Below are 72,089 nucleotides of genomic sequence, written 5' to 3' on the forward strand. Positions count from 1 at the left end.
AGGGGCTTAACAACTGCAGTTTTCAGGGATTTCTTTTTTTCTTTTTCTTTTTTTCATGATTCTTTGAATAGACAGTTTCAAATAGAAATCATCTATAACAAAATAAAAGACCACACTATCACATTTGATCAATTTAACACATCCTTGCTGAAGAAAAGTATTTTCTTTTTTTTTCAAATTTTAAACATTTGAATGTTAGTGTAAATAGAGTATTTACATGGTACCTGAATGTACTTTTGAGAATACTGTTTTTATATGGTTTTCTACTGTTTTTATTTTTATATATTTCCAATATGATTCTACCATATGGTATTTTAAATAATTTACAGAGTTTATGAAGGTGTTGTGTTTTTAAACTACTGTAATATGTAGCAGAGATATATGAGAATATTATATTAAAACTTGAGATGCATAGCTACTGCAAAAACAACAACAATGAAAATGACTTACAGACGTTGAAACAAAATGTTACAACACTCCCCAGTCTCACCTACATAATAGATGTGCTGAAAAAAAATAATTATTTTGTATTTATTTATTTATTTTTTTACGCTGGGCTCTACAATGAAATGAATACATTTCTACTTTGCCGTTTCACCCAAGCTAGACTAAATCTCAGCCCTGACAGTGGTTTCTGCCATTTAAACAAAATGCATATAAAGGCTGAAAATAAGCCATCACCCCCTGCGCCTCAAATACAATTATTTATATGATTGTGCAGTGTGTATTGATTTAAAGGAATCAATAGCAAGCACAAGTCTGGCATAGAGAAAAGCAGCTGATCTCGTAGTGGACTAAAATAACTGCTGCGTAGAGTGTGATGCCTTAAATTTCAATATGTTCTATTTCAGAGCAGAAGAAACCACATTCTGACAGATTAGATAACAAATTACAATCACATTCTGACAGATAAGAATTTAAAATGAACATTCTTTTTGCTTGTTGCACATTCAGCAGTCATGGACTATCAGATTAATGTCTAGATTATTAATTTTACCACTAATGAAAAGCCATTTTCCAAAATTCACTTTTAGTACAATGATATCTGTCCAAAGAGCACAGTGTGAACCTTTACCAATTTAGATTTTTTTGTAGGTATAGCAGTTGCTCTTTTTAATTTTTTTTTTTTTTTTTTTTTTTTGGTACATTGCATTTAAAGTATTTTTAGAGTTCAGAGTGCTAATTGCTGCCGGCGGTTCTGCTCTCGTAGCAACCCTGAAAATCAATATCAGTCACGAGATATCGAGGCTGAGAAAAGCACAGTGTGTGAGAGATATAGAGAGATAAAGGAGTTTAGCAAGAAAATGAGATCTAAAAAAAGCCTGAAAATGAATTACCTGTTGGATTTTTTCACATTTAGCTCAATTACACAATGTCACCTTCATCTAATAAACTAAACAAGCTAGGAAAATTACCATCCTGCACTGAAATAGGTTAGAGACCACAGCACTGAAATTTTTTTTAATATGTCTTGCTTTCCAGTAGAATGCATAAATAAGATCAATTTACTTTGAAACAAGTAGGTTAAAGTACAAAACAGGATTTCAGAGAACAATTTCACATTTCTTGAATTTTTTTTTTTTAACTCCCTTGGCATTTTAGTTTTTTCCTTGTTTTAATCCTAAACTCATTCAATTTGATTCGATGCATGCTTAAAGACACAATCTGCAAGATTTTTGTAATAAAATATCCTAAAACCAATTGCACAGTGTGATATATTTCATGCAGCTGTGATAATTTACATTATCCCAAAAGTTCCCAAGGATTTGTAAATCCAGAGAAATTCCAATTTTAAATAATGGCTCATCCCTTGTCATTGTCGCCTATCAATGATGTAATATCCGCGCTATCCCCGGTTTCCGCTTGTGGAAGCTATGGCAACTCACGTGGACAAAATGTGAAAGTGTTGGTTATTAAGAATCTAGCATGCTGCTTTTGTGTCGTTTAGTCATCATGGATTGCGATTATTCATTGACAAGTACAGAATCCATTGACAAGCGACACGCCTCGCGAGCAGCAGAACTTGTATTATGCTGCAGTCGCCCCTTTTGCTTCTTCCGGTCAAGCGTATGAAGTAACACAGTGCTGTTTTATCATATTAGATACATTTGACTGTGTTGAAAATGATTGTATAACCTTACTCTGTGCGTTCGCTCGGCGGCTGCTGTGAGACACTGTTGCACACTGCAGTAAGCTATATCGATTTTAGAATATCATTAATAAATGCTGGGTGGCAATTGTGTTGATAAATGGCATGCAATTAATTTTAAAACATATTATATGATGGAGAAAATGCTGTATTATTTAGCTATTTGACTAAATAGTGTTATTCTCTGAGGCATGGTAAAAAAGCATGGTAGCCTATCAAGAAAACTAGATTTAAACAATAAGACTAAACGTGTTGAGCTATGTAACAATTATTTGTTTTCTGTCTATAAATGTAACCAAACAGTTGTTCCCTTGTCTAATAATACATGTAATATATTAAAGCGTCTTTGGTGTTTCCATGGTTTCTACAAAATAAAACCGGAAACTGAGGATAATGCAGATATAAAAATTATCAACATACAGAGGACTGAATTCAAAATCAAATTGAAGAAATGATGCAGCAAGCTAGTCCATTTTGCTGAAATTTCACTGCAGCAACTCAAAATGGTACTCAGTAGTTTGTATAGCATGTGTGCATGCCTGACAACGTCGGGGCATGCTCCTAATAAGACGACGGATGGTGTCCTGGGGTATTTCCTCCCAGATCTGGAGCAGGGCATCACTGAGCTCCTGGACAGTCTGAGGTGCAACCTGGCAGCGCCGGATGGACTGAAACATAATGTCCTAGAGGTGCTCTATATTGGATTTAGGTCAGGTGAGCGTGGGGGCCATTCAACGGTATCAATTCCCTCATCCTCCAGGAACTGCCTGCATACTCTCGCTAAATAATAAACATGAGGCTTGGCATTGTCGAACCCAGGACCCACTGCACCAGTGTAAGGTCTGACAATGGGTCCAAGGATTTCATCCCGATACCTAATCGCAGTCAGGGTGCCATTGTCTAGCCTCTAGAGGTCTGTGTGTCCCTCCATGGATATGCCTCCCCAGACCATCACTGACCCACCACCAAACCAGTCATTCTGAATGATGTTACAGGCAGCATAACATGCTTCTCCAGTCCCTTTCACATCTGTCACATATGCTCAGGGTGAACCTGCTCTCATCTGTGAAAAGCACAGGGTGCCAGTGGCGGACCTGCCAATTCTAGTGTTCAATGGCAAATGCCAATCGAGCTCCACGGTGCCGGGCAGTGAGCACAGGGCCCACTAGAGGACGTCAGGCCCTCAGGCCACCCTCATGAAGTCTGTTTCTGATTGTTTGGTCAGAGACTTTCACACCAGTGGCCTGCTGGAGGTCATTTTGTAGGGCTCTGGCATTGCTTATCCTGTTCCTCCTTGCACAAAGGAGCAGAGACCGGTACTGCTGATGGGTTAAGGACCTTCTACAGCCCTGTCCAGCACTCCTAGAGTGTGCAACATCTGTAGGGTCCAGGTATCCCCTCATGCTACCAGTAATGACACTGACCCTAGCCAAATGCAAAACTAGTGGAAAAAACTGTCAGAAAAGATGAGTAGGGAAAAAATGTCAGTGGCCTCCATCTGTAAAACCATTTTTGTTTTGGGGGTCGTCTCATTGTTACCTGTTGTTAATTTTATTAACACCAAAGCAGCTTAAACTGATTAACAACCCCCTCTGCTACTTAACTGACCAGATCAATATTGCAGGAGTTTAACTGACTAGATGCCATTCTCTGATTAAAAGTGTTCCTTTAATTTTTTTGAGCAGTGCATAACACTTGCCTAGTGGTTTTTGAATATTTTACTGCAAAAATCTTAAATATTGTGCCTTTAACCTACCAAATAATTTGACAAATAGTCAGGTATCAGTAATATAGCATTAAATTTCACGTTCCTTGCAGCAAAACCATTATGATGATCAAACGTACAGATGATACAAAAACTATTTCATTACCTCATCCATGAACATGATTTGTGAATTCCATACTCCTTCATAGCGTCATCAAGCTTCGTCTTTGTTATTGTTTTGAAAATGCGACCTCTAGCGGCAAAAACTTACATAGTGTGCCTTCAATGAAACAATAAATTTCCTTGAGAAAGTTGAGAAATGTAAAGCACGACATGATACTTGTTTTCAGAGAACATACCAATGGCAAATTGTTTTTTATGCGTAAACCTTATTCATTTTATTAGGTTTATGGTTATGAAACAAGAAAACAAAATTTGCCAATGGGGTAAAAAAAAAAGAACAAGATATATTCTCTAAAAATCAATTTTATTCACTAAGATATTTTTGCATTATTGATATTATTAGTACAATTATGTTGTTTTAAGCTTGTTCAGATATTTCTTTGATGTAAACAAGATGAAATGATGCTAAAGGATTTTTTTTTTTTTTTTTTTTTTGCAGTGCAGGGCCTTTAGAAATTCTGAGCAGTTCAAAAGCTCAATGAGCAAGACTGAGAGCTCACTGCCCGTGACTTCAAACACTGCTGCTGTAATCCTCATTTAGGAAATGACCCTGAAAGACTACAAGAGAAAAGAGAAAATCAATATCTTTGAGTACTGTGTCAGACAGTCTTTGCACTGCAAAAAAAAATGAGGATGATAGCATTGGAATCACAAAGGCATCTGAAGAGGAGAGTTTGATCACTTCCAGAGAGCAGCGATTGAACTGAAATCTGATGGGTTTTGGCTTCTTTCTGTCTTGTGAGCTTGTTCCTGATAATGCACTTGGCTGCAAGACTGGAGTCAAATAATGCAATCACCATGTGAGCTGTCCTAAAGGATAAACACAGATGTCCGATCATTACTGTATCCAACCAAACCACTGTGACAATAGTGACATCCGAATTACATTTCAAAACTGAATCTCAAGGCAAACATATAGCGACTCACATCATTAACAGATCCTAGATCAGTGAAGGTGACAGTTACGGCCTCTGTTGTCCCATTAGCTGCTTCTAAATCCTGTCAATCCTGAGTTCATCCCAAACATCAGATGGTTTATGATTTCTGTGCCACCCAAATGAAACTATAAATCTGAAGCAATGAAAGCTTTATTGGCCGACTGCAGCACCGCACCAACAATATATTGGTTTATTTTTCTCTCTGTGATATACTTTCATGGGACTGGGCTAACAGGGCTGACAGCTTGCAGTGAAATGTTATTCTGTGATTCAAATGTGAAGTAGTACAGCAGAATCAATGCATATCATCAGGCCATGGTGCTACAGACATCTCAGCTGTGCTCTCTGAGATGTTTTTCTTTCAAACACTATTCATTATGCATGCTCAGTCAACAGCCATGGCCGTAGAGCATTTTCAAATGCTAATTGTTGCAGTTGGCTCCAGCGAGTCTGTTCAGTGTGAAAGGAAGAGAGAGCTCGAACAAATAATTACCAATAACGATCCTTATTTCTGAATATGCATTTTTCTTGGCTACAATTTCATGCTTAAGGGCAGCTTGAAGGGGATGATTTCTGACGCAAACTAAATCTTCTGTTCATAAACTAGACCAAAAATAGCATATATTTTTCTAAGAAACGCTGGGCTGGAGTATCTGATAATGAAGGATGCTTTCAAATATTTTCTATTTCTTTAGTCCTCTCTTTAAAAATTTTAACAAATCATTCATGCGATGCCTATGGTGAATTGCCAAACAGCATAAATAGTTGTTCACACACAATGTTGATTAGATCTCACTTTGGCTCAGAGAAAAGAGAGCAACGCTCAAGAGGATGCAGAAAGATCACTTGGATCATGTTGCTATGACGACGGGGGGAGTGTCAGGTGTGAGAGTGATTAAGGAGATGTGCAGGGCCACATTTAGAGATTCTCAATATAAACAGGGAGACATGGGCAAATGCAAACACAAATGTGACATATTTACTATTAATTTCTGCTCTTTTCCCCATGCATCATGCTGTAAATTAACCATTGGTGAATTGATGTACTAGGTTTAGAGAGCAGATTTATGTTTTATATATGTTTTTTGAGGGGAGGGGGCATTTTACCATTTTTATAAGCAAAGCAGTTGTGAGGTGACAGGTGCTATTAATAAGTGCTATGTAATGTTAGGACAATATATTCGGACCATATGAGCTATTGGCCGATTGAGATATTTAAAGGATAATTTCACTTTAAAGTGAAAAGTGCACAAAAAAGTGTATGCATCCATCATAACCATCCAAACGTACTCCACAGAGCTCTGGGGGTGGGAGTGTGTGTGTGGGGGGGTTAATAAATGCCTTCTGAAGCAAAGCGATGCGTTTTTCTAAGAAAAATATCCATATTTAGCACGTTAAAGTAAAGTAAAATAACTAGCCTCCACTAGACCTTCATGAGGATGCTAGTTATTTTACTTTATAATGTGTTAAATATAGATATTTTTCTTACACAAATGCATTGCTTCACTTCAGAAGGCCTTTTTTAAAGGATTAGTTCACTTTGAAATAAAAATTAGCCCAATCTTTACTCACCCTCAAGCCATCCTAGGTGTAAATGACTTTCTTGTTTCTGACGAAGACAATCAGAGAAATATTAATAAATATCCTGACGCATCCAAGCTTTATAATTCAATAAAAGCTGCAAGCAGCTATGAAAGGGCCCTCGCACCCGGGCTCACCGCCACCCATCGGCCTTAGGAAAACAGTGGGCAACATGCATGTAAGCGAGCAAATACAGGAGAATTATGGCAAAGTCATTTCAAAGTGCCACACTTCCTGCTGCCAACAGGTGGCGCTTTGACTGTAACTGAATATTGCCATGTAGATGTCTTCAGGCCAGGACTTTTATCAAACATGTGAAGTTTGGAGCACTTTCTGTTTCATGGCGTTATTCACATACATTAGCACTTAGCCAAGTGTTGCATGATTTAACGTGTTTCTAGTATGTTTGGTACTTTGTGGCGTATGTGTTTCTGGGAGTGAATTACAGTGTAAAGCATGCCATTTTCTGTTGCCAGAAGTTGGTGCTTTGACGCTATCGAGCCATTTTGGCACAACTAATTCTGAAACCCATATTTTCACCACTTCTGACATGAGTGCAAAGTTTCATGAGTTTTTGAGTATGTTTAGGCCCTAAAAAATGCGATTAATTTGGGGAGAAGAAGAATTGACAGAGCAATTACAAAAGGGTCCTCGCACCATCAGTGCTCGGGCCCTAATGAGTATGAGCTGAACAAAGTGCTTCCATCCACATCTATCCATCATTAACGTGTACTCCACACGGCTCCAGAGTGTTAATAAAGGCCTTCTGAAGCGATGCGTTTGTGTTAAAAAATATCCATATTTAAACAAGTTATGAAGTCGAATATCGAGCTTCCGCCGAGCCGCCTTCTGTATTCAACGTATGCAGAAAGTGTAAACTTCTTGCAGTTCATAAAGTTTACGCTGCTATGTCATGCGCCTTCCCTATTAAACTTACGGAAAAAGTGTAATTGATGCGACACCAGTTTACACTTTCTTTGTAACTTGTATACAGAAGGCGGTTTGTTTACACAAACGCATTGCTTCAGTAATACCTTTTTAAGTACCTTTTTTTTTTTTTTTTTTTTTACATTTAGCAGTTACATTTGCTATTATCTAACACTTGTCTAAAGTTAATACATTTAAAATTAATAAGATATATCAGTAATAATGTGTATAATAATCATATGTAATTCCAACACTAAACCTAACCCGGTAACACTTTATTTTACAGTGTCCTTGTTACACATGTTACTGTGGTAATAAATATAAATTATGCATAATTACATGCAACTAACCTTAAACCAAACACTTATCCTAACACTAACTTTAAAGTAAGTACATGAAGTTAATTATTATTACATAATACTTAAATGCATAATTACACTGTAACACGGACACCTTAAAATAAAGTGTAACCCCTAACCCTAGCCTATAGTAAGTTATTAATTAATATTACTCAGTACTTATTTATGTAATAAATTACACTGTAACTACTAGACACTTTAAAATAAAGTGTGACCAACAATAATTGTGAAATGTAATCTTTATCAAATCTCAAAATCAATTTCCGTTTTTAATACTCTAAATTATAATTGTGATCCCTATATTCCCTTGTAACATTTAAAATTAAAGGCTATTTTAATTTTGAAAATTATTATTTTTTAATTTTTTGGTTTATTTTCAATTTATTTAGAGGCAAAAGGTAGCCAAATTTATTTAAAGAAAATAGTATAGCATTTTAATATCTGCATCATCCATTTATCATTAACGGACATAACATGAAGATAGTATATAATGCATATAAAAATCTCTGCATAATGTGCAGTACCTGCCAAGTTACGTCTATGGTATATTTATACGTCTTGTATAAATATCCAACTAGTGCTTCAAACAAAGAGTTGAACAGGCATTTGAGTACATATATGAGGAAATAGAATAGAAAAAACCAAACCATGGCTTTAGAAGTCAATTGCTGTCCCTGAAGTGACAAAGAAGTTTTAATATGTATATATATCTCTCTAGACACAAGCCAAACAATTCGGCATGCTCATCATAGGAGTACAGGAAAGTACACCCACTCTACTACCACCCATAGAGGAACCATCTGTTAGCATGGAGAAGGATTGGACTAAATGTTATACGCACAGCCCAGGTAACAGTGCTTTTCTTGCACAGATATGGAAACATCATGGCCATGCCAAATCCTATTCTTACCTGTGAATGAATATGCCTCAAAGCAGGTTTCAGAGAGAAGAAAAATCACAACTTCAATAGATTTTCTTCAGACATGTCTATCAGTTCTGCTCGTCTGTAAAAGCTTCCCTGAAGCCATACTATTAGACCTTTGATAGAGTGGTTAGACAATTCACCCTGAATTTGTGATTTACTCAGTTTGGCGCAAGGACTTTGACATAACAGGCAACTACAAGATAATGGAAATTGTGCTGATGGGAAATATGTTAAGATAATTAAATGCAGAAAATCAGAGGATAGAAAAAAAAAAAAAACACTAACCCGAAATTCAAGTTGTTGCATTATCTCATCAGTCCCTATTGTGACCATAAAAGTCAGTGCGTTATGAAGTCATGATTATGGAGGCCTGGCGGACCCTTGCGAGTGATGCATTTAGCCCTGGCCGTGCAGGTGACATGCATTTTATTCATGGAGGTGCAGTCTCTCTCCACTTCAATCTGCTTTTGATGTAATGCAGCTGGCAGCTGGTTCTGGCTCAAGACTCAGCTATATTCCATTATACATGAGCGGAACGCATTAACACTAGGAACAATGACAGCTCAATCCATAATAGAGTGTGTTGAACTAGAAATGTACATTAATGATCATGCTTTAACTCAGAGCTTACCAGGCTTCAGAGAGCAAAACAGAGTGCAGCAGAAATTCATAGCTATTACTTGGTTGAAAATGAATGAATGCAATACAGACAAAAATAAAAATGAGAGATGCTTTGAAGATGCTTAACATACATTGTCATTCTGAAATGCTTTGGTTTTGACTGAAGGGAATGGCTAAAAAAATTAAAAAAGTATTGTCATCATTTACTCACACTTATGTCGTTCCAAATTTTTTCCATGGAAGACAAAAGGAAAAGTGTAGTACACGTACAGATTTTTTTTTTTTTTTTTTAACAACATACCGTGAGAGTGAATGGTGACCAGGAGCTGTCAAACTCCAAAAATGACAAAAATCAAAAATTCTCTAATCTGATTCAAACTTCATTGGTTGTTGTGTGTCTCATAACCAATATTTACACATCAAACATGCATTTGCGATCTCATAATGTGTCATGGGTAGCTGTGTAGTAATAATCCAAAAGATGATGTGTGACGTAGAGTGAACAATAAAGAGATTTTATCAACACCAGAATCACAAAACCCACTAAACATACAGTGGGTACGGAAAGTATTCAGACCCCCTTAAATTTTTCACTCTTTGTTATATTGCAGCCATTTGCTAAAATCATTTAAGTTCTTTTTTTTCCTCATTAATGTACACACAGCACCTCATACTGACAGAAAAACACAGAATTGTTGACATTTTTGCAAATTTATTAAAAAAGAAAAACTGAAATATTACATGGTCCTAAGTATTCAGACCATTTGCTCAGTATTTAGTAGAAGCACCCTTTTGATCTAATACAGCCATGAGTCTTTTTGGGAAAGATGCAACAAGTTTTTCACACCTGGATTTGGGGATCCTCTGCCATTCCTCCTTGCAGATCCTCTCCAGTTCTGTCAGGTTGGATGGTAAACGTTGGTGGACAGCCATTTTTAGGTCTCTCCAGAGATGCTCAATTGGGTTTAAGTCAGGACTCTGGCTGGGCCATTCAAGAACAGTCACGGAGTTGTTGTGAAGCCACTCCTTCATTATTTTAGCTGTGTGCTTGGGGTCATTGTCTTGTTGGAAGGTAAACCTTCGGCCCAGTCTGGGGTCCTGAGCACTCTGGAGAAGGTTTTCATCCAGGATATCCCTGTACTTGGCCGCATTCATCTTTCCCTCGATTGCAACCAGTCGTCCTGTCCCTGCAGCTAAAAAACACCACCACAGCATGATGCTGCCACCACCATGCTTCACTGTTGGGACTGTATTGGACAGGTGATGAGCAGTACCTGGTTTTCTCCACACATACCGCTTAGAATTAAGGCCAAAAAGTTATATCTTGGTCTCATCAGACCAGAGAATCTTATTACTCACCATCTTGGAGTCCTTCAGGTGTTTTTTAGCAAACTCCATGCGGGCTTTCATGTGTCTTGCACTGAGGAGAGGCTTCCGTCGGGCCACTCTGCCATAAAGCCCCGTCTGGTGGAGGGCTGCAGTGATGGTTGACTTTCTACAACTTTCTCCCATCTCCCGACTGCATCTCTGGAGCTCAGCCACAGTGATCTTTGGGTTGTTCTTTACCTCTCTCACCAAGGCTCTTCTCCCCTGATAGCTCAGTTTGGCCGGACGGCCAGCCCTAGGAAGGACTCTGGTCGTCCCGAATGTCTTCCATTTAAGGATTATGGAGGCCACTGTGCTCTTAGGAACCTTAAGTGCAGCAGAATTTTTTTTGTAACCATGGCCAGATCTGTACCTTGCCACAATTTTGTCTCTGAGCTCTTCAGGCAGTTCCTTTGACCTCATGATTCTCATTTGCTCTGACATGCACTGTGAGCTGTAAGGTTTTTATATAGACAGGTGTGTGGCTTTCCTAATCAAGTTCAATCAGTATAATCAAACACAGCTGGACTCAAATGAAGGTGTAGAACCATCTCAAGGATGATCAGAAGAAATGGACAGCACCTGAGTTAAATATATGAGTGTCACAGCAAAGGGTCTGAATACTTAGGACCATGTGATATTTCAGTTTTTCTTTTTTAATAAATCTGCAAAAATGTCAACAATTCTGTGTTTTTCTGTCAATATGGGGTGCTGTGTGTACATTAATGAGGAAAAAAAAAATTAACTTAAATGATTTTAGCAAATGGCTGCAATATAACAAAGAGTGAAAAATTTAATGGGGTCTGAATACTTTCCGTACCCACTGTAAACCATTAACGACGCAAAACAAATGAACTGAGGAAACAGGGCTTAAAAACACAGGGAATGATCATTAACGAAACAGGGGAAAAGTGTGGACTAATAAGAACCATATGACTATGACACAGAAACTAAACAAAACATGACAATGAAACTAAACAAGACATGATCATGACAAGTCGAGGGGGAAGATTTTCAGTGAACAATGACTGAAATATCATTTTACTTTTTTTTTGTAATTTCTGGAGCTTGGCTGCAGCTGGTCACCATTCCCTTTCAATATATGAAAAATATTTCATATATTGAAATATTGTTTGTTTTGTGGTCCATAATAAAGAAAGTCACTAAGGTATCTGTAATGACATGATGGGGAGTTCTTTTACCTTTATCCAACAATGTTTTCTCTTTTGTATAAAAAATGTTAGCATACTCTTAAAAAGAGTACTTATTACACACATAAGCAATTGCATGTTAATTGCATTTAAATGAAAATGTATTACAATTTAAATTATATGTAATTAAATGTAATTATGTACACATATTATATTCAGAATTCCGTCATCTTTGAAATAGGTTTTAAGTGTACTTCCAAGTGTACTGACAAGCATTTATGGTAAAAAGTGTATTTAAGTGCATTAGAAACATGAAATTCTAAGTACACTTAAGTAGCCTTTTATTTCATTGATAATGTGTTCTGCAAGTACAGTTTTTAAATACACTGTACTTTTAGGATTTGAAGTACACTACAAGTATGCATTCAATACAGTTAAGCACACTTCTTTTTCACAATTGTTATGTGACTATAAATATTTGCATTACATCTATTATTTGTTGAATCAATAGCTTTTCTGTCATTATATTGTAATATCCTGCATAGTTAACTATACACAGATGAGCCAAAATATTATGCTGCCAAAACAGCGTTGACCCGCCAAGGCATGGCTCTACAAGACCCCTGAAGCTGTCCTGTAGTATTTGGCACCAATACATTAGCAGCAAATCCTTCAAGTCCTGCAGGTTGTGAGGTGGAGCCCCCGTGGATTGAACTTGAATGATGCTCAATTGAATTGAGATCTAAAGAATTTGGAGGCCAGGGCAACACCTTGAACCTTTCAGCATGTTCCTCAAACCATTTCTGAACAATGTGTGCAGTGTGCTTTTGTCACGATCACCTGTGAGAGTGCCCTTTAGCCATTAGAGGGCACTCCGTCCCGGACTGTCATTTCCACCTGTCTCATGGACTACATTCCCCATACACACTTCCCAGACTAATCACCACTCATCATTGCACCCAGCTGTTGTGTATTTGGTCATTAGTGTCTGTCTATTTATACCTGCTTTGTCTCTGCCTTTGTTATGGTGTCTTCACGAATGTTCCTGGTTTCTCTGTTTTGGTTTTCTTTGTGTTTTTCTTGTTTTGTGTTCGGACTGTTACTGTGGATTTTGACCCTTGCCTGTTTCTGGATTTATGCTTTGGATTACCCCATTAAATTACTGCAAATGGATCTTGCCTGTTCGTTTCTGTGATATAACGTGACAGAAGACACCATCACGTAAAGGATCCAGCAGGATGGGAATCCAGATCACTCCCCCGGCTACTATAAAGGAGCGAATGGATCGCCTAGAAAATTTGATCACCCTTAAACAACGGGGGAATCAGGTGGGTGGATTGGCACAATTATTTTGGACCCTGGCGGTAGGGCTGGGTTACAATGATGCGGCTTTAATCAACCTTTTCAATGATTGTCTGGACAACTCATTACCTCTGTGGGAGATGGAGAGACTGGGAGACCTGGACTTTTGGGGGTTCATCCACTATCTCGAACGTCGGAGTGGGGGGCCCGCACCGAGTCAACTAGAGCATGCTCCAGCCAGTGAATCCCTCCCTGAAGTCACAGAGGAGGTGGGCACTGAGCCTCTGCTTCACCCCGGTAAAGGGAGGAGGAGGAGGAGAAAGGCTTCAGTCAGTTCTCAAGGCCTGGAGGTCTTCCCGGAGCCCGCTCCAGTCAGTGAGTCCACTCCAGAGCCTGCTCCAGTCAGTGAGTCCACTCCAGTCAGCGAGTCCGCTCCAGTCAGCGAGTCCGCTCCAGAGCCCGCGAGTCCGCTCCAGAGCCCGCGAGTCCGCTCCAGAGCCCGCGAGTCCGCTCCAGAGCCCGCGAGTCCGCTCCAGAGCCCGCGAGTCCGCTCCAGAGCCCGCTCCAGCCAGTGAGTCCACGCCAGAGCCCGCTCCAGCCAGTGGGTCCACGCCAGAGCCCGCTCCAGCCAGTGGGTCCACTCCAGAGCCCGCTCCAGCCAGTGGGTCCACTCCAGAGCCCGCTCCAGCCAGTGGGTCCACTCCAGCCAGTGAGTCCGTTCCAGCCAGTGAGTCCGCTCCAGAGCCCGCTCCAGCCAGTGAGTCCGCTCCAGAGCCCGCTCCAGCCAGTGAGTCCGCTCCAGAGCCCGCTCCAGCCAGTGAGTCCGCTCCAGAGCCCGCTCCAGCCAGTGAGTCCGCTCCAGAGCCCGCTCCAGCCAGTGAGTCCGCTCCAGAGCCCGCTCCAGCCAGTGAGTCCGCTCCAGAGCCCGCTCCAGCCAGTGAGTCCGCTCCAGAGCCCGCTCCAGCCAGTGAGTCCATTTTGGGTGAGCCACCGCCTCACCCTCATAAGTGGAGGAGAAGGAGGAAAAGGGCTTCCTGCATTCTACAAGGCCTGGAGACCACTCTAGAGGGTGTTCGTGGGTTCTTCAATCGCCTTGCCCTGCCGGCGCCAACGAAGCGTCTTGCCCTGCCGGCCCTGCCGCCACCACCACCCAGATCTTCTATCCTGCCACCGTCATCCAAGCCTTTTGCCCTGCCGGCGCCAACGAAGCGCCTTGCCCTGCCGGCGCCAACAAAGCACCTTGCCCTGCCCAGGTTTTCTGCCCTGCCGCCACTGCCCACGCCGTCTGAACCGCTGGAATCTGCCTGGTCAGTTCCTCCGGCACCACCCTAGCAATCAGCCAGGACTCCAGACCCGCTGGAACCAGCCTGGTCGGTTCCTTCAGCGCCACCCTGGTACTCAGCCAGGATTCCAGACCCGCTGGAACCAGCCTGGTCAGTTCCTCCAGCACCACCCTGGCTTTCAGCCAGGACTCCAGAACCGCTGGAACCAGCCTGGTCAGTTCCTCCAGCACCGCCCTGGCTATCTGTTGGGCACCCATCCCTCCCCCTGATCCTCCTCCTGTCCACCTCCCTCCTGAGTTTTTGTGTTTTTGTTTTGTTTGTCTGGTGGAGCATCTGGTAGCCGCTCCTTTGAGGGGGGGGTAATGTCACGATCACCTGTGAGAGTGCCCTTTAGCCATTAGAGGGCACTCCGTCCCGGACTGTCATTTCCACCTGTCTCATGGACTACATTCCCCATACACACTTCCCGGACCAATCACCACTCATCATTGCACCCAGCTGTTGTGTATTTGGTCATTAGTGTCTGTCTATTTATACCTGCTTTGTCTCTGCCTTTGTTATGGTGTCTTCACGAATGTTCCTGGTTTCTCTGTTTTGGTTTTCTTTGTGTTTTTCTTGTTTTGTGTTCGGACTGTTCGCACTGTGGATTTTGACCCTTGCCTGTTTCTGGATTTATGCTTTGGATTACCCCATTAAATTACTGCAAATGGATCTTGCCTGTTCGTTTCTGTGATATAACGTGACAGCTTTATCCTACCGAAAGAGGCCATTTCCACCAGGGAACACCACTGTCATTAAGAAGTGTAGCTGGTATGCATGATGTAAAAGAAAACATGAATCATCAGACCATGAGACCTTCTTCCGCTGCTCCAAGATCCAGTTCCCACACTCACATGCCTATTATAGGCACTTTTGACGAAGGACAGGGGTCATCATAGGCAGTCTGACTGGTCTGCAGCTATGCAGCCACACACGCATCAGAGTGTGATGCACTTTGTGTTGTGACACATTACTCCCAAAAAAATCATTACATTTTTTGTGAATTATGCCACAGTAAACCTTCAGTTGGCTCGGACCAGAAAGGATAGCCTTCATTGCCCCCAAGCATCAATGAGCCTTGGGAACCCATCACCCTGTTCCCAATTTGTGGTTTGTCCCTCCTCGAGCCACTGTTGGTAAGTTCTCACCATTGCTGGCCGGGAGCAACCCACAAGCCTTGCCATTTCAGAGATACACTGACCAAGTCACCTTGCCATAACAATCTGGCCCTTGTCACTCAGGTATTTAGTCCTGCCCATTTCCTCATCCAACATGTTGATTACAAGAACTGCAGTTGTGGCCTAATGGTTAGAGAGGCTGTTTCTCAATTCCAAGAACGCAGAGAACGGACTTGCATTCTCGTGGAGTCCAGTCTTGCTAGGCGACCTTGAAAGAACAAACTCGGAAGGACGCGAGGACACAGAACGCATCATTTGAGAATTGAGATGTGCTGCGATCTCGTTGCTCAACTGACCATCCCAGCATCTTATAAGTGGCTAATGCACAATAAATACAACATAACATCACAAACAAATGTCATAACCTATTAAAAGATTTCTTTCATGTTATTTTATATCTTTTTATTTCACCGCGTGTATTTATGAAAATGAGTAGCCTTTGTGTTATATGCTTTGTGAATGTTAAGATAATTTTTTATATTCCAATAAAAATACTGCAGGCTTTCTTCAGGTTATCACTTTATTAAAATTAAGTCTGCATTCGATGCATCCTCGATATCAAGAACACATCCAGATACTTTTATGCATCCTCTGTTCTTGCATTCTTGAGTATTGGAACTGAATGATGACGTAGAGCAAGAACACATATTGAGAAACAGCCAGAGTCAGACTTGTAGCCTAAAGGTTGTGGGTTTGAGTCTCAAAAAAAAAAAAAAAATGGCTGCCCACTACTCACTGCTGTGTGTGTGCACTTGGATGGGTGAAATTCAGAGCACAAATTCCAAGGATGGGACACCATACTTGGCTACACATCATTTTATTTTATTTTATTTTATTTTTTTATTTTTTGCTTACCATCTAGACCTTAATTTTATGGCCTTGTTAGGAGATGATCAGTTATATTCATTTCACCTGTGACTGGTCTTAATGTTTGGGCTCATCAGTGTATAGCCTGTACCGAAAAACAGAAAAAGACCAAGTAAGGCACTCTAAAAAGAAAGGTTTCTTTCTCTTTTTTGAGGATCTAGCTTGGCATGAAAGCTTTGCCAATTATATCCAAAGCTATGGCTGTTTGACCCACACCACTCTGACAGCCACCCAGATCCAAACAACCTGTCTAGGGCTATTCTTACTTCTTTTAATGTTTTACCGAGCAGCAAGAGAATTGAAGTATTCAGGAGAAATGGGAGTATTGAACTAGACTTGTTGTTTACACTTGACTTGTGAAAGGACTGTATGTGAAAACTTCTCATCCTTCATCCCTCCCAATCTATTCACACAACACAATTCTGCCAGTGACTTTTCTGCTCAGAACTCAAAAACAAAAGATAATTGGCTGCGTCACAAGGCAGCTCAGACTATGCACAATATAAAAATGATATACTGTTCAAAACGATGCAATTTTCTGGTTAGGTTGTTGCTGATGTTTAATTTTATACAGTTTGTGTTCAAGGTGCACTAGAATTCTTTTTCACAAGATGTAATTTAAGTCTAAGGTGTCCACTGAATGTGTCTCTGAAGTTTCAGCTTAGATAGATTTATTTTTTTTATTAATTTTTGCAATTGCCTATTTTGGGGCATAATTAAATATGTGCCGATTCAGGCTGCGGCCCCTTTAAATCCTCACGCTCCCCACCCCCGAGCTTGCGACTCTAATACATTGCATAAACAAAGTTCACACAGCTAATATAACCCTCAAAATGGATCATGTAAGTACAGTATTTATTCAGATAAATCAGATCATGTAGGTACAGTATTTATTTGGATGTTTACATTTGATTCTGAATGAGTTTGAGGCTATGCTTCGTGGCTAAAGGGTTAAAGCTAACATTACACTGTTGGAGAGATTTATAAAGAATGAAGTTGTGTTTATGAATTATACAGACTACAAGTGTTTAAAAATGAAAATAATGACGGCTCTTGTCTCCGTGAATACAGTAAGAAATGATGGTAACTTTAACCACATGCTAACGAAACAAGACAATTTACAAATATCACTAAAAATATCATAATATCATGGATCATGTCAGTCATTATTGCTCCATCTGCCATTTTTCGCTATTGTGCTTGCTTGCTTACCTAGTCTGATGATTCAGCTGTGCACAGATCCAGACAATACTGGCTGCCCTTGTCTAATGCCTTGAACATGAGCTGGCATATGCAAATATTGGGGGCGTACATATTAATGATCCCCACTGTTACGTAACAGTCAGTGTTATCTTGAGATTCACCTGTTCTTTTAAACAAATGAGATTTACATAAGAAGGAGGAAACAATGGTGTTTGAGACTCACTGTATGTCATTTCCATGTACTGAACACTTGTTATTCAACTATGCCAAGGTAAATTAAATTTTCAATTCTATGGCACCTTTAAGACAAAAAGAAAACACTGGTTGTTCCTCTTGAAACTCTTATTTCCCTCTTTTAAAGTATTGATAGCTTCCAGGCCTTTAATAACAGGACTACTGGGGCATGTCATACTCACTTACGGAGTGTTTTATTATCAGTTGTAACTACAACGCAAAGTCTCTGCTGTCAAATCAAAGCTAAATGTAATTTTGTGAATGTGCTTTGTTTATGCCTTAACCCCTCTTCAGTCCATGTTTGAGTCCATAAAGGCTGACACATTATTGCTGTTTTCCTGTCTCCTTTTTATTTCTCTCAGCGTTTCTCCTTTAAACTCATGTGAAATGATGGGAGGTCTGTACTTGTGCTGGCTGACTGCTGTGGTTAGCTTGTTTAACAGCTTCAAGGCATACTGCGCTCCAGTGAGCTATTTCTTAGATGAACAACTGACGGGCTTGTTCACAACCTACAGTACAGTCAGTACAGGGTCATTACCTGAGATTAAACACAATCTATCAACCGCATGTGGAAAACGATAAAGTCTGAAGCAGACTCTAACAGATGGGTTAATAGTCAGACAAGATAGCTTTTTTCAATGCAACTTCCAAAAAAAAAAAATAATGTATTGTAGGTAAAAATGTTTGTCTAAAATGCTGTAGTAGAAATTTAAGTTGCAATTTTATTTGTATAGCGCTTTTTACAATGTTTCACAGCAGCTTTACAGAAAATCATGATGATAATGATCATAATATTTTAATGCCTTAAAGGGTTAGTTCACCCAAAAATGAAAATTCTGTCATTAATTACTCCTCTAATGTCATTCCACACCCGTAATTCATCTTCAGAACGCTAATTAAGATATTTTTGATGAAATCTGAGAGCTCTCTGACTCCTCCATAGACAGCAATTTAACCACCACTTTCAAGTTCCAGAAAGGTGCTAAAGACATCGTTAAAATAGTCCATGTGACTACAGTGATTAAACCTTAATTTTATGAAGTGATGAGAATACTTTTTGTGTGCAAAAACAAAATAAAAATAACGACTTTATTCAACTATATTTTCTCTTCTGTGTCATTTTCCTCCGCTGTTTATGTTCAGCGCTTCCATGTTCTACATCTGAAGTTAAACAACGAGAATGACAGGAGAGAGAAGAAATTGTTGAATAAAGTTTTGTTTTTGTGCACAAAATGTATTCTCGTCTCTTCATAACATTTAGGTCAAACCACTGTAGTCACATGGACTATTTTAATTATATCTTTAATACTTTTCTGGACCTTGAAAGTGATGGTTAAATTGGTGTCTGTGGAGAAGTCAGATACCTCTTGGATAGTATGCAATCTACTATGCCTTCTGTCATTTAATTTATAGTTTAGACTTTTTTAGCAAGTAAAGAGCCTTTTAGTATAATTACAAAAATCAGGTTGTTGTTACATGTGCACTCTGTTTTGGACTTGGTTTGGACTTGTTGTTCTATTTCCCGCCACCAGTTTGTCACCATAGCAACTAATCATCACACCCAGCTGTTCCTTATCACCCTGCTTGTTATCCCTTGTATATAAGCCCTGTGTTTCCAGTCATGTATTGTCCGGTATCGTTCCTGTATTGTTTGGTGTATGTTCCTGTATTCTCCTGTGGATATTCTAGTAAAGACTTGTTTATATGTATATTACTCCTCGTAGTGTGCTTCTTACACCAGCAACCGTAACAGAATACCGGACCGAAACAGGCAAACAGATTGCGGCGTGTTAAGTGTTTTGTTGTTTTCCGTCATAGTGCTTTTTTTCGTGTTTCTTTTACATCCCCGTCATCATGTACACACCCGCATTTGTTAATCTGCCTTGAGCAGAAGGACCGCTCCCTCGAGGGAGTCTGAATGACTTTCTGTTCCTAGCACCATCGACACAATTCCTGGACCGCAGCCTTTGCAACTTTCTGTTTGCCGGCCTGAACACCGCCACCAAAGCGCTGCTGTCTGGGGAAGGACCTCGAGGGAGCTTCCCTGAATACGTGGAGTGGGTACTGGCGTCCTTTGGATCGTCAATGACTGTGGGCTTCTACGACAACGACGCCAGTCCCACTCCCACTCCAGCGCCCAGCCAGGAACCATCAGACGGCGTGGAAGGACAGCACGACCCCACCAAAGACAGAGAGCCAGCCTCCACCGCGATGCAGGAGCCAGCGACCAGCGGAACGACTGAGCGTAACATCGCCGCGGAGACGGAGCCCAGCGTGTCTGACCAGGTGTGTGAGTTTGCTGTCACCATCGCCGAGGGAGACAGTGTGGAAGACGAGGGGTTGGATGGGAGCCCCGCCCACACTCCCGCCACTGAGAGTGAGTTCCAGGCAAGCGCTATAGAGTATGACTTTGAAGAAGATTCCTTACCTGAGTTAGTACCTCCTGAGACTGTCATTTTCATTTTGGATGATATGGTCCCGCCCAGCCTCCCTCTCCCACCTCCTCTCCAAAACCCTGTTAATGACTTTGTTTGTCCCAGTCCCTCTGCTTTTCTGCCTGTTCTCCAGCCCACAACCTTGCCTGCTACCCAGCCTTCACTGTCTCACATCACGCCCTCAGCTCTACTCCAGCCTCCTCTCAGTGGCGTGGCTACAACTGGGGCCTGCTGTGAGCCAGCCTCAGGCGATGAGGATCCTGTGGCTCCGCCTCCAGCCTCAGATCACGTCATTCCACCTCGACTCATCGTCCTGACTCCTCCGCCTCTGCTCCTGTCACCCTCGTCTACAGCAGTGACCATCGAGCGTTCGGCTCCACTGGACTCCCTCGGTCCTGCGACTCCGCCTGGGTCAGTCATCGCCTTCACTTCACCATGGACTTACGGGTCGTTCGAGTTTCTCCGACCCTCCACCCCTACGGCTCCGTTGGGCTCCGCCTTCCCTCAGACTCCGCCTCGGCCCTCAGTCGTTTCAGCTCCACCTCAGCCCTCCGGTACACTGCTGCTGCCTCAGGGGGCCGTCACGAGGATGTCGTCGCGGACTCAGAGGTCATCAGCATCACTCCGCTCCTTCAGCTCTCTGTCTTCGCTTAAGGGTCCCTCTTCTTCGGCGACGCTGCTTCCACGCCTCCCCAAGGTGGTTTGGAACACTTCACCACCTCGGCTCCTCCCTCCAGCAACGCCGCCTTGGGTCGCCGTCCTGGCTGTGGCCTGGAGCAACATCTGGTCTCCTCTGCTCAAGGCCATTCACTGGACTTCACCACCATCTGCACCTCCCTGGATTTCTTCATCTCCTGCACCTTCCTGGATCCCTGCACTTCACCCCCTCCTAGCCATCCGCCTCCCAAACCGCCTCCTACATCTTTGTCATCTCTTCTTTCATCTTCCCCTCTCCACGGCGCGAGGACGCGCCTTTCCGGGAGGGGGCGATATGTTACATGTGCACTCTGTTTTGTTTGTCACCATAGCAACTAATCATCACACCCAGCTGTTCCTTATCACCCTGCTTGTTATCCCTTGTATATAAGCCCTGTGTTTCCAGTCCTGTGTTGTCCAGTATCGTTCCTGTATTGTTTGGTGTATGTTCCTGTATTCTCCTGTGGATATTCTAGTAAAGACTTGTTTATATGTATATTACTCCTCGTCGTGTGCTTCTTACACCAGCAACCTTGTTTTTTTTTTGTTTTTGTTTTTTTTTATGTAAACATAAGAATACATTTCAGTAATATTTCAATATGAACACTTACTGGACTGAAGCAATTTAGGATTACTTGATCATTCAAACATCATTATTAGAATAATCGTTAACACTTTACAATAAGGTTCATTAGTTAACATTAACTACATTGGTTACCATGAACTAATAATGAACAGCACTTCTACAGCATTTATTAATCTTTGTTAATGTTAATTTCAACACTAACTAATACATTATTAAAATCTTGTTAACATTAGTTAATGCACTGTGAACTAACATGAACATACAATGAACAACTGTATTTCCATAAACTAACATTAATGAAGATTAGTAAATACAGTATTGCTCATGGTTAGTTCATGTTAGTTAATACATTAACTAATGTTTAACTAATGAACCTTATTGTAAAGTTTTACCAAATAATCATGTTAAAATGTGAGTATGGAACATGATACAGGCTTTTGTGGAACGTTTATTTGTACATCTCTCAATCATCATTGTAATGCATTGCATTATTTTGTTTTTCCCCTCACATTGAAAACTACAGAGCTTTGATAATAAAATGCATAAAAAGCATTTAAATATCATCAAAATATTGGGAGCTGTAGAGTGACAAATAATGTTATAAAAAATGTATGCATATATATATATATATATATTTTTTTTTTTTTCATTATTTCTTATGTCAGGCTTAACAGTGTTAAACTGAAATGCTGTCATCATCTACCCCACTCTCATGTTTTTCTTGTGGAAATAAAATGTCAAAGCTGTAGTTATTGTTGGTTTACTAATTATATGAACATTGGTCCCATGGCTTCGATATAAAAACACTAAACTCTCACATATTTATGGAAACCCTTTTCAGGCCCAAAAATGTAAAGTCATACTTCACATTATGACTTTATATTTCACATTTGTGACTTTATAGCTTACAATAACCTTGTTTGTTTTACTCTGAGGCAAAAATAAGATTCCATACATCTTATACTTTGGTCATCTTTTAGCTAACTGGCACTATTGTCCCCTCAAAATAAATGTAATGATAGTGTATATTGCTGCTGCGTGCAAAATCACATACTATAAAGTAGGTAAGACATTTGGTTTGAAATTTACTTCACAACTGTTAAAAATGTATGTTCTAAATAGTATGAATGTCTATACTATGAATGGTAAATTCGGGCATACTACATCCAGCATATTGTCTTCATCATGTGACCTACAGCATCAGCTGCGTCCCTTGAGTGTCATGATTGTCTGGAGCTGCTCTGCTTTTTTCGACTAACAACAAACACTTGTTTGTATTTACTCTTGTGTACTGTACGTTCATTTTTTGTGCTTCCTTGTCGTTTGTTCATCAACTGCACTTTATTTTTCATTAAGCATTTTGTTGCGCATTTGTAAAGTAGTGAGAGTTGTGCAGGTAAAGCACTGCACACTGACGACCGCTAGAGAATGCGATGTTTAGCGTCATTTTGCACTCGCCTGCCAGTGCCAGCAGCGATCGGGCCGGGGTTTGAGACCGAATCGGAGCAGGGTGGTTAGGATTGGAGGGTGAGTTTTGGAGGTGGAGCAATGAAGAGAGGGGTGGGTCTGTTTGGGTTGATTTCAAATATCGAAAATGCCCAACAGTGTTGTTGAAAAAATACATACCCTACCTTTAAAACTTATAAAGGTTTATAAGCCAACTAATGTTATAAGGCTGATTCAAAAAGTCAAGCTCTCAACCTAACCAACATCTTATCCACCGGGACAAGTTGCATTAATCTGCTCTTTAGTAAGTTGCCAGTGCCTTCATGTCCTCAGCAGCAGTGCACTGTGGGTAAGGAAAGGAACCAGAGTGAGGTTCTTGTTTGGTTACTGGATTAGAGAGTGGCAGATGGTCCCCACAGTCAGATCTGGAATGCCATCCTTCTCTTCTTGGCAGCAAACATGACAGCCTATGACTCAAGTCACAGAGCTTTTGGAACCGCGTGTACGTGTTGAGTTAACGGAATGATTTCGATGACTAATTTTGATTTGCAATTAAAATTGGAGATACTGTGAATGAGCAGTCAGTGTGGAAGGACCTTATAAATATTTCAGAAGCTAGTCATTCTTAAATATAACCATATCACTTCTTCTGAAGTGTGAACTCCTCGTCTGAACAAAGGTGCTATCTGTTCCCTTGAATGCTATGAGCCTTTTTACTACTAAGAACAGGAAATGTAAACTCAAAAGTGATCAAAAGTAGCAATCTCCAATCTTGAAAGATACAGTTCCTTCACAATGAACTTTGGTCCACCGAAAAAAAGGAATGAGACGAGGAACAACATGAGGGTGTCAACAACATTGAGTACAACTGACTTTTAATATTATGGACAAAAAAACAACACTTTTTTTCTTTTTTTGGAATAGAATTGTAGAATTGTGCTCCACCAAAGAAAAAAAAAATCTTAAAATGACATGAGGGTGAAATAATGACAGAATTTTCATTTTGTGGAAACTTATCTTTTTAAGAAGATCAAATTATGTCAAAATGAGGTTAAAATATGAATAAAACAGTGAAGTTTTTTAGAAATCAGCACATCATACTTGGATGTTTGTATAATATAATGACACAAACATTGGTCATCTCGCAGAAGCGAGAATTGTGAGATAAAAAGTCGCAATGACCTTTTTTATTTCATGGCAGAAACAAGCTTCCAAACAATTCAGATTCTTCAACTCCTTCAGAAAAAAAACTTTAGATGGAAGCATGAGAGAATGATACAAGCTCTCTGTCACAACACTACAAGCAGAATAGCTAGTCACTGTGTTCTGTTATTGATACTGGGATTTTTAGAGCATACAGATACAGAAAGATATCTCTGGAACCAAAGAACTTATTGGCAAGTCTGCTTTATACCAAAGACATCACGTTGTCTTGCTTGTCAAACTATCTGTTCCATAACACAGATTATAAACACTGTGTTTTAACCCTCTGAATGTTTATTTGGAAACATAAATCCAGATGCATCACTAAGCTATCACAGCCACTTCTGGCCTTACAATCAAATATAATAATGAAAAATGTGCAGATTTGCATCAAAAGATTACCACCACAAAAATGAGACATTTTTCTACTGCCCTTTGTTTCAGTTTCTACATCAAAGGTTAGTCCTTAGCATCCCACTGAAATTGTTTCAGAGAGGGTTTGTCCTCTAATGAGAGTCAAAAAAGTGTTTTAATCTTTCTCTATGGTGCCACTGAACACTGCAGCTGAAGACTGAATGCTGTTGATTAGCATAAGCGAGTTAATAAGATCTCTTTTTGATGCATGTCACAGCATGATTTTAATTCACACTTCTATTTTTGAATGATCTCGTTCGGTCATTGTTCTGGCAGACAAACTGCTCTATTTGATCCATCCCATTATTTGAAGACTTACTAAAATCCTCCACCCATACTGTATCATCAGCAAGACACTTGACCACAAGTTGTTTAGTCGGGCTGTCTCTGACATGTAAATAAAGAATCTGCAAAATGACAAGTAACCAGGCAACTAGGGAAAAACTTAAATTATGGAATACTGCACTTGTGCAAACCAAGATATCTTCACTGAAATGTTAAATGAAGAGGATGGCAGGGTGAAACGATATAGAAAATTGATGTGTGCGAAAGCAGCATGACCTGAATTTCTGTAAATGAAAGTGGCTGATGTTGAATTTCACTCCTCAAGAGACATCAATCAATGTCCAATCTGAAAAATAATGAGTGTTCCTCTGTGTTACACTGAGCTATGATTCATTTACAAGTCCAACATTATGTAACTCAAAGCATTCATTTGCCCCATAATTCTACTTTCCCTTTCACACAAACATGCTTGAAGACTTGAAGCTTTTTTTTGTTAACATATGGTTTTGTTTTGATAAAAAAAAAAAAAAAAAATCTTTGTAAAGAACAGAACGATTGTGCCAGCAGGTATTGAAAAGAAACAAAAACACATTGTGTATTTTCACTGATCTCAAAATCAAAAGGAGAAAGAAACTGAAAAGTGGGACATCTCCCCAAGCTTGTCTCAAAACCTCTCAAGAGCTTCATTTTGCCTAAGCAGGGAGTCTATTTATGCATTCAAGCCTGGTTCAAATATTTGCAGCAGAAAACAAACTATTTGCTGTATAGACACTGATATAAGTCTCTTAGGATAAATTTGGTATCTATTATTAGAATGATATTACATGAAAAGTATATATATCTATCCACAAATAGTATTGTATTCTTCCAATTCTCCAGTGCTTTTAGCCCGATGCTAACAAGCACAATTCGATGCAGGTGGGCTCCCCTAGAGTCTTCTGCGTCATGGACTGTCTTATACTGACAGGCAACAGTTTGTGAAGCTGTGTGTGTCAGAGATGGTAGTGAGCAGCTCAGGGTGCTGTTCTCTATTCAACTTCACCTTCACACATGTCCTATATATATCACTAGTTTACACTGCAGAAGTTTCTCAACAATCCATCGACTGCTGCCTGCATAACAAATGGAGACCATTTGGGTCCAACGGACTCATGGACCTGAGAGTCCACCTACACAGAACAGACAACACAGCTACATGTTCAAGACAAGCTAAACAGTACTTTCTGAAGTAGTTTAGTTCTGAAGTGTTTATTTCAGTGTTGTGATAATCTAGAAGGTTAACATCGATACCATATTGTCTACTTTCATTAATGTTAATAGCATGTTATTTAAAGGTTAGTATGATGTACCTGAAGCATTCTTTCAATCATTCAAACACTGTAAACAAGCTGTAAACAAGCACAAAAATAAGAACACAAACTACAACTTTCTTCAGCCACAGCCTTAGATGAAATCAACTGAAGATAAAAGACATTAAATGCAATCATTTGACCATTACAGCAGCCATGTTGGTCTGCTTTATCAATGGAGAAATGTTTTTTAAAACACCTGCAATTGCTGAAAAAGTCAAGGGTCAAGAGGCCAACTAAAGTGAACACCGATCACCATGATGGTGACTTCAAACAAAACATTTTCAAACAAACCTCTGGTAATTCTCCATAGAAACTGCTATAGACATCTGACAGCAATAAAGTCAATCTGGTTAGTAATAAGTGAAGCTGGCAATGCTATTTTTGGATTTGTTTAAGGCTGCAGTATGTAGATTATGCCGCAGTTGTCACTTCCGCTTCTTCCGGTCAAGTGTATGAGGTAGCAATGCTGTTTATCGTATTAGATACAGTTTACTGTGTTGAAAGTCATGTTATAACGTTACTCTGTGCGTTCGCTCAGTGGTTTGACATTTGTTGCGTGCTGCAGTAAGCTAGATTGATTTTACAACATCATATTAATAAATGCTGGGTGGCTTGTGTTAATAAATGGCATGCAATTAATTTTAAAACGTATTGTATGATGGAGAAAATGTTGTATTACTTAGCTACTTGACAAAATAGTGTTTTTCTCTGAAGCATGGTAAAGTATGGTACTCTCAGAAAATCAAGAGAACTACATTTAAACAATAAGACTAAACTTGTTGAGCTATATAACCATGTTTTCTGTCTAAATGTAACCAAACAGTTGTTCCCTTGTCTAATAAAACACGTAATATATTAAAGCGTCTTTGGTTTTCCCATGGTTTCTACAAAATAAAACCAGAAACCGAGGGTAACGCGAATATTACGTCATTGACAGGTGACTCCCGGACACGTCCCGTATTCTTGGTTAAAAATTGCGATTTTCTCACAAATTATAGCAACATTTGGGATATTATAAGTGCTCAACTGAATAAAATATATAACACTGGCCTAGTGGTTTTTGGATATTTAACTGCAAAAATCTTACATATTGTGCCTTTAATCCTCCTCTGCTGAGATCTTGAGAGATTTAATGTCTTTTATCGTCAGCTGATTTCATCTAAGGCTGTGGTTGAAGAAAGGTGTAGTTTGTGTTCTTATTTCTCTCACTTTCAGTGCTTATTCACAGCAGGTGTTTGAATGACTGAACGAATGTTTCAGAAATAACCTTTGCATTACATTTTTATGTTCTTGGAATGTTCCAACTCATGGAATGGTGAATTTTTAATCGAAATTATGTTGAAAGAACATTTAAGGAACATACCTTTTAAAACACGTTCCTCTAACGACATTTTTTACATTTCCAGAACCAACACTGAATATTTGGAGAACGTTCTTATAAAAAAAATCTATTAAATCTGGGATGGCGTGAAAAAGACCCCTGAATATGTAAATGTAAAAAGTAGTCTTCAAACAAAGACTGTTTGCACATTCTGTGTGTTGTAGCACTGCAACAGCAGGTGTTAATTCGACCTTTAATTCAAGGAGTTTACTCTAGACTGTTGTGCTTCTTAAGGCCACCGTGGTGATGACATTTAGCCTATCGCTCTTTTGGGTGAGTCAATTACTGTCAGTAAATGGAGAAACCTTAACGATGGCATTTAAGGACGTTTCTATTGATTAAATGAGAATGTTGAAACTTTAATGTCCTGAATTTGCTTTTATAGGTTGGTTTGGTAGGCTATAAAACGACATTTATGTATTATAGTGCTTATATCTACATGAAAGCAATACAATTTTGTATGTTTTTCATCATTATTATTTGAGATACCCAAGGAGGACGCAGTATCCATGGCAACCTCGCCACTCTTTTTATTATCCTTTAGTTAAGCCCTGACAGTTCTGCTGTGACCTGCGCTGTTTCACACGCGCACTGAGAGCTCATGTCCAACAGTGAGAGGATATTAAGAGCGCGCTCTCCACTACTCCAGCAGCTCTTCTCACGCTGCTCGCGTCCTTCTCACTGCTCACGTTTTTTGAATTTCCCACTCCAGTCCGTGTCACATCCGGTTCAGCACCACTGCTTGGCCCCGCTTCTCAAATTTCCTGCCCACACCTACCCTCTCGTATTAACCAAGCCAAGTTTGTCTAGTGATGAAGTAATATTTTCGCCGCTTTCGTGCTCATCCCTACATTCGCGATCGGAGCGGTGGTCCAGGAAGAAAGAGGACGAGGAGGCGTCGAGAAGCTGAGATGAGATAAATATGCAAAGAGACGGCTGTGCAAACCATTTCAATCTTATTTTCCCATTATTTTGGCGCTGAATTAAAACAGCCTATACGCAATTTCAAGAGGAGCATCTAATAGAGAGCCGGACAGCTGCACAGAAAACAGCTCTGCATGTGATATCTTCGGATCAGGTGGCATCGGCAGCTGAAGATGCAGCCTGCAAGCAAGCTCCTGAGTCTCACCCTCCTTGTACTGATGGGCACTGAACTCACCCAAGTAGGTTTATAAACGCCATTTTCAGCGCACATCTCGGGCTAATTAGGCAGATATGCTCAAAATAAGCCGGTTACATGTATTATCATAAATGCAAATTAATCTATTGGGCAGCAGAGATCGGGATGGACTGATATGATTAAACCTCATTTAGAAGAAAATCACAGCAGGGTTTCTCCTATCTGAGCTTTTATGACACATGACTAGAGGGGTTATTTTATAGTAACTTTTATGTAGGTTATTGTGCATGATAATGAATGTTTTTTCATAGTAATAGTTGACAGTTTAGTATTTAAAGATAAATGCATCTTAGAAGCAGTGAAGTCTCTGTGTGAGAGAGTGATCATCAGTATCATTTTATCATTTGTATGATTATTCCTATTCAAGATAAAACACTCCAGGGCTTGTGCAGTGTATTCTCATTATCGACACGCTGTGATTGTCTCTGACACTCTACAATCTCACTTTGAAGACAAAAATAGCAAGTAAATTGCTTTCTCCACACTCCACATTGATGCTTCCTCTTCAGTTTTACGCCTTTGACATTGTGGGAAATCACTGTTGGTGAGTTAATCAACTGGAAACAGCTATACTGAAGAGGCAAGGTCATTAGCTTTTATGAAAATTAATTTTACAAATTTAATGCAAGTTTTTCTTATCTTCATTCTTTTTTTCTTTTCTTTTTTTCTTTCATGGGCTCATTTTTTATTTCACCTTAATACTACAAGTAGCTATTAATAAAATGTTCAAATGGAGCTAGTTTTTGAACTGCCATTTATTATATGGTTCATTAACTGCATCAGTCGTCTGAAACTAAGTGCCCTGTGCCATGATTTGTAATCTGTCCCAAATTATGAATCACTGAAGAAGAAAAGAAAAAAAGCTCCTGTTTCATGTGATAAAAAAAATTACATTGTTTCCAATTATATCAACAATGGAATTAGAGGCACATATAATAATTTCAGATGTGAAACATTATTTTAGGCAATACCTTTAATTATTTTTCAATCAAAATAAGTCGTTTCGCATGTTGTTTTTTGGTCCTACTTTATGTAAGTACTATGTACTTATATCAAAAAATGAGTACAATGTACTTCAATTGTGTTAATATTGTATTGCAAAACACTTTTGCTGCTATTGAGGTGGGACACGGGCAAAGTTAGTAACAGGTTCAGTATGGGTAGGTTTAAGGGTGGGTTAAGGTGTAAGGGATGGGTCAACAGTGTAATTATTTAATTACATACATGCAGGTATTTTTTAAAATATAAGTACAATGTAAAATCATGTATGTACACAATATAGGTACATTGTATCAAATGATCAATTTAAATGTAAGTACCTAATATAAAGTGGGACCTATATATATATATATGGTAAAACTTAACGATATGGTTAATTAGTTAACCTTGGTTATATATATATATATATATATATATATATATATATATATATATATATATATATATATATATATATATATATATATATATATGGTAAAACTTAACGAGATGGTTAATTAGTTAACCTTGGTTTTATATATATATATATATATATATATATATATATATATATATATATATATATATATATATATATATATATGGTAAAACTTAACGATATGGTTAATTAGTTAACCTTGGTTTTATATATATATATATATATATATATATATATATATATATATATATATATATATATATATGATTGCTCAAAACGTTCATAAATATAGGCCTATAATTGCCCAAAAAGGTTCATAAATATGGTTGACCTGCACAGGAAAGAAATGTCTCATGTGTAAATTAGTGACCTATCAGGTATTCCCCCTTGCATACGGTGAAATCAAGTGTTGCTAACCAAAATTAAAAAGAAAAAGAACAAGGATGCTCTTATGTTAAATATGTTTAAAAGTTCTGGCTGGTAGTGCTATTTGTCACCAGTTCATTTAGGAACATGTCTATGGTGTAGTATAAACCAAATATGTTTGATTAAAAAAAAAAAAAAAAAAACTAGTGTATGCTGGGCAAGGGGGTGATGGGTGGCAGGGGGTCTGATTGGAACTTGTTCAAGATTTAAAAAAAAAAAAAAAAAAAAAAATGTTAAAATGAGAAGGAAACCTGTACTGCCCTCTTTTGGTCAAATAATATCATGACATGTTGAGACAATTGGTCAAGCTATCCTATTAAAATTCCCCTGTTCAGAAGTGACTCATAAATAACACTCATAAAGCACTGTTTCAAAGTGTGCAGAACTGAGTTATCTAACATCTGCTGATATTTAGAATTTAATGAAATGCTCAGAGAGCATTAACAATCATAGTTACTTTATTCTAGAAGATAAATAATGTGTGTAGGCATGTGTGTACTGCATACCGTAGAGAGAGAGTCGTTGTACCAGTAATCGCTACACTACACCGATGAGCTGCAATATTACGCAGCGCGCAAATTATTCAACGGAGTCGACTTTTTAGAGTAACTTAAACCAGTGGGTAATGTCGTCTCGCGCAAACCAATTTTTTTATCGTCTCCAGCACCTCTGACACCACCCTGTGTGCATATGTAAATTTATAACAAAGCGATAAATATTCACAGTAGGTCTACTAATGTTTTCAATTCTGAACCTATAAGAATGCGCTCCGGGAGCGAGCCGTTGCCACAGGCGAACGCGATTTCTATTCCCCAGCGTCTATTTAGCACATATTCTGGAAAAACTTGTAATCTGTTACCCACCTTTGGTGCACAGGCTACTAAAACGTTGTTTGAAAACACTTTTTAAATATTAAGTTGACTTATTAAGACATCGCTCTCAAAATCAAAGGCACGCGCCTATTTTACGTACATTTAGCGTACACTTATAGGCAATCTGAGAGCAGAGTGCGCTATTTTATCTATTAACCGTTTTAACTATTGCTGTCAGTATATGGGTATTGTGATACTAAGGCAAACTTTGTACGTGATTTAGTTCGTGCGTCAGGAGGAGGTTTGTGATATTTATGAATATTTCACTAGTATACCGTGTGGGCGGGGGCACGGAACCAATGAGATGAGATGGTCTGCTGAACTGCCGTCATTATTCGCGTGGAGAGAGAAGACAGAACAGCAGTCTTCTCAAACCGAGAGAGCTTGCGTAATTATAAAGTTCAGTATAGGATAGGTGCGAGTAGAAATGTCCGAGATGAATTCATTTAAACTGGGTGCTTTACAGAAGCACATCTCCTCTGTCAAAAGCGCTGGTTACCAGTACAGTTCTCTACTGGAATGTGTATAATGAAGGTTAGGGAAAGAGACGAGCAGAGATGTCGGTGCCTTTGCTGAAAATTGGAGTAGTGCTCAGCACGATGGCGATGATCACCAACTGGATGTCGCAAACGCTGCCCACTCTAGTTGGTCTGAATAGCACCAAATTAAGCGTGGCACCTCCGGGTGTGCCGGACCGGAGCACTGGCGTGAGTTTACTTATTTCCTCTTTCTTCATGTTCTGTTTAGACAATATGAGCTGCAAAACATTTATATTATTTATATGTTAGAAACTGGGCCTATACTATTTAAATAATGCATGCTGTAAAATGGAAAAATTATGTTATTCCTACAGCACCCTAAAAAATCCATTCCGTCTCAAAAAAAAAAAAAAAAAAAAAAAAAGAACAAAACTCAGTGGTTTTTACTTTTTTTTTTTTTTTTTTTACATTGTAGGCTACCATGCCAGCGTATACCTATTGCATTGCATTGGAGTACCATGTAAATACCATAATATATGAATACGGTAATTATTTAGTACTAAAGATTTAAGTACTATGGTATTACCCTGCATTACCTGTAGTCTACTACTGCCATATATTTTTTATAAGGAGAGTATAAGTATGCAGTGCAAGTATTTAAGTGTTTGCCCGTCTTTAATGTTGATTTGGATTTTGTGCATTGGTGGAATCGTTGCTAAAGTGTGTGTGTGTGTGTGTGTGTGTGTGTGTGTGTGTGTGTGTGTGTGTGTGTGTGTGTGTGTGTGTGTATATATATATATATATATATATATATATATATATATATATATATATAAAATCAGTCACAGACCTCAATTATTCTATGGGATTGCATGACTTTTACTGGGCATAATCCTCTTTTATGTCACTGCATAAATCATGTAGTGTAGCAACACAAAAGGTGGCAAACAATGACAATAAAAATATTTTTATTTGTATTTTTTGACATTTTTTTTATTTTTAACTTTTGCACAGGAATTAAAAAAAAAAAATACTTCATTAGTTCAGTTTTAGACATTAGACATATTTATTAGAAGGGGTTAATTTATGGGATGACATTAAGGAGGTGGTAGGAACCTGACAGTGACAGTGTGTGATTAATTTTAATTGATATCCAGTGTTATTCATCTCTTTCAATGGACAAAAACCTTTGTCTCCTCAGGTTTAAATGCTGCAGTCGGGTAAAATGTGTCTCAGCGGGGGATTATTGACTTTGAGTGTGTTTGTAGCCTTGGGTAATTTCTATGAGTCACCTATAGAAATCCTATGTTGAAATCTATACTATTTAAATCAGTTGTTTGTGAGCAAGACAAAAATACTATAATTTCTATATTTTTATTTATTTATTTTTTTTTTTTTTTATGTATGCCTTCACTATTTTGATATTTTGGTAAGCTCTGTCCTCATACAATAACAAAAACATTAGATTGTATTTTAATCGGAATTCAGCATTACAGCAGCAGCAGATTTACAAAGATGTTCCTTAGATTTAATAAAAAATGCTTTCTGTCCACACTGGTTTTGAATATGGATTATTCATTAGATTACTCAGGATTAGGGCAAGACATACGGAAACGCTCACTCTTCCAGATGGCTCTTTTATGTAAAACCACTGGGTCATAAAATCCTCTTCGAGAATCCATTTTACATCAAAGCACCAAATATGAAAATCCTTAGAAAACTGCATTTTGTCAGTATATATTGACCACTAATACACTGCTCTGCTCTTGATGGACAAGGAGAAACAAAATGAGAGTGAGAGAGAGAGAGAGACAGACAGACAGATAGAAAGTAAAACAGAGAATAAATACTGTAGCTGAGCTCAATAAGTTTTCTGAACAAGTTGGAACTTAGTCATCATCATATATATTATTTTGTTAAACTATATGTTTTATAAACACTTTTGCTGGAAAACGATTGCAGAGCCTGACACATTACTGATTTGTTAATCATTTTCATCTTAATTTGAATAAAACTCATGTTTCCAAGATTATCGCAAGTCATACAATTACAAAACCTTCATCTATATCATCCAGCTAAATAACCTTACCTTGGTGACATATTTACTTCAGCAGAATTCACAAAAACAACATTCCATAAACCACAGACAACCAAGTGTTTAAGTTTTTGTTGCATAAAAAATGATCAATTAAAGGATTAGTTCACTTCAGAATTAAAATTTATTGATAATTTGTTCACCCCCATGTCATGCAAGATGTTCATGTCCTTCTTTCTTCAGTCAAAAAGAAAATTAAGGTTTTTGAGGAAAGCATTCCAGGATTTTTCTCCATATAGTGGACTTCAGTGGCAACCAACGGGTTGAAGGTCAAAATTGCAGTTTCACTGCAGCTTCAAAGGGCTCTACATGATCCCAGACAAGGAATAAGGGTCTTATCTATAGCAAAACGATAGGTAATTTTGTAAAAAAAAAAAAAAAAAAATTAATAAAAATATATATACTTTTTAACTAAAGATGCTTGTCTTGCACTTACTCTGCAATGCGCCACGCATGACATAACCACGCGTGACGTAGGTGGAAGTAGCAAATGTCCGAAGCGAATGTGGAAAGACTAAGTCAAACAACCTTTAGAAAAAAAAAAAGGTAAAAAAAAGTATGTTGGACGATTTTGAAGTTGGAGGAGAGTTGCCCTACCGTGGTACTTCCACCCGTCACCTGTGACCTTTCCAACATGATAAAGTAATGCGTGGCACATCGCGGAGCTAGTGCAAGACAAGCATTTGTGGTTAAAAAGTATATATATATATATATATATATATATATATATATATATATATATATATATATATATATATAAAATAACCGTTCGTTTCGCTAGAGAAGACCCTTATTCCTTGGCTGCACTGAAACTGCAATTTGGACCTTCAAACCATTGGCAACTGTTGAAGTCCACTATATGGAGAAAAATGCTGGAATGTTTTCCTCAAAAACCTTGATTTCTTTTCAACTGAAGAAAGAAAGACATAAACATCTTGGATGACATGGGGGTGAGTAAATTATCAGGAAATTTTAATTCTGAAGTGAACTAATCCTTTAAATGTAAGATTATTGCAACGCACTGTAAACATTTAAGAACTGGCATGACCGTTTCCATCAACTGGCCAAAAACTATTTTATTCTGACCCTTGTGTAAGTGTTCAGGCAATTAACCTTCCCAAAGACTGCAGTGAGAGAAAGGATAAAATTGTTACAAAGCTGCTACGGCATATCCCGATCATTCACTGACCTTGTTTCCTCTTTGTTTTGCCCCTTGCCCAGGTGCTGCCTGCTAACCCTGAAGAGTCTTGGCAGGTGTACAGCTCAGCACAAGACAGTGAGGGCAGGTGTGTGTGCACTGTTGTGGCTCCTCAGCAGACCATGTGTTCACGGGATGCCAGGACCAAACAACTGAGACAGCTCCTGGAAAAAGTAACCTTTGAAAATATTCCGCACACATATCCACACAAAGCCATACTGACAGAATAAATAGCTCACTGAATGCCTTTCATAGATCTTTTTAGCAGGGTTGTCACGCAGCATATGGCTTATTAATTGTCTCTTATGTTCCCTTTCTCTCTTTCAGGTCCAGAATATGACTCAGTCCATCCAGAATCTTGACCAGAGGACCCAGAAAGACCTGCAGTATGTGCAAAGAATGGAGGTGCAGTTGAAAGGCCTGGAATCTAAGTTCAAACAGGTGGAGGAAAGCCACAAGCAGAATATCGCAAAGCAATACAAGGTGCGTACAAATATATGAGCTCATCCAAATATTCTTCACTGTGGTTATTCCATTTGTAAATGTCAGATTTCATTCGTGACCACATATAATATTTCCCATTAACAAAAGGTTAACTCACTTATTTCATTCAGCTCCCAACACTGGCCTTTAACATTACATTAACTAATCGATCTTTGAGAAAATGACTGAGCATATTCATTTTCTGTATATCTGCAAGCCAAGTGAGCTCAGAATATTTGTTACGAATGATTTTCTCCTCCAGAGTGGACGACACAGGCATTTTCCCACGAGAAGTGAATTATAAAATATGATTCATTTTCCATCTTAGGTATTGTTAGCTGCCTGACATCAATTGCATCTGCATGCTAATGAGGCCGTTGCTATTTTTCGAAATGGAGGCGCAGTGATTTTGTTGCGCATTGCAATTTGTTGTGTGTGTATCGAGCTCCCGAAGTGGCATAGATTTTATAGATCTGTCCAGCACGATCTTTTAGCTCCTTCTGCATCATCTGGCCCTTCAGAATCTTTTAAACAAAAATAGGGCATTGAACATTTTGCTCGTCAAACTGAATATTACGGTCAGGAATGTCCACGCAAATCAGGCAGGTCAGCAGGCCAGTGTTGGCGGCACCTCAAATCTACTCAAAACATTTTATGGCTTGACCTTTAAACATTTATTACATGAAAACATCAAATATTTGGATGCAATCACTGGAAAAGGTCATCTTATACACCATCATTATAGCAGAGTCTACATGGTGCTGTTCATTCTCAGAAGTTCAGGTCTACACAGAGCATATACAAGCATGGTATTTCAGCCGAAGTAGGAAAACATAAAGAATGAATTTGATAAATGCAATTAAGGGACATGGGAAATGCATTTTTCTTTGTTTGGACGAGGATGATTTTGCACTTTATGATCCAAGTACAATATAATATAATATAAACATCCTTTCAAAAGTTTGGGGTCAGTATTTTTTTTTTAAATAAATGAATTGTTTTATTCAGCAAGAATGTGATTTACAGTAAAGACATTTCTAATATTACAAAATATTTTCTATTTCAAATAAATGCTGTTTTTTTTAACTTTCTATTCTTCAAAGAATCGTGAAAAAACAAAATTGACCAGTTTTCAACACTGATAATAATAAGAAATGTTTCTTGAGCACCAAATCAACATATTAGAATGATTTCTGAAGGATCATGTGACACTGAAGATTATAATAAATTATAATATTTCACAATATAACTGATTTACTGTGTTTTTTGTCAAATAAATGCAGCCTTGGAGAGTATTAGAGACTTATTTCAAAAACATTAAAAAAAATCATACTGACTCCAAACCTTTTGAATGGTAGTGTGTGCATATAATACTTGCTATTAAAGGGTTAGTTCACCCAAAAATGAAAATTATGTCATTAATTACCCACCCTCATGTCGTTCCACACCCGTAAGTCCTTCATTCATCTTTGGAACACAAATTAAGATATTTTTGATGAAATCCGATGGCTCAGTGAGGTCTTCATAGCCAGCAAGATAATTAACACTTTCAGATGCCCAGAAAGACATATTTAAAACATTTTATGTGACTACAGTGGTTCAACCTTAATGTTATGAAGTGACGAGAATACTTTTTGTGCGACAAAAAAACAAAATAACGACTTTTCAACAATATCTAGTGATGGCCGATTTCAAAACACTGCTTCGAAGCTTTACGAATCTTTTGTTTCGAATCAGTGCTTTGGAGCACCAAAGTCACGTGATTTCAGTAAACGAGGCTTCGTTACGTCATAAGTGTTTCGAAATTTGAACAGTTCACGTGACTTTGGCAGTTTGATACCCGATCCGAACCACGGATCGAAACAAAAGATTCATAAAGCTTCAAAGCAGTGTTTTGAAAACACCCATCACTAGATATTGTTGCAAAAACATTATTTTGTTTTGTTTTTTGGCGCACATAAGGTTACACACTGTAGTCACATGAACTGTTTTAAATACGTCTTTAGTACCTTTCTGGGCATCTGAAAGTGTTAATTATCTTGCTGGCAATGGAGGCCTCACATTTTATCAAAAATATCTTAAGATGAACGAAGGTCTTAAGGGTGTGGAACGACATGAGGGTGATTAATTAATGACATCATTTTCATTTTTGGGTGAACTAACCCTTTAATATTATGTTCTTTCTTAATCTATGTCCTCATTTATGTGTATAAACTTGGGCATAAACCATCATGATTATTTCCATATGTGCAGATATTTTCAAGCATGCGTTTGTGTGTTAGTTCATCCCATCGAATAATTTTTCAAATAAAACGTGTTGCATCATTTCTGTGCATACAGCTGTGTCTGTGAAAATGTGTGTATTAGAAAGGCTAGCGAGTTAGCTATTCAACCAAATTTCATTTTCTTGCTTGCAGGGCTAACTTTATGAATTAAAACAAAGCTGCAGAGACTGAAGAACAAGTTCAATCCCATTGTAATCCTCAGCTGGTCAACTGATCGCATCATTCAGTTTATTTTAAATACAAAGCACCTTTGAATTCTGTTTGCGCTCTTTTTCTGCATGCCACTATTGCAGCCTTCCTTGAGTAGATTTTCTTATGTTATGACATCTCTATGTCTTTCCTAATTCAGATTTGTTTATGCACATTTGGATATTTTGCAACAAGAAAAACTATTGTTGTATATGTGAAGCATGTAACCTTCGACACCTTGCATTTTAAACACTGGAAAAAATAAAGAGAGATTTTTCAAATTTTTGCTGGTGTACTGAGAACTTGTTTTATACCATGTTGAACTCTACATCTGTTTGCTAGGCACACTCAGAAATCGTTATAGAGTAGGCAGAGAGGGCAAGTGTAGGGCAAGACAGGTGTTTGGACGCAATCGTTGCACACATGCCTACTGAACCAAGCCTATTTTAACCTTTCAGGCCATAAAAGCGAAAATGGAGGAACTTAGGCCAATGATACCAGTGTTGGAGGAATACAAGGCCGATGCAAAATTGGTAATGCAGTTTAAAGAGGAGGTCAAGAATCTGACATCAGTGCTAAGTGAACTGCAGGAGGAGATCGGGGCCTTTGACTACGAGGAGCTTCACAACAGGGTGTCTAATCTTGAGGAGAGGCTTCGTGCATGCATGCAAAAATTAGGTAGGATGAGTTTGAGCACAATCACAAACAACCTTGATATTTAATTTCAAAATATTATATATGACAGTGCACAAGAAGTGCATTTGTTGCTATAACACACACACTTTAGCATGCAAGAAAATATGAGATTTTTCTCTATTCCACTTCTCTTTTTCTTTCTGAATTATGATTTGAACAGCCCAGAAAAAGCCGCTAGAAAAAAAATTGGTGTTGCTTTTATACAGTTATAAAATAAAGCATAAATAAAGGCACACGTCTTCTCTAATTAAAAAATGTGCTTTTTACAGCACATTTGAAATTGCTGTGTAGCCTCAATATTCAAATTCAAGATACTTCTCATCAGATACATTGGTCCTGACTCGTTGAAGGATGATTGAGCAAAACACTGTTATTTATTGTGCTGCTTGGAGGCATTAGCATGCTGAATTTAAACAACACAACATATGCGCCAGTCTTCCTTTATCCCTGTCATTTTCCCTGTTTGAAATGCTGTGTCTCAGCATAGCTAATCTGATACAGATAGTAGCAAGCAGATTCAGATGTTGCCTTATTCTTAAGTGAGGAATGGATCTCATATGGATGTTAGACATAGACGTGACTAATGAGAAGCTGCTGTGCTGTTCTCTCGTATAACAAATGCCTTTGGGTCCACCTGAGCCATGGCATGAATTCATAGTGACTTTACAGGTAAATTTAATAACATTATCAAATTCAGCATGACAGGAAACAGTCTTTGACACATTTATAGACAAATCCTAGGTTGAATGAACATCCAAATGATTTTATCCAAAAGCAAAATGTACATTTTCAAAGAAATCTTATAACTATTCATACATTGGAATATAGGTCAGAAGCTCTGAGTAACAATAGAGAATTTCTCTTCTTTTTGGAGCATTTATTTTAGATTCAGACGAATAACAGATTTAGTACTCATGCATAATGCAAATGCAGCCTTACTTTGATTGATTAAAGGAGGACAGCATGCTGGGTTTTGGTGCTTAACAATAAATACCAAAAAAGAGCTGCACTCTTAAGTTTTCCACTGTGCTAAAGCTACATGCAGTGATAAAGAGAGTCATCTAAATATGATCACGGGATTCTATTGAAAGATTACTGTTCCCAGTACAGTAATCTCCTGGCTGCCTGAATTTCTAATACTTCATTACGCAAGGGAGTTCACTGGATGAGAAAAAATCACTGGATGAGAAAAAAAAACACTGATTATTTGTTCACCAGTACAGTATAAATGAGGTGGACTTCATTGTAGATAATAGTGTTTTGAGAGAAGCAAGTATGAACCAGCTATTTTGTGATTGTTGACCATAAACAGTGTCCTGCAATGTGATGCTATAATCATCTAATAATTTAATAATAATTTAAACCATTTTTTCCCAAGTATTCTATAATTATAATGTAATTAGTATGAGGTCATATTATATTATATTATATTATATTATATTATATTATATTATATTATATTATATTATATTATATTATATTATATTATATTATATTATATTATATTATATTATATTATATTATATTATATTATTGTTACACGGTTAGTAGTTGTGCGAAGAAGGAGGCGGGAACCGGCGAACGTTCAACAAAACTTTAATTCAAAATAAACAAAGAACAAAACGAAAGTAATGCCGGCAGATCCTCGTGGACGTCTGCTGGCCACACAAACATAATAAACCATAAAATAAATGAGTCCCTCAAGCACCCTCAAGGCCGGAGCGCCTCCCAGGTGAAGCTCATTAACACTCGCGCCACCGGCCTCGTGCGGTTCCCTCACGGCTCTCGCCCACCTTTGATAAATATGATCAAAGATGACTGTGTAACGTAGGAAGTCCACTGGAGGCGAGCATAGTTAAGAACCCAAGTGCAGTTTATTGACAAAAATCCAAAATACAAACGTGAACCGGAACATGAAAACAGACTTGACTTTGACCTGACTTGATCTGACTTGACCTGACTTGACCTGACCTGACCTGACCTGACTTGACTTGACTTGACTTGACTTGACTTTCACCAACAGCAGGTTACACTAACACTCACCAAACAGCAGGTTACATAAAACAAAGCTAGACAAAATAACAATGGAACATGAGAGCTATAAATACAAGAACTGATGGAACACATGACTAGGACAACCAATGGGGAAGTGACACAAGGAACAAGAGAACCAATGACAGAATAACCTCAGAAAACACATGACCATGAACAAACAATCAGAACATGACACATGGCCTGCGTCTCAATGTGCGGATAGGGTGGATAGTATGCACATTGGGATGCAGGGATGGGAGAACAAGAGGAGCAGGGGAAGCATGACAAAAACAAGCAACATGAAACAAACTACAAAATAAAAGACATGGAAACCAAAACACCCGCGACAGACTGTAAAAATAAATCTGTATTGTTTATCCTTTTGATCATTAATTCATAAAATTAGCAAAAATCTAACCTTTCATTGAAGGAAAAGAATTGAAAGTGGGGGGGAAATCACATTATGAAATAAATGTTTTTCTCCAAAACACACTGGCCACAATTATTGGCACCCTTTTATTCAATACTTTTTGCAACCTCCTTTTGCCAAGATAACAGCTCTTCACCTATAATGCCTGATGAGTTTGGAGAACACCTGACAAGAGATCAGAGACCATTCCTTCATGCAGAATCTCTCCAGATCCTTCAGATTCCCAGCTCCATGTTGGTGCTTCTTGTCTTCAGTTCACTCCACTCATTTTTTTTTAGGGTTCAGGTCAGGGGACTGGGATGGCCATGGCAGAAGCTTCATTTTGTGCTCAGTGACCCATTTTTGTGTTGGTTTTAATGTAGTTTTGGATCATTGTCCTGATGGAAGATCCAACCATGGCTCATTATTGGATTTCTAGCAGAAGCAGTCAGGTTTTGATTTTTTATCTGTTGGTATTTGATAGAATCCATGATGCCATATATCTGAAAAAGATGTCCAGGACCTCCAGCAGAAAAATAGGCTCACAGCATTAAAAATCCAGCAGTATATTTAACAGTGGACATGACGTACCATCTGGTGGGTTTGCTGCCAAAAAGCTATTTTTTTAGTTTCATCTGATCATAGAAGCCGGTCCCATTTGAATCTCCAGTCGTGTCTGACAACTGAATATGCTGGAGATTTTTTCTGGATGAGAGCAGAGGATTTTTCTTGAAACCCTCCCGAACAACTTGTAGATGCTGTTTGATCTTTTTTTTTTTTAGGCTTTCTGAGACTCAAGACTCAACTAATCTCTGCAATTTTCCAGCTGTGATCCTTGGAGAGTCTTTGGCCACAAGCATTAGGATGATTTAGACACACGTCCTCTTCCAGGCAGATTTGTAACATCTTTAGTTGATTGGAATTTCTTAATTATTGCCCTGATAGTGGAAATGGGGATTTTCAATGCTTTAGCTATTTTCTTACAGCCACTTTCTATATTGTGAAGCTCAACAATCTTTTGCTGCACATCAGAACGATATTCTTTGGTTTTACTCATTGTGATGAATGATTAAGGGAATTTGTGTTTCCTCATGTTTATATTCCTGTGGAACAGGAAGTCATGGCTGGACAATTTCATGTTCATGATCAACCTGGTGTGCTAAAAATGTAAATATGACTGGGAATATACTTCAGAGATATTTTACTCATAAAAACATTTTTAAGGGGTGCCAATAATTGTGGCCAACATGTTTTGGAGAAAAACATTTATTTCATAATGTGATTTTAACCCCACTTTCAATTCTTTTCCTTCAATGAAAGGTTAGATTTTTGCTAATTTTATTAATTAAAGATCAAAAGGATAAACAATGCAGATTTATTTTTACAGTCATCTTTGATCATATTTATCAAGGGTAACCAAACATTTTGTCTATGTATATTATATTATATTATATTATATTATATTATATTATATTATATTATATTATATTATATTATATTATATTATATTATATTATATTATATTATATTATATTATATTATATTATATTATTAAGTATAAGTATCTTATGCTCACCAAGGATGTTTTTATTTAATCAAAAGTACAGCATGGTAAAAAAATTTATTACAATTTAAAATAACTGTTTTATATTTTAATATATTTTCAAATATAATTTATTCATTTGATGGTAAAGCTGAATTTGCAATGTCACATGATCCCTTGGAATATGATTTAGATATGCTGATTTGATGCTCAAGAAACATTTCTTATTATTATCAATGTTGAAAACAGTTTCGCTGCTTAATATTTTTGTGGATGGAAACTGCGATCTGTGATACATTATTTTCAGGATTCTTTGATGAATAGAAAGTTAAAAAGAACAGTATTAATAATGTAAAAGACTTTAATGTAACTTTTGATTAATCAATGCATCCTTGCTAAATAAATGTATGAATTTCTTTCAGAAAATATTACTTGGTATAGTATAATGGTATAGTGGATATTATGCTTTATTTACACACACATATGTAAAATTTAATCTAAAATCTTAAAAAAGTCAACCAGTTCCTTGATTTCCAGTTCCATTTATTAAGGTGCATATGTTGTGCATTCATTTGGTAGCATGGATAAAAATGACCAAGTCAAAGCAAAGAGATACATTAAGAGTAGTAATGGGTTTCTGCTAAGCTTCTGTAACCTTTAAAAAAATGGAATGGGTTGGCAACAGTTAATACCATGACATTATGTAAATATCTGGGAAAATTACATAAACATGTTATCTATGCAGAGCAGCAGTCACAAATTAGGGATGTAGGGCTGTGAACTTGTGTTGCTTGCTGTATATTTCAACATAATTGCATCAACAGTCAGCATCATCAGCACTACAGGTTCTAGCCTTCATTTCATGTATATTCAGTTGTACCATACTTTACAATCCAACAAGAGGTACTTTGCAATGTATCTCCTAAATACACTAATATAAATTCAACATTTGGCCACTGGGTCTGGTGTAAAGACTGACCACCTGTGCTGAGAAAGTTAGTCAGGCTGGTACTTACTGAATCTTGTGTGTCATCGAATATCTTTGAATGCAGATTCTGTTTGCAGCAGTACATCTGAAACAGAGAATTGGGTGAATAAATCACATCTCATTCAATCCCAAACGGATTATGGAATTGCACAGGTCAATATTAGCAGATTATGAGTAATCGTATAGAGGTCAGTCTGTTCAAGGGCTTTTCAGTGAAATTAATGTTCAGTTAATGTAGGGTAAATCAGTATTATTTGATTGCAGTAATTTTATGCCAATGCTTGTATTATAAAATACATATACTATAGACCACTGATTTGTAATTTGAAAGGAGAGCACAATATAAAATAAATAAGAGATAATGGACAGTCAGCTGGTCATGATCGCAAAATAATCCCAGACGTAAAGCAGAAGGGTTGTATATCATATTGGAAGGGTTTATTTTGCGGCGACGACTAGCTGACTCACCAAATAAATAAATACATGAACATGAAATATTGATTTGAGTTTTTTTTTTATCCTGTGAGATGAAAGAGAGCACAGAGGGAAACGAGAGACTTGAAACTAGCGTGGAGATTGGTTGTCAGGGACAATTGTCAGATATACAGTTTAGTGTCATTATATTTCAGTGATTGACCTATCAGAACCAAGTATTCCGAAGAGCCATGTAATGACACCAGAAAGCCAGGTCAGTGAAATATAAAACACCAGAACTGGCTCCAGTGAGGCTTTATATAAACCATCATAATGATCGCATTTCAGTGGCAAGAACAGAATATTGGAAAAATATCATGGGAAACAGAGGAGTATCTATAAATGTACATTTCGTTTAAAAGCAGTTGCTATTCCCCAGTGAACTGCCAGAACAGCACAGCCATAGAAAGAAAGAGAAAGTGAGAAAAAGGGATACAGCATCATAAAGTGACAGAAAAAGAGTGAAAAAGAGGTCCAGAAAGAAGTGTAAATGAGAGAAGAACACGTTTCCTTGTGTATACGAGGACTCTTACAACACTGCAGACGTCTACACAAGTTATGCTCCAGTGCGTCTGTCTGACACTGTGTCAAAACAGTGAGTATGAGAGCTTCACTGATGCCTGCAAACTTCTGCCTGAGTGCCTATAACACACACCAGAATATGACAGGAACTCCAATGCCTCCCCCATCCGCCACAAGCCCATTTATCAGTGCGGAACACTGAAGTTTAACAGCATTTCGCTCTCTCATGAGAAAGCAAAGCAGCAACATGTTAAAGGAAAAAGAAGAATGAAAATTCTGTCATCATTTACTCACCCTCATGTCATTACGAACCCATATTCCTTTATTCTAAGAGGTGTTAGAATGGATTGCTCTTTTCTACACAATGAAAGCAAATGGTGACCAAAGCTCTCATGCTCCAAAAATGACAACAAATCACCATAAAAGTAGCATAACTCATGCACTATATTCCAAGTTATTCATGCAATTTGAATATGCACAATGCATCACATTATGAGAGATATGAGAACAAATGACATTTGGTGTCACTGACGTCAAACCTGGTGTGATACAGCTTGACGCACAACAGAATATTATCAGTGAATAACTTAAAGGAACACTCCACTTTTTTTGAAAATAGGCTAATAGAGTTAAACAGTTGAGTTTTACCGTTTTCGAATCCATTCAGCCGATCTCCGGTTCTGGCGGTACCACTTTTAGCATAGCTTAGCATAGTTCATTGAATCTGATTAGACCGTTAGCATCACGCTTAAAAATGACCAAAGAGTTTTGATATTTTTCCTATTTAAAACTTGATTCTTCTGTAGTTAAATTGTGTACTAAGACCGACGGAAAATAAAAAGTTGTGATTTTCTAGGCTGATATGGCTAGGAACTATACTCTCATTCAGGCGTAATAATCAAGGAACTTTGCTGCCGTTCCATGGCTGCAGCAGTGCAATGATATTACGCAGCGCCCGTAAGCCTCTGCTTGCACAGGGAGCGTGCCTTGCAACCATGGAGACGTTTGTGAGAGACGCTGCGTAATATCCTTGCGCCTGCTGCAGCCATGGAACGGCAGCAAAGTTCCTTGATTATTACGCCTGAGTGAGAGTATAGTTCCTAGCCATATCAGCCTAGAAAATCGCAACTTTTCATTTACCGTTGGTCTTAGTACACGATTTAACTACAGAAGAGTCAAGTTTTAAATAGGAAAAATATCAAAACTCTTTGGTCATTTTTAAGCGCGATGCTAACGGTCTAATCAGATTCAATGAACTATGCTAAGCTATGCTAAAAGTGGTACCGCCAGAACCGGAGATCGGCTGAATGGATTCGAAAATGGTAAAACTCAACTGTTTAACTCTAGGGGAGTTGGAAAATTAGCCTATTTTCAAAAAAAAGTGGAGTGTTCATTTAAATTTCCCCCTGATGGTGATATGAGGGCAAGTTCTTCAAATATTTACTGTCTTAACTGAATTCCTTCAAAAGACTTATATAACACACTTGTTTTTGGTTCTTTTTAATATTGTTGGAGCTTGACAGTCTCTGGTCACCATCCACTTTCACAGCATGGAAAAGAGCAGCATAAATACTCTCCTTTTGTGTGTTCTATGGAAGAAGAAAAAAGTCAGTAAAGTGAGTAAATGATGAAAAATGGTGAAAATAAAATTGCATTTTTTACTGTTATTACCAGCTTGTGGGAAGCTGACAGGAATAAGTGATGCTATAACCATAAAGACATCTGGATCAAGATATGGATCCTGGATGACAGATCCGCTTGCTCCTGATGGTGATACGAGGGTGAGTTCATCAATTCTTTACTGTTTTAACTGAATTCCTCTGGAATTTTTTTCTGTAAAACAAAAATAGCTTTAATCTCTTCACATCCCTCATTTTAATCACAACTGGTTTTGTTTTGTTTTTTGTTTTGTTTTTTGGCTAAAATGTATTTGACTTCATCTTATCAGCACTCTTTTTATCCCTGCAGTGAATTTTCTTGCAAACATGCCAAGAGTGTGGCTTATTAAATTACCAGCACACATTAAGATGCAAATGATGGGTGTAAATCTTGCAGGATTTCATTAGTTTGGCAGCAAAGTCATTCCCAGTAAGAGCTGAATGATGTCTGTTAATTCCTGTGTCAGTATTTCCCACACACAAACATTGTTACATTGCTGTTGTTTTCATATCTTTGTTTTCACACATAATTTAGTATTTTGTGCTAAAAACAAAAATCTTGTAAGACTATTTTAGTTCCCTGCCTTTGTACAAGCGTTCTGTCTTTCTCCAATTTCTTGAACAAATCTAACACATCCATCTTGGTTAGATGTCAGTAGCAAGTAAGTTGCTTGACAACTAATCCATGATCCCATCATATATTAATGCAACAACTTCAAAGAGGATTGCTGAAGGTGAAGCGGTGGAGTTTTTAGCCCCTTTGAGATGGATCGATCCAGTAGAAAAGCCCAGAAACAGGAAGGCATCTGGCCTGCATATCTGTCTGAGCCTTAAATGATTGATGAAGGGTCAGAGAGTTGCCCTTGCGTGAAGTCTCTGATAACCTTAGTGTGCAGCTTCCATATATTTCAGGGTCAGACCATTTTAAAATGTGCTTGTTTTAAGGATTGGCTTTTAGGAAATAGACTTGCAACAGGGATATGCTAATATAGGAAAAACATCTGTCCCAAGGACTCAGGTTACATGCTAACCTTGACTGTGAAGGGATTAATGACATAAGAGTGTCCATGATAAAGAAAAGGGGAAAAAAATCACACGTGCCAAGTGAATGTCATGTGATGTAAACATCAATTAAAAAAGTAATAAGTAATTCCTTACTCCTTGAATACATGTGAATGTACACGTTTAATTATTATTTTAAAATAAATATAATATACTTTAAGGAAAAGCTTTTTTAAACAAATATACTGATTTTTTCAGTCATTAATAATTCATAAATGATCAACCATTCATATTTATTAATTCATACATACCATTATTTTTTAGGGAGTCGCACCACATGACATTTTACAACCTGAACTCACTTTGCCTTTTCAAGAAAAAGGTCAAACTATTTGATAATTGAAGAGGCTGATTGTTCTTGACAGTCACGTGGGTCTGCAAGCATCCTCTTTATGATATAATTTCCTGTTTTGTTTTGTTTTGTTTTGTTTTGTTTTATGTTATGTTATGTTATGTTATGTTATGTTATGTTATGTTATGTTATGTTATGTTATGTTATGTTATGTTTGTTTTGTTTTGTTTTGTTTTGTTTTGTTTCGCATGTTGATGCATATATACTCCATAACACTAGGGCTGGGCGATATATAGCATGTGATTGTCACGCGCATTTCGTCAGTAAAGCCGGTTCCCTGATTACCGCTAAATCGCCATCACCTGCTTTCAAATGGAACGGCATTTAATAGACAGAGCCGTAGTTCACTGACAAGCAGATGAATCGCCTTTGATAATGAACGCGATATTGCGTGGTTGTTAGTGAACTACGGTTCTGTCTATTAAATGCCGCTGCATTTGAAAGCAGGTGATGGCGATTTAGCGGTAATCAGGGAACCGGCTTTACTGACGAAATGCGCGTGACAATCGCATGCGATATATCGCCCAACCCTACATAAGACTTGGTTATTTGGTTGACAGAAGTTTTCAAATATTAAAAACTGTGAAGCCATATCATTGTGAATTATATCAACTGTGAAGTTCATATCATGACAGCTGTATCACCCTGACATTTTTACCCAAATAATATCAAAATTAATTTGAGTTTTAAGAAATGAAAAACATGCTCAACAGCATGAGTCACTATATGCATTTGTAATGCATTCTTTGAATAAATTAATAGGTAGGACACTGATGCTCATTCATTGTTCCACTACCAGGTGTGGTACATGGACGGTTACCACAACAACCGCTTTGTCCGGGAATACAAGTCCATGGTCGACTTCATGTATTCGGACAACTTCACCTCACATCGACTTCCTCACCCCTGGTCGGGCACAGGACAGGTGGTCTACAACGGCTCCATCTACTTCAATAAGTTCCAAAGCAACACCATCATCAAATTCGACTTTAAGACAGCCACCATCAGCAAGTCCGGTCAGCTGGATTACGCCGGCTACAACAACCGTTACCATTATTCCTGGGGTGGTCACTCCGACATTGACCTTATGGTAGACGAAAGTGGGCTTTGGGCTGTGTATGCCACCAATCAAAATGCAGGAAATATTATAATCAGCAAGCTCAACCCAGCGACCCTGCAGGTCATCAAAAGCTACACCACCAACCACCCAAAGAGGAGCGCGGGCGAGGCCTTCATGATCTGCGGGACGCTTTATGTCACCAATGGATACTCGGGAGGGACAAAGGTCTACTATGCTTTCCATACCAACTCCTCTACTTATGAGTATATCGACATCCCCTTACAGAACAAGTATTCCCATATCTCCATGCTGGATTATAACCCTAGGGACAGAGCTCTTTATGCATGGAACAATGGACACCAGGTGCTGTATAACGTCACCTTGTTCCACGTCATTCGCTCTGAGGAACTCTAAAGTGACATTCACCATTCGATATACAGTAGCACTGAGGAAATTTATTACTGAAAATTAGAGTAATGCCTGATGATTGTTCAATAAAAGAAGGCGTATCAAAAGTAATAGTTAATGGCAACATAATGATCATCTGCCTTTTTTTAAGCTCTCCTTAGATGATTGTGTTTGAATTTTCACTGCTAAAAAAAAAGATTTTATTAATTAGTATTTTTATCTTATTGTCCGTTAAAAATATTAAAACATGATTAAGCTAAATTACATATGATAAGCTTTTTTCTTGTTTTAAGCATAAATTGAACAAAGTTTGGTTAGATTTATCCTTAAAACAAAAATTATATATATATATATATATATATATATATATATATATATATAATATATACACATATATATACATATATTTACATATATACATATATACTTGTACAGCTTTACAAACATGATTCAATTTACATATAGAGGGCAAGGAAGCGTGATGCAAGAAAGATGTCATTAAGTTACCCAGTTATGTCCTTTGTATTGAGAGCAATCAAAACTATTTAACATCAACTAAAGAACCGAAGGCACTGACTGTTGGAGGCAATCTGTTAAAGAACTGCAGTGTGTTGTTGTGACTGTATGTAGTTTCTAATCTTCGCAAAGATTTGCATGAGATTTTTTAGCACTACAATTCACATGATTGTATGTTTTTTGTTTTTTTGTTGTTTTTTTCCCCCGCAGTAATATGAACCTTGTATGTGAAAAAGAGATTAGATTAGTGATGGGTTTGCTATTCTTCCTGCCATGTTTCATTTTTGCTATATCTTTTGTGTTGTGCTATCTTTTTTTAAATTTGTGTTCATAAAGTGACTTAAATAGTAGGATGGATTGTAAGAAAACGAAGCCAATAGAAAATATATATATATATATAAAAGTTGTCTGCAAAAAAGGTATCAAAAGACAATGTTAAAAAAAAATGTATTTACAAGGTATTACTCTTTGATTGTATTTCAAGACAGATTCATGTGTTAGCTATCTTAGTTAGAAGAAATAGATGGTGTCATCTTAAACTGTTATGCTTGCATCTGTGTTGTACTTGCAATGTGATTCATATCAATAAAGCCAGTCTTTATTTTACACTTCTTACCTGAAGGAAATGAAATCATGAGCCAAATATGTGTAGATCAAATTACAGTCTCCAAAATAAAGATCTATAAATAAAGAAAACAATATTCTCTTTTGTCTGCTGAGAAAAAGATTTCTGCGGATAATGACCCGACTCCAGCTTCTGGAGCCAAGGGAAATGTCAAATGGGACTGAATAGTCTAAAGAAAAAATAAAGGTGGATATCATTACCAACTTATATTCTTTCTCCATGGCAACGGGGGGAGAAAGTGATGACCTCATCTGTTTGTCTGCAGTGAAAGAGCTGATCCGGAAGCAGTGGGACACGCACTAAAGACAGAGCAACTCATTAGCCCTCAGCTCTTCTCTAAAGGCAGTGTCAAATTGAATTGTCTGGTCTGTCTGCGCTCAGCAAATGCACATTTAATTCAAGCCACTGTGACACTGGCAAACCGCTATTCAGGGAAGACATCAAGCACTAAAGGTGCTTAGATTTAATGCAATTCTTTCTTCTTTCATCTCAAGGTAGCCATCAGATCTAATCAGCTAATCTAATTCCCCTCAACACGTCAGTGCCATGGAGCCACCACAGTCATAAATGAGCCTCTGTGTTACGTTCTCATTGTGATGAAAGAGTCACCTTCATTCTATATAATCAACTAATGTAATTATTTCACAATGAAAACAAATCTTTTAATGCTTCCAGATGCAAAGGATATATATAAATAAAAATTCTCACCCATTTACTGGCTCTCATGTTGTTCCAAAACTATTAGATATTTTGAAAACAAAGTGTTGTTTTTTTCAGTGTTGTTTTGGATTTTTTTAAATAAAATGTCTCATTTTGTGTTCCACAGAAAGTCATACTTGCTTGGAGCAACATGAGGGTGAGTAAATGAGAGAATTTGGGTGAACTATCCCTTTAATACCATATTGAACCATATTGCGGTTCTTTAACAGGCTGTTTGGCTGGGTAGTGTGGCCCTGTTTAGCCCCTGCTGGTAGATGGCGTGACTGGCACCATCTGGCTGCAAAAAAAGCATATTTCTCTATTGAGGGCCATTCAAAACCAGTAGTGCATTACATTCTGATAAAGATATAAAATGTTTTTACATATTTCAAGTAAGAGCCTGCAGTATGAACCTTTTGAAAGCTTTATAGAACGTTTTAGATTTTTTATAATTTTTTTTTTTTTTATGGGTACTTGATTTTTATGTTATCCCATGAAATAGCCATTGAGGGGAATGGGAAATCCAAAATAAAGCTCTCTACAGGTATTATAGGCCTCCTTGAACCTAACCTGTAGTGGTGTTGCAAGGTTTTCTAGGCCCACTGTAAGGTTCTTGCATTGGGCCCCCTCTGTATAAATCACGCTGGTACCTTCAGGGGAGATCGCTATGGGCCCTCCAATGCCTCAGGGCCTCCTATACGCACCCTTTCCCCCTTAGCGATGCCCCTGCTACCCTGCCCATATTTATTTAAACAGCAACAGTTAAATACATCCACAGGGAGTTTAAAGTTCAGAAATTAATAGAAATATCTGGCAGTATTGAATACAGGTTTCCAGTTTGTGCTTATTACAAGCACAAAAATAAGCGAACTGAAGACTTTTTTTGTTGTTGTTGTTTGTCCTTGTTAATAATATTTGCCAAATGTGAACTGAATAAATTACATGCTATGACCTTTAGATTTCAGCACTTGACCCTAGTATAACTTAATTAATGACCACAGATGGTGAACAAGTGACCATACCAACCACAGAAAACTGCAATTAACAGCTAAATAGCTATTTGGCTATTGGTTAATATTATACAGTGGGTACGGAAAGTATTCAGACCCCCTTAAATTTTTCACTCTTTGTTATATTGCAGCCATTTGCTAAAATCATTTAAGTTCATTTTTTTTCCGCATTAATGTACACACAGCACCCCATATTTTTGCAGTTTTATTAAAAAAGAAAAACTGAAATATCACATGGTCCTAAGTATTCAGACCCTTTGCTCAGTATTTAGTAGAAGCACCCTTTTGATCTAATACAGCCATGAATCTTTTTGGGAAAGATGCAACAAGTTTTTCACACCTGGATCCTCTGCCATTCCTCCTTGCAGATCCTCTCCAGTTCTGTCAGATTGGATGGTAAACGTTGGTGGACAGCCATTTTTAGGTCTCTCCAGAGATGCTCAGTTGGGTTTAAGTCAGGACTCTGGCTGGGCCATTCAAGAACAGTCACAGAGTTGTTGTGAAGCCACTCCTTCATTATTTTAGCTGTGTGCTTGGGGTCATTGTCTTGTTGGAAGGTAAACCTTCAGCCCAGTCTGAGGTCCTGAGCACTCTGGAGAAGGTTTTCGTTCAGGATATCCCTGTACTTGGCCGCATTCATCTTTCCCTCGATTGCAACCAGTCGTCCTGTCCCTGAAAAACACCCCCACAGCATGATGCTGCCACCACCATGCTTCACTGCTGGGACTGTATTGGACAGGTGATGAGCAGTGCCTGGTTTTCTCCACACATACCGCTTAGAATTAAGGCCAAAAAGTTCTATCTTGGTCTCATCAGACCAGAGAGTCCTTCAGGTGTTTTTAGCAAACTCCATGCAGGCTTTCATGTGTCTTGCACTGAGGAGAGGCTTCCGTCGGGCCACTCTGCCATAAAGCCCCAACTGGTGGAGGGCTGCAGTGATGGTTGACTTTCTACAACTTTCTCCCATCTCCTGACTGCATCTCTGGAGCTCAGCCACAGTGATCTTTGGGTTATTCTTTACCTCTCTCACCAAGGCTCTTCTCCTCCGATAGCTCAGTTTGGCCGGACGGCCAGCTCTAGGAAGGGTTCTGGTCATCCCAAACGTCTTCCATTTAGGGATTATGGAGGCCACTGTGCTCTTATAACCTTAAGTGCAGCAGAAATTTTTTTGTAACCTTGGCCAGATCTGTGCCTTGCCACAATTTTGTCTCTGAGCTCTTCAGGCAGTTCCTTTGACCTCATGATTCTCATTTGCTCTGACATGCACTGTGAGCTGTAAGGTCTTATATAGACAGGTGTGTGGCTTTCCTAATCAAGTCTAATCAGTATAATCAAACACAGCTGGACTCAAATGAAGGTGTAGAACCATCTCAAGGATGATCAGAAGAAATGGACAGCACCTGAGTTAAATATATGAGTGTCACAGCAAAGGGTCTGAATACTTAGGACCATGGCATATTTCAGTTTTTCTTTTTTAATGAATCTGCAAAAATGTCAACAATTCTGTGTTTTTCTGTCAATATGGGGTGCTGTGTGTACATTAATGAGGGGAAAAAATTAACTTAAATGATTTTAGCAAATGGCTGCAATATAACAAAGAGTGAAAAATTTAAGGGGGTCTGAATACTTTCCGTACCCACTGTATATTCTACTGTAGGGAAAACAACTTATTTTCTTTCATTGCAAAAAGCTATATTATCTATGAATTGTCTGCTAGCCCGGTTTTAGGTCTGTTGCTCAGATATGCTGTTCATCAGGATCTGAGATGTTGGGCCAATAGGCTTCGTTTTGTCCCTATGGACATCCTAAATGTGCACTTATCTTTTTAGCCGCATGCATCGACTTTCTTCCTCTTACAGCTCTCCTCTCTCAGTTGTCTTCCTATTGTGGGAATGACTTTTATGTAAATCACATAAACCACACTCTTAAGATGTATTTTCCATGTTACTTTGCTCCAAATGCCTCTGAAGTGGAATGTTTTCTGTTATATCTATAGGCTAGGATAAATCTGAGAGATATCCCAAACTGTATTTATATATTTTTTTTTTTAAAATACCATTTGGGATTTCACTCAGATCTATCCTAGCCTATACAATATACTCTATTAGCCACTCATTATGGGCAGAATTTCAGATACATGTATTTAAAATACTGGAACATCATTCAGATTTGCCTTAAGTTAGCACACTGGCTATAGGGAAAAATAGCATTAGCCAGTCAGTCTTGATAGTTGATTGATTGTTGGTTTTATCAACTTGCTAGTCTAATGTGTTTAAGCATTACTGTTTGCTAGGACTGGGTGATATGACGATGTATATCGTGGCAAGATAGCATGTAATCATTGAAACTATGTCGAGTCAGGGTTGATGTGTCAACGCTTATTGCATTGAATTAACTTTACAAAGTGATGTTGCTTCAGTATTACTCTTGCACCCTCAGTTAATGTTGAAGCAATGTTGAGATTTCAACCTCAAATCAATGGTAATATTATTGATTCAATATTACGATGTGATATTTTTTCAACATCACTTTTGCACTCTCAGTTAATGTTGAAACAATGTTGAGATTTCAATAAAAAAATTAATGATAATATCATTGATTCAACATTATGAGGTGACGTTGGTTCAATATCTGCATTTAATGTTGAAACAGTGGTGAACAAATAATCAATGGTAATGCTATTGAATCAACATAACACTATGATTGATTCTATATCACTGCTGTTGAAGCAATATTGAAATTTACAAAAATAAATATTAGTAATATTGTTTGATCAATGTTAATGTGATGTTGATTGAACTGAAATGACAACATAAAATAATGTTCTGAACAACATTAATATTTCAGCTACACTTCAATGGTACGTCAACGATTTTCTGACCATTTTAAAGTTTTGGGAAAACCTTTTAAAACATAAATGACACCTTTCCAGAAATTGAGTCAGTTTATTTTATTTGACAGTTTAACACAATCAATGACAAAGAGATGAGGACAAAGTGTGGGAGTGGAACAAAAAGGAAAAAAGCATTACAACCTTTAAAAATGACATTTCTTTCAGAAGATTTATGTCATCATAACTACAAGTGGTCCAGTGGCTCAAGTTTTAAAAATCTGGCTTGATTCAGACCACTGCCTCTTTTCCTCTGGGTTCTCTGAAAGCTGAAAAAGAAAGCATGATGTTACTTAAGTCAGTTCAGTTGTCACATTCAAGAATGTTAACATCCTAAACACAATATGATTTACTTTTTATAAATTGCTAAACATGGAATATTCTAGCTATATTTATAATACTGTTAAATTATGTATTCTTAAACTAATTATCAACACTTCAGTTATACTATGGGAAAGTGTCCAATCTTTCCACCCAAGTTTATCTCCAGCCCTAATTAAACACGCCTGAAGCAGGCAGGTGTGTTGGAGCTAAACTCCTTATGAAGAGGAATAAACACCCCTGAACTATGGCCATTACATTTTTTGTTTGTTTGCTTGTTTTATTGTGTTTCAGTGGAAACAGGCTAAACTGAATGGAGATTAATTACATTCCTCAAATTTAATACAGATTCAGGAATATGAATGATTACCTGATAGAGCAATAATGAGGGAGCAGGAGATAGCACAGGATAGCATCAAGCCCCAGGTCAGGTGATAACCCTATTGACAACAACTCAATATATTATCAATGTCACATTTATCAAGAGGGTGCTTCTCATTTTTTTTTTTTTTTTAATTGTCCATCCTCATCTGCCTTCTTTATAATAGATGCAATACATGGGTTATGTGTAAAGTATGATAATCTTGCTCATGTTCATGTCATATATCCTAATAAATATTACTAAAGCAAGATGCATGCACTTTTTAAGAATTTAGAAAATGGATGGTTTATTCAAACATTTTAATAACTTTTTTATTAGATTCAGTAACAATAAATCAAATGCAAATGACAAGCACAAACCCAGAGAAGTCAGGTTGGTTCAACAAACAACACTACTGTATAGGATGCACCTGTGTTTTCTCTTGAATGAGGAGGAATTGATTAGTGCGAAGAATTGATTAGACTACTGAGAAGTGCACATGCAAATCCAAAATGGGTGTTTACCAATCAGTGGCCAATTTCAAACTACAATGGATATTTTTCAACCATTTTTCAACAGACTTGCTAAAATTATGAATACCCAAACCATGCCCCCAATGGATTAGAGCAAATCGGGTAAAAGCACATTGTGGTTTGAAAACGCCCCATTGATTGGGAAACACCCACTAGTGTTCTGCAGAGATACACACCTGCATGATGTTGTGGTCATCAACTGCAAATCAATGTTAGTTCAATGTCACTGTCCAATGTCACCCATGTGTGCTGTCGACTTTCATCAAAATTTCAATTCTGATCCAATATACATTAAACACTGAAATGTCAATCTCAACCAAAATTACGGTTATAGGATCAAAACTAATACAGCTGCTGTCTATGTCAATAATGTCAATCAACAAAACTCAAAGAGAAAATCACTTACTGCTCTTGACTGAATAACTTTTGTAGCTTTAATAAATATCAGTGCGTATTTAATTGTTACAGTAAACACTATATTTACATTGAATACTTTATTTAATTTCTGTAGTATATCTTCTGTTATAGGCGTACTGAAAACCATATCACTCTTTATTTAATTTGTATCTTTGTTTCATTGTATTTATTTGTCCTATTGCTATTAAATTATTTCTGTTTTTATTTTATTACTGTTTACTTGTAATTAATAATTGCTTAAGAACTTTTTACTTACATTAGTAAGCCTAGTATTAGTTTTTACTGTGGTATCGAAATGAGAAACAACAAGACTTTTTGTGCGAAAAAAAAAAAAAAAAGACGCTCTACAATTTCTTCTACAATAATTTAATTCTGCAACTTCAGTATTGGCCGATGCTGTTCACATGAGCAGCACGATGCATGAATGTGATGCTGACGCAGGAGCTGGCCAAAAATGAGTCGGCGTTCTGACATACAACACGGAAGCGCTGCACTGTGTTTACTACGTGAACAGCGTGGGGGACTGATATGGAAGAGAAGAAATTGTTGAATAAAGTCATTATTTTTGTTTGTGTTTTGCTCACCAAAATTTATTTTTGCTGCTTCATAACATTAAGATCTGGGCCTTGAAAGTGGTAATAACGCTGCAGTCTATCTGAGGACAGAGAGCTCTTGGATTCCATCTAAAATATCTTAATTTGTATTCCGAAGATGAATGAAGGTCTTACGGGTTTGGAACGACATGAGGGTGAGTAATAAATGACGGAATTTTTATTAGTTGGTGAACTAAGCCTTTAAATTATTTTAACACTTGTTCTGAGCAACATATCCTAAAAACATGCTTACTACACTGGCTGCAGTATCAAGAGACATAATAATCTCACATTTTTAGAGGAACAGGAGAGACTATAGCATTATGAAAGTAATGAGCTAAAGGTTATCTTTAGAAGCACTGATAAACTGCAAACATGACCAAGTCAATGCATTATTTAGCAGATGTATCATACAAGCAGTACAATATTCTTTTGCTTGGCTGTTTCTCTTGCCTTGCTGTCTCTTTCTCACCTCACCTGGGATGTGTGAGGGTGCTAAAGTGTTGCTGTGCATACCTCTGCAGCAGCCCAGAGCAACACCTCTCTCCTGACTGATAATGGCTTTTCAGAAAACGGAGCATCTGCTCTGTGCTATTTTTACCCTCTTGATTCCCTCTCCGGTTCTGTCTTCAGGGGGGCTGAGCTATCGCGAAGATATACTGTCTGAGGCACCAAGGAAGATCCATAAACCTGTTTGGCAATACAAAATTCTGGGAACCCTCTTAGCCAGGAGCTTTCTCTGAGGAGGAAAGAGATTAAAAAAAATGGATGAGAAAATAATTGACAGTACAAAAATAAAAACAAAATGAGATCAAAAAGGGTTTCAACAGTACAGCAGTGACAGATAATGTTTCAGAGAGTCATGTGGTTGGCTAGCTAAGATGGCACCATTAGCTCTTCTGTGACTTGATCATCTGATTCTAAATCACACTCGAAAAAATGCTGGGTTAAAAACAAAAAATGGACAAACCCAGCGATTGGGTTGTTTTAACCCAGCAGTTGGGTTAAATGTTTGCCCAACCTGCTGGGTAGTTTTACTTAACTAACTATTGTTTAAAAATTACAGTATTGCTTACTTAAAATGGACCTACAATATCTTGAAATTAACATTTATTAATATGTTTAATAAATGAACATTTTAATTTAATTTTAGATTAATTTTAAGTCAGCCATATAGTCATTTTCAAACAACAGTTGGGTTAAATAAAACTACCCAGCAGGTTTGGCAAACATTTAACCCAACAGTTGGGTTAAAACAACACAATCGCTGGGTTTGTCCATTTTCAACCCAACTTGGGTTGTTTTTAACCCAGCATTTTTTAGAGTGCATCTTTCTCTATTTCTCTATTTGAAGTATCTGTGTATACTGATACTAAAAATATATGTTTGCAAGCATATTTACATCTCCAATATTTCATATTATAGTTGACATTTTTCAGGTGGAAGATTCTTATTGGAGAGCTATTCAAAGTGTGAAATTGACCTATATATTGGACTTATTGGATAGTTTGGATTATTATTTATTTTTTTTTCATATTGCTCATTTTTATATTACAGTGCCAGGTTTATTAGACAACTATTAGGATGCAAGCAAGTGAAGAGAAATACAGAGAAGAAATAGTTTTGTTTTTTTAAGCAATGTCAAAAATATTCTGTTAATATAAATTAATATGCATTTTAATATAAATATTATAGGATTTGTTGCCTGCAGATAGTCCCAAGCGTGTGGCATAATGGTCTTCCATAAGCCTGAAATCATGTGTAAACATCAAATGGAAATGAAAAATGAATTTATATTGGATTATAAAACTCAAACACAGAAGGGAAACTTGGCCTCCTCATTTCAGATGTTCACCACACACTGCCGCTCCTGTCCCATCATCACTTAAAAGGTTTAGCCTGAGGACTACACACAATGCTACTTTTGAGTAATGGGGGGTCCGCTTTGATGTCCCGCTGCCTCATCATTTGGAAAGCCCTGCCTGTCTCATCTCCTTTTCAGCGAGAGTGCCGTGACAATCTCACCTGACTTCACTAAACCAATTGAGTTGATTCTTTTTATTCAGCTGATGTTAAATTAGTGAGGGAAAGTGCTTACATCTCTATATAATCCTTTATGTGTTGCTAAGAAAAGAAATCTGTGCTTCTGTGTACCACCTGTGCTCAAAGGTGATTAGTAGAGATGAATATTGCTGATTTGCATATAATGGATCTTCATAAGGTGGATTGTTCTCATCCTGCAAGCTTTCTTAAGAATCCCACTCATTCATAACTTAGCAGCTGAATCTAAGATGACTGGTTTCTTTGATGGATACTATTTCAGGATCAGGAAGGACGAAATTATTTAAGAACTTACATCACAAGGGGAAGCGATTCAGAGACTTCAAAGATGTTCGAACACAGGGTAGCATGTGGAACTGTGTGTTCCACATGCTAAAAGAGAGAAAGAGAATGTGAAATGAATCGTTCAGTTTGTGCAGAACCACTTTAATCTGAGACAGTACTTGACTGTAATGAGGTCTTTTGAAATGCACTTGTCCAAGAACAGTGATGATGAGATGAAAGTCTTAACAGGGTAAAACATGTATTATGGTCACAGAAAGGCTAGGATATATTACAACTTGGTTTTCTACTCAAGCTTAGCCTATTACACAAGTCTTTTTTCTGTGCTGCTTGTTTAAGTTTCAGATCAAAATGCAGTGGGTTTAAAATTATATTAATACTATATGGCTTCATATTCAGGTTTATGATGTACAAAACATCTAGCTATAAGCTTCAGTTCCTCCTTATAAAGCTTTGATACTCTGTGCTTCCGAGTATTGCGTAAGTATCCGTGTGGAACAGAATCACAGAGACACTAACCTGACACACATCATGTATCAAAGTGGAATTATGTAATGATGTTCCACAATTGAATTTTATTCCCATAAGTACTCATCTATTCACGTTACTTTGACCACAGCACTCAATATTTTGGTTAATTTCATTTAGATCGATACAGTTATATATAAGCTTGAACCTTTCCACCGTCATTAACCAGAGAAAAATATACAGTTCATTTAACATACATTGAAATACAAGGGGTACATTGTCACAATACCATTAAATGAGAATTGAACCCTTAAAGGGACAACTGTGTACCTTATCTACACCTAAAAGGTGCATATTAATATAGTAATGTGGTACTACAAACCTTTAACCCTCTGGGCCTCTTCGTCACACTTGGCTTCTTCACAGTCAAAAGTGACCGGAGCCTTAAAATGTAACTTTTTCCCCCCAGGAAAACCTATGTAATATATTTTGTTCAATAACATTTTTTGATTATTATTTTGAATTTTGAGGGTATTTTATGATACAATGCAATATAAAACTTTTATTAGCTATTTTTCCCCATTGAAAATGATACACTTTTTTTCTAATATATTTTCAAATATATGTTAAAATAGAGACAAGGCATTTGAAAAAAAAAAAAAAAAATTGAAGGTAGATTAGTGCCATCTAGTGGGAATAAAATAATAAAAACTTTTGTAATTGCATGTTGTAACCACTAGATGGCTTATAAATTATCTAGTGTTTTTAGACATAAATACTTATTTTTATTAAGTTGTGGATTTGGATTTATACTTAGACATTGTCAATGACTACTTTTTGTCATTTTTTTTGTTTGTTTGTTTGTTTTTGTTTTGAAATGTTGATTTCAAGTGTCAGTTTTTTTGCATTAAAGGTGCCCTAGAATCAGAATTTGAATTTACCTCCGCATAGTTGAATAACAAGAGTTCAGTACATGGAAAAGACATACATTGAGTTTCAAACCCCGTTGTTTCCTCCTTCTTATGTAAATCTCATTTGTTTAAAAGACTTCCGGAAAACACTCGGATCTCAACATAACACCGACTGTTACGTAACCATTAATATGTATGACCCCAATATTTGCATAATGCCAGCCCATTTGACGCATTAGACAAGGAAAGGCAGTATTAACGGCTGGATCTATGCACAGACAAGGTAAGCCAGCAAGAACAACAGCGAAAAATGGAAGATTGAGCAATAATAACTGACATGATCCATGATATTTTTAGTGATATTTGTAAATTGTCTTTCTAAATGTTTCATTAGTATGTTGCTAATGTACTGTTAAATGTGGTTAAAGTTACCATTGTTTCTTACTGTATTCACGGAGACGAGAGTCGTTGCTGTTTTCATTTTTAAACACGTGCAGTCTGTATAATTCATAAACACAACTTCATTCTTTATAAATCTCTCCAACAGTGTGTAATGTTAGCTTTAGCCTGTTAGCCACAGAGCATAGCCTCAAACTCACACATAATCAAACGTAACCATCTAAATAAATACTTTACTCACATAATTCGAAGCATGCATACAGCATGCATGACGAACATCTTGTAAAGATCCATTTGAGGGTTATATTAGCTGTGTAAACTTTGTTTATGCGATGTACATATAGTTGAGAGCTCGTGGGGCAGAGGGAACGCATCTCTTAAAGGGGCCGTGCTGAAAAAATCAGTGCATAGTTAATGATGCCCCAAAATAGGCAGCTAAAAAAATGAATTTAAAAAAATCTATGGGGTATTTTGAGCTGAAACTTCACAGACACATTCAGGGGACACCTTAGACTTATATTACATCTTGTAAAAAAACAATCTAGGGCACCGTTAATTTTACTACAGTCAAACTTGAACACAGAGGAGAACATTTTGTGTGTGTGGGGGAGGGGGCTGTTTTGTTTTGTACTCTCGATAGAGTGTACAAAAGTCTCTTTTAGAGTGTAACCTCTTCCTTGCTGTTCTTTTTTTACTGCTTTGTGCCTGAATTATTCATTTTATTTCACAAATTTGTACAAACTTGCTCTGTGTTATAGTCACTCAAGTTCATGGGGGTGGTGGGGGTGGTGGATGTGTCTATTTTACACTCTTGACATTTTAGAGTGTCACCCCTTCATTACTGTGCACTTTTTTTCTGCACACTTGTAGTTTCTACCACCAAAAGTTTCTCTGAGAGTTCTTATTTTTTTTCATATTTCTCATTCATTTCCTATGTCGGTCGTTTTTGACCATGAAGGAGCTTAAAGGGTTAGTTCACCCAAAAATGAAAATTCTCTCATTTATTACTTAACCTCATGCCGTTCCACACCCGTAAGACCTTCGTTAATCTTCAGAACACAAATTAAGATATTTTAGTTGAAATCCGATAGCTCCGTGAGGCCTCCATAGGGAGCAATGGACACTTCCTATCTCAAGATCCATAAAGGTACTAAAAACATATTTAAATCAGTTCATGTGATTACAGTGGTTCAATATTAATATTATAAAGCATCGAGAATATTTTTGGAGCGCCAAAAAAACAAAATAACGACTTATTTAGTGATGGCCGATTTCAAAACACTGCTTCAGGAAGATTCGGAGCATAAATGAATCAGGGTAGGTGTACCAGTCCTAGGTGTATCTTCTTTCAGACGAACACAATCAGAGATATATTTAAAATATCCTTAGTCCTAATGGTTGTGAATGGGGGGCCTTGTTTTGAAGTAAAAAATAATGCATCCATCCAGAAAAAAAATAAAAAATAAAAATCCATACAACTCCAGTGGGTTAATAAAGGCCTTCTGAAGCAAAGAGATGCATTTTTTTTATTTTTTTTTTTGTAAGAAAAATATCCATATTTAAAACTTTATCAATTCAAATAACTAGTTTCCGGTGGACAATGTATGAGTCTCCTTTGACTTGATGCACAACTTAATTGTGAAAGAGGAGGCGCAGAGGATAGAGCAAAACAAATCACCAGTCATGGATTATAAGTCTAAAATGATAATTTTTAAAAAGCAATTTCTGAGGATTTCAATATAAGAGAAGAGGAGCTTAAATTTGATGCACAGCCCTATTTGTTTGAACCGCAAGAGGCGTCTAAGCTTACGATACTCCTACATCCTACATCACGTCAGAGGATTACTCATTTGGCGCAAGTCGACTTGCGCATTCTGCGTACGGTCCTCTGCTGGAAGCTATTTGAATTTATAAAGTTTTAAATATGGATATTTTTCTCACAAAAACGAATTGCTTTGCTTTAGAAGGCATTTATTAGCCCCCTGGAGTCGTATGGATTACTTTTTTTTTTATGAATGGATGCATTATTTTTTACTTCAAAACGTGCCCCCCCCCATTCACAATAATTTTAAACATTGGAGTACTAAGGCTATTTTAAATATCCTATCTCAGATTGTGTACATCTGAAAGAAGATAGTCATATCTTAGGCTTGAAGATAGGCTTGAGGGCGAGTAAATCATGGGATAATTTTAATTTTGGGTGAACTATCCCTTTAAGGGACAAGCTGTTGTATCCCTAAAGCCCATAGTATACTTAACTTTTTATGGGTACGCGAGTGTCAGTGTACATTGCACGTGATGCGAATTTCATCATCAGAATAGTATGTGTATACTGTACGTGCACCGCCGGATTTTTGTAACCGCGCACTTTGTAAGTCGCACATGCATATTTAATATTTTTTACAATAATTAGTTAATCCACAAGGTGGCAACCATGCCCTGGGGCTGTCAAGCTAAAGCAACAATAGAAGCATACATAGACGAGAGATTGAACAGGAAACTGAGGCTAAAATTTGCACAGGCTCACCAAAATTGGACAACAGAACATTAGAAAAATGTTGACTGGTCTGATGAATCTCAATTCCTGCTTGCAACATTCAGATGATAGGGTCAGCATCTGGCAAAAAAAAGCATGGATCCATCCTGCCTTGTCTCAACGTCAACGGTTCAGGCTGGTGATGGTGGTGTAATGGTGTGGAGGACATTTTCTTGGTACACTTTGTTCCCTTAGTACCAATTGAGCATTGTTTAAACACCATAGTCTGAGTCTTGTTGCTGACCATGTCCATCCCTTTATTATCACAGTATACCCATCTTCCAGCAGGATAACACACAAAGTTCAAATCATCTGAAACTAGTTTCGTAAACATGACACTGAGTTCACTATACTCAGATGGCCTCCACACTCACCAAATTGCACCTTGGGATGTTTCTTTCTTGCTTTTTTTTTTTCTTCTTCTTCTTCTTCTTCTTCTTTTAGCTTTTTTTCTTTTCTTTTTCTTTTCTAGCTTTTTGAGTATAATTTTTTTAGTTTCATTAAAGGTGCCCTAGAACTTTTTTTTAAAGATGTAATATAAGTCTAAGGTGTCCCCTGAATGTGTCTGTGAAGTTGCAGCTCAAAATAGATAGATTTAGATAGATTTTTTTAATTCATTTTTTTAACTGCCTATTTTGGGGCATCATTATAAATGAGCCGATTCAGGGCTGCTGGCCCTTTAATTCTCGTGCTCCATGCCCCAAGAGCTCGCGATTGCCTTAAACAACATAAAAAAAGTTCAAACAGCTAATACAACCCTCAAAATGGATCTTTACAAAGTGTTCGTCATGCAGCATGTCCAATCGCGTAAGTACAGTGTTTATTTGAATGTTTACATTTGGTTATGAATGAGTTTGATAGTGCTTCGTGGCTAAAGCTAACATTACACACTGTTGGAGAGATTTATAAAGAATGAAGTTGTGTTTATGCATTATACAGACTGCAAGTGTTTAATAATGAAAATAGCGACGGCTCTCTTGTCTCCGTGAATACAGTAAGAAACGATGGTAACTTTAACCACATTTAACAGTACATTAGCAACATGCTAACGAAACATGTAGAAAGACAATTTACAAATATCACTAAAAATATCATGTTATTATGAATCATGTCAGTTATTATTGCTCCATCTGCCATTTTTCGCTGTTGTTATTGCTTGCTTACCTAGTCTGTTGATTCGGCTGTGCACATCCAGACGTTAATACTGGCTGCCTTTGTCTAATGCCTTTCATAATGTTGGGAACATGGGCTGGCATATGCAAATATTGGGGCGTACACCCCGACTGTTACGTAACAGTCGGTGTTATGTTGAGATTCACCTGTTCTTCGGAGGTCTTTTAAACAAATGAGATTTATATAAGAAGGAGGAAACAATGGAGTTTGAGACTCACTGTATGTCTTTTCCATGTACTGAACTCTTGTTATTTAACTATGCCAAGGTAAATTCAATTTTTGAATCAAGGGCACCTTTAAGAATTAGAAACATCACAATTTTACTTGATTTCCTTTGATGTCACTTCTAATGCCTGGTTTTATGCAGACCATTTTATCAGTATTCTTGGAGTGTTTTCCATTAAAAGTATCTTAACATCCTTAAAACAAGATATATTTACTTTAGAAGCAAAATTGTGAAAGATATTAAGACTTTAAAGAATATATATATACATCGAGGGTTTTTTTTTCTCACCCCATTGTAATTTTTTAAGCATAACCATTATTTTTGTTAGATTTATGCTTTAAATGAGGGTTCATGCTGGTATTTTAGTGGAAAACAAGATTAGAGTAATTACTAAGAAAGTGATTTTTGTAGGTTGTTGTTAAAAGTAGCAGTGTTGCACCACTGGGCACCCAGCAACACCCTTCACCTGAGGGATCTTTTGTTCTGTTTTCTTCACTCACCAATCAATAGAGCACACTTTCCGCAGGATAAAGATAGTTCAGGAGATTGAAATACACGTGATGTGCTATCAATTCCAGAGTCGGTACAGACTGCTATTTCTCGATGTGCACTAGGTTTGAGAGAGGAAAACCTCCTTCCCTTTCACACAATATATTTCTTATGGGCATATGGAGAGGACGTCATGCCAGAAATAAACGCTTTACTTGTTTTGCCATTTAAATCTTATATTCTGTTCCATTAGTTTTTGAAATCCAATTTTATCAAGCTGCTGTTTTCTGTCTCAACAGAAAGAGAGCCGTGTTCAATTACCATCCTAGAGCTCTCATGATCCCACCGCTAATCTATCTGACCTACAGCTGACTTTGTGTTTTCCTCTTTTGGAAAATGCAATTTGGAGATGAGGCATTTTGTCATTGGCACAACCTGTCTGTGACAGACACTTTGAGCTTGTTGTCTAGCTGAGAGAAAGGAGATGACGAGAAAGAGTGACGAGAGATGGGGAAGAGACACAGACATACTGACAGAGAGAGAAAGCGAAAGCTGAAGTGTCCACAGGAATAATTCCTCCACTATTCTTCAACATTAGAGTTGAGCTCTAACAGAGAATGGACATCACATCTGCACCACAGGCTGACAAGTCAGACTTAAAGGTCGCAAACAGACACATTTATTCTTTTTGAAAACACTTCTGATCAAGATTAAATGTAAAGGTTTGGTTTTTACTTAAATTTAACTGAAAAACCTATAATAGGCTGTTTATTAGCAGATTCCACTGTGACAACTTACCCCATGTAGTGCGACATCACTGTAAAAAAATTACTGTGAAATTTACAGTAACTTACTGGCAACAATTAGCCAGTAAGTTACTGTGAATACGTTTTACAGTAAGGGTACTGTACTTCCATTTACAGTATTTTATGTATACACTGTGAATTCAAAAACAATTAAATACTGTGATTTTAGTTGTATTTACAGTAACTTACTGGCTAATTGTTGCCAGTAAGTTACTGTGAATACGTTTTACAGTAAGGGTACTGTACTTCCATTTACAGTATTTTATGTATACACTGTGAAATCAAAAACAATTAAATACTGTGATTTTACTTGTATTTACAGTAACTTACTGGCTAATTGTTGCCAGTAAGTTACTGTGAATACATTTTACAGTAAGGGTACTGTACTTCCATTTACAGTATTTTGTGTATTCACTGTAAAATAAAAAACAATTAAACACTGTGATTTTAGTTGTATTTACAGTATTTATTGTTTTACTGTAGAAGAAAAAAATACTGTGATTTCGATTGCATTTACATACAAAAAACAGTTAAGCACTGCTTTTTTTTATGTATTGTATGCAATACAGTACTATAAACAGTAGATAACAGGTAATCACTGTAAATTCAGTTTCTCGCTGTACAATTTAAATACTGTATCACTGTGATTTAATATTAGCCATCATTAAAAGAATCACCCATATTCTAAAACATAGCAATCAACTGCAGACAATAAGATAATTGTTAACAGTTATTTATTTAAAAACATTTGATGAACAGGAATGACAAAACAGGTACAACATAAAGGGATAATGGACATTGGACAACATGCCATTATACCATCCAAAGTTAACGAACATTCTGTGTTCCATGCACAGAATCTATGCAGAACTGAACACTTAATTCTCTGCTATAAAATATTATAAATTCTAATTGTATGATAGAAAATGGCTAGAAACAAACTGCATCCATGAAATCATCAGCATTGTTACTTTGTAAAATAAGCCAATACATTAACATTACCATGCAACCAAGTGTTATTAAGTTATGAGTACAGAGAATTGAACATGAATTTATAAATCAAACACATTCATAGACCAAACAATACAATCAATAAATAAATGTAACCAATGATTAATGTTTTGTTCTTTTTATTGAAAAAGTGTTTCATCATTAGAGAGATGGGTATAGTTAAATAATGATTTTATCAATTATATTTATACTCTTATGATTACTACTCTCCAAAATTTAGCACAAAAATGATATGTGAAAAAGAATAAATATTACTTTATTTGCAAAAAAATGTTTTAAACCATTTCCTAAGTGTCCTGTATGAGTAATATATACTGAGGTAATGTGCTTTAATACTGCTTTACTAGAACTTTTACAGTCCTTGAGCTTCCCAAAAGATAAAAAAAATCTAGAAGATGACACTCATAAAGAGTAAAAGATATGTATAAAGAGCAATATAGAGATTTTTAGCATTTCTTCAAATAATACTTTGGCCCACCCAAAAATACATGTACAGTTTTTGTTCAAGAAAATAAACATGTGGACTTTCTCAGGAAGAATTTGAGATCTCTCATTACCGTGTCCTCAGCTGTGTAGAACACTCTTTCCAACAGTGTTGAGGAGGAAGATGATGGAGAGCTGTGAGAGAAGAGGAAGTGTGTCTTTCTCAGGCTCTTCTGAGGCAAGGATCACTTTGGATTTTTGCAAACTGGAAGCTAAAAACAATGTTATTGTAGTAGTTGTTGTAGTCAGGTTTATTATTTGTTAGAAAGGAATGAGGAAAGTGTGTCTAACTTACATGTTCCTCCTCCTCTTCATCTCGGTCACCACTGCCATCATCATCCTCCTCCTCTGGCAGCTGAAAGAGAAGATTACATTGATAGAAGCTGCATTTTTACTTTTGAAAGCAGTCTCTTCCACTTACCAAGGCTGCATTTGTTGAAAAATATAGTAAAATAATAATATTTTAAAGTAGTTTTACTTTAATATTCTAAACAATTTTACTATTAGCTATTTCCTTACAGATTTTAAACACTGACTGAATGCAACTGGCTCTGACTAGGTGAGTTTGGGCAAGATCCGTTAAATTACCGAATTACATTTATAATCGTGTCACTGTCAGACTTACTCATTTTTCACCTTTCCCTTAAATCTAGGGTCTATCATAGCAGCATCCTCAAAAAATACATCTTCATGTACACGAAAGCACAAAAAAAATAATTTAAATATTACCTAAATGTTTTTTGTATTCTTCAAAGTATTTTGAAATCATTAAAATATTATCATGTATATATTGTAAGTTATAACATTGTTTTTATCATGACATGAGTTCATGTCGTTCCAAACCTGTTAAGACTGTTCATCTTCAAGACACAAATAAAGATAATTTAATGAAATCTGAGAGCTTTGTTCCTTTTATTGACAGTCTACACAACTGCCACTTTGATGTTTAAAATAAAACAATTTCATACAGATCGTAAATCTAATCTAATAGAGAGGTTTAGTCCAAATTTTCTGAATAAACTTGATCACCTTATATAATAAACAAATTCAACACACTAGTGCATTTACAAACAAGTTGAGCTTCCATTTTCCATTGTTTGCTAATTAATGTTTATATGTGAAAAAAGTCTAAACTCAAACTGTATATTGCATTAAGCGAACAAGTCTCTTCAAAAAATTTGGAATAAACTTCTCCATTCATATGGATCACTTTTACAATCACTTTATGAACTTTTTGAAGTGTCAAAGTGTTAGTTGCATGGTCTGTAAATTGAGGGATGGAAAGCTCTCAGATTTCATTAAAATATCTTCACTTATGTTTCGAAGATGAACAACAGTCTTGGCAGGCGTACACTGTGAAAGTTCTAACACAGTTTGTGAGCCTTTGCATACAAGTTAGTTAACCCAATAATCATATCAAAGCAGTTGGTACATTGCACGACTGCACTACACAGATTTTTTAAAAACAAGACTTAACATTTATCTATTATGGGTCCTAATTAGGAGACAATGAATACATTAAGCTTTGTGCCATGCTGTTTATATTTAAGCAGTAAAAATGCTCATTTCAACGGCCAAAACAAGGAGCTTGTGGATAAGATGATGAGTGGAAGGAGATTTTGGATTGTATTTGATAGTATCGAACAGATTTAAAAAAAGTTTTAAACATGCTCTTTCAATCCGAATGAAATGTCAATTGGACCCGGCCAATTCATTCCAATTAACATGTGACTTCTTGTTCCATCTGTGCTACTAGTCTGATTATTAGAACCCATGTAAACACAGCTAATGTTGCTGCTATAGTTTTTGATAAAAAAAAATATATATATATATAGGGTTGCCAAGCAGCCTATGTGATGTGATTGTGTATCATTTGTAAAGGATAAGTAAAGGATGACAGAATTTTCATTTTTGGGTGAACTTTAAGTCACATGCAACAATGTCATTCAGAATAAATTTGCCAAATCAAATTTTTTAAAATTTCATTCTGAATGTAAGGGGTGGTTTAAACCTTTTCTAATATGTTCGATAGGACATGTAAACACTTGATTAAAACAGAAATTTAAAAGTGTAAAGCATGTGGAATGATGTAGAAATGATGCAATGACGTACGAAATCAACCATTGCTGTTGAATGAATGGAGTGTAATAAATGACTGTTTTCATAAAATTTTTAAATGCTTGTTTTTAGTTTTGAGCATTTTTACTGCTTGATAAATATAAGCTGCACGGCACATACTGTAGCTTCATGTTCTCTGCGTCTCCTAATCAGGACCTGGAATGATAAAGTCTGCTTTTTGAAACATAAAAGAAGCAATGACAGGATGATGGTTAACATGCACCAACAGCAGGAAAGTCTGTAATTTTGGACAGACAGTGCATTTTAAGATATCAAATCTGATCTCTAAATAAATGTACACATCAACTATGTTCAGATTCATCAATCAGAGATTTAATTTTGACTGAAATAAAAAGTGTAAATGTATCAAATAGTAAAATTGCTGACCCCTTGAATTCAGAATTATTAACATCTTGTCTCTGTGAAATTCAACCCTGTGAATTACCTGTTTGTCCTTCTGAGCCCTTTAACGAGAAGGCTGCTTTTATGGCTGGATGCTGATTGACACACCTTTTGACCATGTTCTCACATCCAGGACAACAAAATGATCAAGCAGACCTGAAAGACATGACCCATGATTGAAATCAATTTAAATACATTTAGTCTTACCTGTGATATTGGAAAAAATGAGGCATAGTTTTTCACCCAGTATACGCTGCTTCTCCTGGAACATCGTCCTCATGATGGATGATCTCTAGATCCTGGACCCGTGCAGTCCACCTGGAGATTATCTGATTGATATGTGGTTGTATATAAAGGGTAATTAAAGACTGAACGTTACATACATATCAATAGCAGTCAGAAACGAATTTAATACCCACCCCTGCTTTTAATCATCAATTATTGTCATGGCATCATGGCTGTCTCTCCTCAGCTACTGAAAATAAAAAGTATGTTAGATAGGAATGAATAGACTAATCACACATAACGTTAAACCAGTAAGTGGCGACAAACGAGAATATTTCGTTATGAACAACTCTAAATCATTGACTTACCAGGATTATTGAAAGTCATTACAAATAATTTTAGTAAACGAATCGTTAAGTAATTAACCGTGTCTGATTAACGTTAACCGTTTTATACACAATGGTTCACGTGAGCTTCAGGAGACCAGGCAGGGTCTAAAATTAACAAACACTCTACTACAGTTGCCATTTAACGAATATAAGTGATTATTCTGCTGTTTATAGCATTAAACAGTTAACATTACATTTAAAATAACTAAAAGAAAAATGTAAAACTGTCTCAGATTTGAACGTTACCGCCTCACGGGAGACAACGCTCGTGCGCACATAACCAAACGGAATTTATTTATTAAATACATTTAGAAAACCAAAAACACTGCACTAACATTACTCGTCACAAGTGATATTTAGTGTCATATGGGCAAAAACGATGAATAAAAGAAGATTTGCAGGGCTTACCTTTTACTCTGTGTCCGTCTGCTGGAGGTCGACCGTTGATGCGCATGCGCAGTACTCAGATTCTCCTAAAGTCCGTTTGACCTGCTTGTTTAAAAGTTC

General features: G+C 37.3%; 1 protein-coding gene across 4 annotated transcripts; it reads left to right on the forward strand.

Moving 5' to 3' along the window:
• The first annotated feature begins 28,905 nt into the window (after window positions 1–28,905).
• Window positions 28,906–49,764, forward strand: olfm1a (olfactomedin 1a). Of its 4 annotated transcripts, XM_067406835.1 has the most exons (7): window positions 32,184–32,389; window positions 35,412–35,426; window positions 35,499–35,648; window positions 35,803–35,958; window positions 38,891–39,110; window positions 46,773–46,879; window positions 48,970–49,764. In XM_067406835.1, exons 1-7 carry the CDS (start codon window positions 32,261–32,263, stop codon window positions 49,642–49,644), a joined length of 1,452 nt encoding a protein of 483 aa, XP_067262936.1. In that variant the 5' UTR covers window positions 32,184–32,260; the 3' UTR covers window positions 49,645–49,764. The 4 variants fall into 4 exon arrangements, with proteins under 4 accessions (XP_067262937.1, XP_067262936.1, XP_067262934.1 ...); XM_067406836.1 differs by lacking the exons at window positions 32,184–32,389; window positions 35,412–35,426 and adding an exon at window positions 28,906–28,971; XM_067406833.1 differs by lacking the exon at window positions 35,412–35,426 and having other exon boundaries at window positions 32,184–32,410.
• The last annotated feature ends 22,325 nt before the right edge of the window (window positions 49,765–72,089 follow it).

The sequence above is a fragment of the Chanodichthys erythropterus genome, chromosome 13 (genome assembly GCF_024489055.1).
Source record: "Chanodichthys erythropterus isolate Z2021 chromosome 13, ASM2448905v1, whole genome shotgun sequence".
Classification (NCBI taxonomy): domain Eukaryota; kingdom Metazoa; phylum Chordata; class Actinopteri; order Cypriniformes; family Xenocyprididae; genus Chanodichthys; species Chanodichthys erythropterus.

What these genes read in the sequence shown, in the direction of transcription:
- olfm1a (XM_067406833.1), top strand. Translation starts at nt 32,261, where the DNA reads ATGTCGGTGCCTTTGCTGAAAATTGGAGTAGTGCTCAGCACGATGGCG. An exon ending in TGAGACAGCTCCTGGAAAAA is followed by an intron (nt 35,649 to 35,802) that starts GTAACCTTTGAA and finishes TCTCTCTTTCAG; the next exon opens with GTCCAGAATATGACTCAGTC. An exon ending in TGCATGCATGCAAAAATTAG is followed by an intron (nt 39,111 to 46,772) that starts GTAGGATGAGTT and finishes TGTTATTACCAG; the next exon opens with CTTGTGGGAAGCTGACAGGA.